Source organism: Artibeus jamaicensis, unplaced genomic scaffold, assembly GCF_021234435.1.
Source record: "Artibeus jamaicensis isolate MK-2021 breed Jamaican fruit bat unplaced genomic scaffold, CSHL_Jam_final scaffold_614, whole genome shotgun sequence".
Lineage (NCBI taxonomy): Eukaryota > Metazoa > Chordata > Mammalia > Chiroptera > Phyllostomidae > Artibeus > Artibeus jamaicensis.
In genome coordinates this window covers 7,100,468-7,172,556 of record NW_026522050.1, presented here as the reverse complement: position 1 = coordinate 7,172,556, position 72,089 = coordinate 7,100,468, and the positions used below count along the sequence as shown (strand labels likewise).

The window sequence follows — 72,089 nt, the reverse complement described above, 5'->3', positions numbered from 1 at the left end:
TCTTAAGTCAAAATCTCAGACATAGCAGTTTTTGGAATCCCCAGGTTAGCTTCTATTTCTTGCACTGTCAATTGCCAATCTTTGTTTGTTGCATCCCGAACACATTCAACAATTCAGGTGTTGTGCTTGTTGCAGGACTTCCAGAACATGGGTCACTTTCAACAGATTCTCAACCATCTTTGAATAATTCATGCCACATTTTCATTTGTTCAACAGTCATTGCATTTTCCCCAAAAGCCTTCTCAATCATCTGAATCATTTTTTCAGAGGAATGCTCAAACATAATGCAAAATTTGAGGCAGATTCACTGCTCTACTCAGCCATTTTGAATGAGATGGCCCCACAGAACACATACTCACCCCATGGTGTCTACAACACCCACTGATTAGTGCAGTGAAGTCATCATTATTCACACACGTACCTTCCAGTCCAATCTCCTTGGCTTCCAGCTTACATCAATGTCCTAACCCATTCTTGTTACTATTAGTAACAGTGGCTGGAGTTTTTCCAGACAGACCTCAAACAGTCAATGACATTGAGAAAAATATTTGTAGAGTCAGGTGGATACATGAAGCAGTGAGGGGACCATTCTGAATTACATGATTGTCTAACCACTTTGCTGTCCATCTGAAATTACAGCAGAATAATCTTAAGTATAATTGATCATTATAATCTTTATAAATATTCATGCCTACTCTCTGTATATTGTCAGAAGTGAAAAATAGACTTTGTTTGTGCTTTTGAGGAAATAATAAAAAGCAGTGAAATGCACCATCACAGAAAGCATGGTAATGACACCAAGAATTCACAACATTACCTGTGGTCTCCAAACCACAGGCTGTACTTAGAATTGCTGCTAATGCATAGACCCAAGAAAGGAGCACAGTGTTCTGATGTAGAGTCAGATAATAATGATTCTGTGGTAAGTGGTATGTGAGCTATAGTTTGGGTATCAAGCAATTTATAGGTACAACATAATCCCTATTAAAATACCAATGACATATTTCACAGATACAGAATGAATATTTCAAAAATGTATATGCAACCATAAATGACCCTGTATAGCTTCAGCAATTTTAAGAAAGAAGAACAAAGTAGGAGGAATCACAATATCTGATACCAACTTATTTTATAAAGCCACTGTAATCAAAACATTCTGGCACTTGCATAAGAACACATAGACCAAAGGAACAGAATAAAGAGCCCAGAAATAAACACACGTCTCTATTGTTAACTAATATTTGACAAAGGGGCACAAGTATAAAATGGAGTAAAATTAATCTCTTCAAAAATGGTGTTGTGATATCTGAACAGGCACATGCAACAAAATGAAACTCAATCACCAACTCACAGCATACAACAACTTACAACATACACAAAATAAACTCAAGATGGATAAAATATTTAAATACAAGTCACAACACTAAAAAGTCTTAGAGGAGAACATAGGTAGGAAAATCTCAGCCATTCCATGCAGCAATATTTTCACTGATATGTCCACTAGATCAAGGAACATAAAAGAGAGAAAAAACAAATGGGATCTCATCAAAATAAAAAACTTCTGCACAGCTAAGGGAAACAACCTTAAATGAAAAAAGGACCAAAGACATGGGAAAACATATTTTCCAATGAAACCTTAGACAAGGGTTTGATATCCAAAATATATACAGAACTCACACAACCCCACTCTTAAGAAGACAAGCAACCCAATTAAAAAGTGGGCAAAGGAGTTGAACAGACACTTCTCCAAGGACGACATGCAGAGGGTCCAAAGATATATGAAAAGATGCTCCATATCATTAGCTATCAGAGAGATGCAAATTAAAACCACAATGATAGCACTTCACACCAGTCAGAATGGCCATCATAAACAAAGCAGAAAACAACTAATGTTGGAAAGGTTGCAGAGAAAAAGGAACCCTAGTCCACTGTTGGTGGGACTGAAGACTGGTGCAACCACTATAGAAAACAGTATGACGTTTCCTGAGAAAATAAAAAAAGAAACTGCCTTTTGACCCAGCAATTCCATTGCCAGGGTTATACCCTAAGAATGCTGAAACAGCAATCCAAAATGACCTATGCACCCCAATGTTCAGAGCACCGAAATTTACAATAGCCAAGTGTTGGAAGCAACCTAAATGCCCATCAGTAAATGAATAGATCAAAAAGCTATAGTACATTTGCATGATGGAATACTAAGCAGCAGAAAGAAGGAGCTCCTACCCTTTGCAACAGCATGGATGGAACTAGAAAGCATTATGCTGAGTGAAATAAGCCAGATGGTGAAAGACAAATACCATATGATCTCACCTTTAAAGGAAACCTAATCAACAAAATGAACAAGCAAGCAAACTATAATCAAAAATACTGAAATTGAGAACAGGCTAACAGTGACAGAGTGGACAGGGGAGTGGATTATAGGGGCAAAGTGTGAAGAGTTTGCAGGAACTTTTATAAAAGTCATATGAAAAATAACTAGTGGGGTGGAAACAAGGGAAGGAAGTAGGGAAGGATGAGTAGGTGGGGAGGAGTGGAGAAAAAAGGCAGAAAACTCTACTTGAACAATAATAATAATATGTTAAAAATAATAAATAAAAATAAATAAAATAGAGGGCCCTTCTGGGAAAAGTGATTCAGAGAAACAAACAAACAAAAAATTTAAGTAAACTCCTAGAAGAAAACTAAGAGAAAAGCTAGACTTTGGACATGACAATGATTTTGTGGATGTGATGCCAGGACACAATCAACACAATAAACACTGTCAATAAAATCAAAGCTACTCAAATGAGAATAAATACAACTAAAAATCTACACACGAAAAAGAAAACAATAGAGTGAAAAGGAAAACTACAGAATGGGAGAAAATATTTGAAAACCACTTGAATAGACATTTTTTAAACAAGAAATGAAATAAAAATGGCCAGAGAACAATATCAGTAAAATATAAGATCTGACACAGTAAATTATACAGAAAGAAATCATAGGTACTGAATTTATAGATCCTGGGCTTCCAGAATATTTTATGAATTTGACCCCAAAAGCAAGGGTAATAAATGCACAAAAATCTGAATGGAGGTATATCAGACTATATGGCTTCTGCATAGCAAATGAAACCTCCAAAAAAATCAAAAGGCAGCAAGCTACTTGGGAGAAGATACTTGCCAACAACATTTCAGAATTGGACTAATATCCCAAATATATAAAGAACTCAAACAACTCAATACATAACAAACAATTCAATTAAAACATGGGCAGAGGACTTGAACAGACACTTCCCCAAGAAGACATACAAATGGCCAACAGAATTGTGAAGAGATGTTTAATTTCACTTGCTGTTAGGGAAATGGATATCAAAACTACAATGAGATACCACCTCACATCTGTTAGATGGCTATTATCATAATTAATACAAACAACAAGTGTTGGAGATGTTGTGGAGAAAAAGAAACCCTCATTCACTGCTGGTGGGAATGTCAACTGCTACAGTCACTTTGTTCCTCCACAAAGTAAGAAGAGAGTTACCACATGACTCAGTGATCCTTCTTCTGGGTATCTACATCCAATATTTGAAAACATTACTGGCAAAAATATATGTACCCCTATGTTCATTGCAGCACTATTAATGGTGGCCAAGAGCTGGAGACAAACCAAGTGTCCTTCAAGAGATGAGTGGATAAAGAAGATGTGGTACATATATACAGTGCAATACTACTCAGCCACAGGAATACATGAAGTACTGCCATTTGCGACAATGTGGATGGACCTTGAATATATCATGCTAAGGAAAACAAATTGATCAGAAAAAGCTAAGAACCATGTGATTTTACTCAAATATGGGGCATAAAACTGAAACTTATAGACACAGAAAACAGTATTGTGATTACCAGAGAGATGGAAGTTAGGGGAGTAATAAAGGGACAAAGGGGACCAAATCTATGGTGACAGAAGATGATTTGACTTTGGACAGCGAGCACACGATGCAATATTCAGATCTTGTTTCATAGAAATGTATATTTTTGAGCGTACCCAATGTACACTTGAAACCAAGTGTACATTTCATACATTTAGTTTTCTTAACCGATGTCTTCCTAATAAGTTCAGTAAGAAATAAAACAAAAAATACATTAAGTACATATGCAAGCAAAAAAAACCCCTTAATGTCACTAATCATAAGGAAAATGCAAATCTAAAACATGATTGTAGTCAGAAGCCAGAGGACTCTGATTATTTAATAAATATCAATGCATAGTATATTGTTCCATAACCACTTTCCTTTTAATTACTGAATAAATCATCATGTTGCTATCTTGAACCAGAAGATAATTGGAGCATGTTCCCCTTGGGGACATTCTTGTGGTTTTTATCAACAGTTGAGTAAGGGAATATAAATGATATAAATTACTGTATTCAAATTATATCTAAACCCACATTTGCTGATATACAGGTAAGAAGATAAAAATTTAGGTCACTTGAAAAATATTTAATGAGGTGTGGCCTAAAAATGTGAAGGCCAAATGTTGTAAAATCTCCAGTACTAAGCACTTCATTTGCTGCCGATTGCAACTATTTTTTTTAAAGATTTTATTTATTTATCTGTAGAGGGAAGGGAAGGAGAGAGGGAGAGAAACATCAATGTATGGTTGCCTTTTGTGGGTCCCCTGCTGGGAACTGGCCTGCAGGGAACCAACCTGCAACCCAAGCATGTGCCCTGACTGGGAATCCAACCGTGATTGTCTGGTTCACAGGCCCGCGCTCAATCCACTGAGCTACACCAGCAAGGGCTCCTATTGCAACTATTGAATTTATGTTTGTAGAGTTAAGTAAGAGTTTTACAAATTGAGTATATGCTTTCATTTTTATGATGGAAAAATGACAGATCAGATTAAAGCAAGAACAGTAAAGAAAACATTAGACCTATTCAACTACCTGGAGGCTTGTATTGCTCTAATGAGGAAACAGTCTATTATCCTTTATATTTGTCTAGCATTATGATATAAAATCCATTTTAAGTTAATGCTATTTCCTAATGTTTCTCTAGTCTTAATGTTTAAAATTTACCTAGATATATATCAAGAATGATGTTTTATTTCACTGACAGTGACGATAGGAGAGGGCAGTTACAGAATGAGGCCAGGACACTATAGGAGATAGTGTAACACTGGGAAGTGTGCACAGGCTCTGTGAGAGATGCAGGATTGATGGCTGGCTCTGGTATGACTTAGCTGTCAGAGTTGCTAGAAAGGTGAAATAACCCCATGTGCACCAAGGTCCATTTTTGCTGCATGTGCTCAGTGCATGGCTGTTATTATTTTTCTCCTCCTTTGCCCACTTAGTGTTTCAGTGTTGAGGCAAAGATATTTGGAATTTTCTGCCTTCTTTAAAACTTTAGTTTAGGCCTGTATCTATACCTCTGTTTCTAAATTGTTAGTTTATTTTGTCATTTGATTTAACTTATAAGTGAGATCATATGGTATTTGTCTTTCACTGACTGGATTATTTTATTTAGAATAAAAATCTCCAGGTCTGTCTGTTTATTATTTAGTCTAATCATCTCCAGTGGTCTCAAAAGGTAGGAATTCCTTTTTATGGCTGCAGAGTATTCCATTGTGTAAAAGCACCACAGCTTTTTTATCTGCTCATCTGCTGATGGGTACTTGGGCTGTTTCCAGATCTTGGCTATAGGAAATAACACTGATATGAACATAGCTGGGTGCATATATTCTGTTGAATTGGCACTTTAGTATTTGTCAGTTATATTTCCAGAAGTGGGATCCCTGGGTGAAAAGGCAGAATGACAGCTGTCAAAGAGGATGGGAGAGGGGATGAAAGAAGGTGAAGGGATTATCCAGAGAACACATATGCACAGCCCAAAGACACAAACAGCAGTGTGATGATGGCCTGAAAGAAAGGGGCAAGGACCTGGGTGGAGGTGTCAGAAAGAAAAAAATGGGGAAAACTGTAATGATGTAAACAATAAAAAATAAAGTACAAAACTGTATTTTTGAAGTGGTTTTGCATTAATTTAAAAAGTTGATGCTATATGACTTTCTCTATGAATCACTTGTAACTCTAAGTGCTTTCAATATATTATAATATTGACTTAGCTATACTTAGTATAAATTGTATTTTGGTATCTAGGAAAATTTAACTGAGGTTTTACCATTGTGGTCTTTCACTATTATACTTACCCAGTAAAATTAAGTGCACAGTAGTGTAGCAAATGGAATGGTGGTGAGCTGTGTGTGAGTAGAGGGGAAAAATCACAATCAAAATATAATTATTTGGATTTAATCCTGAAAGGATAATGTTTTAGTGAGTATTATTAATTATAAAACAAATATTTTAAATGTAGACAAAGAATAAAGTATCTGGCTCAAAGCTCTGGTCACATATTTTTAGATAATTAGTTATAAAATTAGTTTTAAGACCTAACATTTGCTAACGTTTTAAAATAAATACATCTGATTACAAAAGTTCAGCTATTTTTGCACCTTAAATTTATAACCAAAACTGACACATTTAAAGAAAATTGCTTTATTTACTGCTTTACAAATTTAATAGTCTGTCTGGTTAGATGCCATTACATCTGCTTGGTCACTCAAATGTATTACTGCTTTAAAGAGAAGTCAACTTTGAAGAGAAAGCCTAATCAGACACCTCACATTTAATCATGAACCTGGGAACACACATTTTCAGATCTAAATCCTATGTCATTTGTCTTCAACAGGTGTATCTTTGAATTGATGTCAAGACCTGTATTCAGGCTGATCCTTTTCTTGTGACTCTTGGTCACACCTTAAAAACTAGATTTCATCATATTCATCAATGTGTTATTATTTGGTTTAATTTGGTTTAACTGAACTGTGGACATCATCCTTAAACATTCTTTGTTCTTTTGGATAGAACCAAGAGGATCTAGTAGAGTTGGACAATGGTTAGAGATTAGCTCGTAAAATATTACAATCCAGGATGCAGCTACTATGCAGAACTAAATTAATTCAGCAATTGTCTATTTAATATAATTGTCAAGATTCAAGTTTATTTACATATTTTTGTCTTTCAATTTCTACTCCAATATTATAAAATAAGTGAATATTAATGTTCTCTTTCCAAGGAGACTACTTTATAGCAAATCACTTTACAGTATTACTGAAAGTTTCAGAATGCTGGTGTTCCATTTCAATGTTCTGCACACTGATATGATACATCATATGTGTCAATACAAAAAGAAAGTGACTTTTTAACCAATCCTTAGTGTTCAATGTGCTTTCATAAGTAAACAGCTGATAGAATACAGTTGTAAATTAATCAGTTGACCTGATTGTTTTGGAAATGACGTGGATTCACACGGTGACCGGACACCCCTCTTTTCCATTTAATTTTGCAATGAGTGGCATGAACAGTTGACCCACTGTCTTGTCACTGTCTTATCTGCAACAAGGAAATTTCATGTTGCCAAAAAATAAATATGAAAACATATCTCATGTTCCCTTGCATCACAATATTGAGTCACAGTTATGCTTATTTTCTTTGTAGTAGATTAGTTTTACTTGTACAAACTTCTTTACGTTTGATTCATGAGGGAGATTTCAACATGAAGTATGTCACTGAACTTACCACATTTGTACTGAAGGGCTTCACAGACAATCTTGAACTGCAAATTATCTTATTCTTCCTGTTTCTGGTGATTTACCTGTTCACTCTGATGGAAAATTTAGCACTAATTTTATTGGTCATTGGGGATTCCCAGCTCCACAACCCCATGTACTACTTTTTGAGTGTGTTATCATCAGTGGATGCCTGCTATTCTTCAGTAATTACTCCAAATATATTAGTAGATTTTCTGTCAAAAAATAAAATCATTTCATCCCTTGGATGTGCAACACAGATGTTTTTCGCAGGTACTTTTGGGACCACGAAATACTTCCTCTTGGCTGCAATGGCATAAGATCTCTATGTGGCAATCTACAACCCTCTCCTGTACTCAGCATGTCATCCAGAGTCTATGTGCCATTCAGCATTGCTTCCTACATAGGTGGTATTTTGCACGCTTGTGTGCACACACCAGCCACATTCAGCCGATCTTTCTGTGCATCCAATGAAATCAGGCATATCTTTTGTGACATCCCTCCTCCCCTTGCTATTTCCTGTTCTGACACTCACATAAACCAGCTTCTTCTCTTCTACTTTGCAGGCTCCACTGAGATCGTCACTATCCTGATTATCCTGCTCTCCTACGGTTTCATTCTCTTGGCCATTCTGAGGATGCATTCTGCTGAGGGGAGGAAAAAAGCCTTCTCTACATGTGGCTCTCACCTAACTGTAGTGTTAGTTTCTCATGGAACTGTTCTCTTCATGTATGTGAGACCAACCTTCAGCCATGCCATGAACAATGACCTGATATGTTGATATTTTACAGCATTGGAATTCCCATGCTGAATCTCATTATCTACAGTTTGAGGAACAAAGATGTTCATAAGGCAATGACAAGAGTATTTGGGAAAAATATGTTTATCAGTAAAGTATCTTTTCATAGTTGAATACAAATTGTAAGAGTTGAGAGGGATTACCTGTGTTCAATATCAAAAGGTATTTTGAAAATGTTTTGTTTTAGTTTATTAACATATTTCTGTTTTTGCATATTTTATAATAAAGATCACAGTCAGCCTTCTTCCTATTCTGTCTTTAGTTTATAAAAAGTTATTATCTATTTTTTCTAAATAGGTTCTTGCTTATATATGTATTTACACATATGTATGTGGGTTTTGATCCTGCTTGATATAACACAAATGCAAAACAAACATGTATGTATGTAATCATTTCTTTAGAAAGTTGTAAATTGTTTATTTCTCTCCATATAACATAGAGGCTCTAATATTTGCAGTTTAAATAGTATTATGATTTACCCAACTAGCTTGATCACATACCACCTAACAAGTAACAATGCCACAGCTTGCATTGGCCCAGGCCACCTTCCATGAAACCATTGGTATCTGACTGCATTTCAAAGCACTCTGCTCCATCCTTATGTCCATGCATTCGTAGCCACCTAATCACAGTCTGTGTTTTGGGGACCACAGAACATGTGTTCAAATTCTTAGTGTCATTGCCATGCTGTTTGTGAAGGTGCATTTCTCCCCATTTTGTTCTTTCATCCAGACCATAGATATTAAACCCATCTTTCATATCACACAGAAGATAAAATCTAGAGATTAATATTTATCTAGATCATAGTTAAGTTAAAAATGACCCAAAAAAGCACACATCAGAGGAAGGTACACCTTGCTGACAGATTGGGTCTCTTCCCAGATCTAAGCCCCAGCCCATCTGCCTTGGTTTTCTTACAGGCCTGGTTCTGACTCAACCTCGAGGTCTTTTTTTATTGACCTCTTCACCTCTGTCATGTCCTTGCACGTGCCTCCATTGGTCCAGGCTCAAGAAACAGTGTACAAAGTGAGTCTTTTCTATGCTCATGTTTGGCCCAGCTTCCAACACACCTCATTTTCATTGAAAAAGTATGTCTACATCAAAGAAAACAATTAAGTTGTAGTGTTCTCCCTTTCTTCCTGCCTTTATACAAATTTTATATTTGTTTATAATTGTTATTGTATTAAAACATTCTCTCCCTAAAGGGGTGTCTTTGAAAAAATATGCAAAATAATCTCCTTAGAAGTAAAGCCCAACCTAAGAATATTTCCCTGAAGTGGAATAATTATGTTTAAATAACACCTCAACCATCATGCACAAAAGTATGTTCTCATCCATTGTTTCCTCTTTGAAATGCTCACCCCACCATGCACCCCTCCTTAAAATGTTAAAACTAAACCGTAGTCACTGATGCTCATTAACCTGACATATCCAAATCATGCAGGTGATAATGAAGACTGACTCTGTGTGTGTGTGTGTGTGTGTGTGTGTGTGTGTGTGTGTGTGTGTGTGTGAGAGAGAGAGAGAGAGAGACAGACAGACAGACAGACAGAGAGAGATTTAGCACTGAAGGGACCCTTAACACAGCCAAAATCACAAAGACGGATAAATTTTTGCTTTGCAATTTTTGAAGACTGAATAAAAAATAATCGTAAGTACAGCAAAAGAATTAGCCATAGAGAAGAGAAAACAGATACAAGTACTATTCTGTTTAATTAAAAAATAGGTTAAAATTTTACAGAACTATGGGTAAAGAATGCTTATGGACATTTCACAAAAGGAGCAACCTGTAGGCCAATGAATATATTTAACATTAATAATTATTTGGAACATATGAATGTAAACTGATGTAAAACACTTCCACACTCATAACATTGGCAAAAATTAAAAAGTGGAGGACTATCAAGTGAACAATAAAAATATGTGAACTTTATTATTGTTCATTACAGAGAAGATTTAGAAGCCATGAAAAATTCCCATCCACCTGGCAGCTGTAGCTCAGTGGATTGAGTGTGGGCCTATGAACCAATGGATCGCAATTTGATTCCCAGGCAGGGCACATGCCTGGGTTGCAGGCCAGTTCCCAGCAGGGGACACACAAGAGGCAATGATGCATTGATATTTTTTTCCTTCCCTTCCCCTCTAAAGATAAATAAATAAAATCTTTTTAAAAATTCCCATCTACTCTAAATGCATGAACTACATCCATAACAATCGAGATAATTAAATCTGATAATAGGATGACTGAGAAATATATATACCAAGCACAGAATGATATAAACATTTTCAATACACTTATATAAATTCTAAAATCCAATTAAATACATTTTAGAACCATATCACTAAAAATTATATATTATATGTGTGTGTTATACATACATATTCATATATGCATGTTTATAATGTATATACATTACATTATGCACATATGTGTGTATTGTATATATCAATGTATCCAAGAGTAAGAGTACTTACATAATGTAAATGTATTTACAGAAGAGTAAATACATTCTATTTTTAAAAATTATGCATATAGCTTAGGACATTAGAGTAAGTGAAATAAGCTAATCATAGAAATACAAATACTGCCTGAAACCTTTTCCATAAGGTATTTAAAACAATCAAACACACAGAAGTGAAGAGTAGAATGGCAGTTGCCAGGGAGTGAAGGGAGGTAAATGGCTGTTGCTATTTAATAGGCATAAAGTTTTAGTAATGAAAGAGCTATTTCTAAATTACATCCTAGAAATATGTATGCAACAGTGTGCCTGTAGTTCACATTACTGTATTTGATACTTAAAAATTTGTTAAGAGGGTAGATGTCATGTTTAAATGTTCATACCACAATAAAACTACATAAAAGTGTTTGGAACCAGAAAAAGATTGAAATTGTTAATAGCTGTTGCCTCTAGATGGATAGGGGGGAATGGGAATGACAGAGGTTGTTTCCATGGAAATTTAGCTAATATGTAGTTGTGTATCACTTTGCAATAACAAATCATGTAAGATAAAACTATTGCTTAATGTGGGTGATAAAAACATATTTAGAAGGTTATTTTTCTGTGTATCAATGAATCACTAATGTCCATATGTTTAAGAAACAGACACATGTCTACACACATGTCTCCTACACATTGTGTGTAGACGTGTCTGTTTCTTAAACATATTTTGAAAGGTGAATCTTGTGATTCAATGATAGCACTATCTTAGAGTTTTGTCTGCTTGCCCAAGGAAAATTTAGCAAGTATCCTAATCAAGACTTGGGAAATGGAAATAAATAATAAGTCTTAAATGACACATCAAGTTGTAACATGAAGCATCGATAACAAAAACCATGAAAGAAACAGTTTAAAAAATCTTTACAATGTTATAAGAATGCTAAATAGATGGGAAGTTGGCAGAGCTGATGAGGAATGAAAGTCGTGTTAACTGAGAACAGTACAGACTGTGTCTGTGGTCACAGGAAAGGCAATACCCAATGGACATTAGAGAGGAAGCCACCATACAACCTCCATGGGGCTATCAGAGCCTGAAAAGAACCCCAGTTTAAATTTATCATGATGGTAACTTGAAGTTGGTAAAAATCTTCATAAATCATTCTTTATTGTTCACAATTTGTCTATTCCTTTATTAATTCTAAAGCTTAGAATGTGCCATAATGTTATTAAATATACCAGGGTGAAGAAAAAACAATTGCGCCCTACCCTAAAGAACAGAATATTCAAGAGAATAATATGCATGTTATCACTGCTTCTAGTTAGAATTATATTAAACATAGATTATGGCTCCAAAAACAAAAACAAAAACCCTCAGTTTTATTTCACAGTTCTAAGATGGCTATTGTATTTATTCATTCATTTATTCATCATTTCATTCATCGGTCTTTTAAAATATCTTTTGGTTTTTTTTTGTTTTTTTTTAATGAGCACCTTGTAAGAAGTCATTTTATTTTTTAATTATTTATTTATATTGATTATACCATTACAGTTGTTCTGTTCTGCCCTTCATTTGCCTCCACCCTACACCCCCATCCCCACCATTACCCCCCTTTAGTTTATGACCATGTGTCTCAAGTTCTTTAGATTCTGTATTTCCCATACTATTCTTGCCCCCCCATCTATTTTCTATCTACTGTCTGTACTACTTATTTTCTGTACCTTCTCCCCCCTTCTCCTCCTCCCACTCCCCTGTTGCTAACTCTCCTTGAGATCTTCACTTCTATGTTTCCACTCCTGATCTAGCTGTCCTTTTAGTTTCCTTTTGTTTTAAGTGTGGTTGTTAATAACTGTGACTTTGCTGTCCTTTCACTGTTCATGTTTTTTTTAACTTCTTTTTCTTAGATAAGTCCCTTTAGCATTTCATATAATAAGGGCTTGGTGATGTTGAACTCCTCGAATTTGATCTTATCTGAGAAGCACTTTATCTGCCCTTCCATTCTAAATGAAAGTTTTGCTGGATAGAGCAATCTTGGTTGTAGGTCTTTGGATTTCATGACTTGGAATACCTCTTTCCAGCCCCTTCTTGCCTGTAAGGTCTCTTTTGAGAAATCTGCTGACAATCTGATGGGGACTCCTTTGTAGGTGATTGTCCCCTTATCTATTGCTGCTTCTAGGATTCTCTCCTTCATTTTAATCTTGGCTAATATAATGATGATGTGCCTTGGTGTGTTTCTTCTTGGGTCCAACTTCTTTGGGACTCTCTGAGCTTCCTGGATTTCCTGGAAGTCTATTTCCTTTGCCAGATTGGGGAAATTCTCCTTTATTATTTGTTCAAATAAGTTTTTCACTGGTGGCTGTTCCTTTCCCCCTTCTGGTACCCCTATAATTCGGATGTTGGAACGTTTAAAGATGTCCTGGAGGTTCTAAGACTCTCCTCATTTTTTTTGAATTCTTGCTTCTTGACTCTTTTCTGTTTGGCCATTATTTGCTTTCTTCTGGTCCACTCCATTGATTTGAGTCCGAGTTTCCTTTTCATCACTATTGATTTCCTGTGTAATTCCATTCATTTCAATTAGTTTCGCCTTCATATGTATATCTAATTTGTGGCTATAATCAACCAGTTCTGTGAGCATCCTGATCACCAGTGTTTTAAACTGTGCATCTGAGAGTTTTGCTATTTCTTCATCGCTTAGATTTATAGGCTTTGGGGCTTTGAGATCTTCTTGAGCCATTTTTGTTCTGTTCATGCCCTTTAAGTAGGAGGAGGGGAGCCTTGGACTCCCAGGTCGCTGGGTTGTGACGCTGTATGTGGGGGCGTGGTCAGAGCGGGGAAATGGCGGTCCCCTCTGCTGTTCTTGCCACCAGGTGAGGAGCAGAGCCTCAGGTGGTTCATCAGGGCACAGTCACTTAGGTCGCTGGGTTATGACGCTTTATGTGGAGGCGGGGTCAGACTGGGGAAATGGCGGCACCCTCTGCTGCCACACGCCACTGCGGCCTGCTGGGTCCCGTCCAATTGCCCACTCCCTCACTTGTCTATCCATGCACGGATGCAAGACCACAGTCAACCCGCAGCCCTGCTCCCTTGCTGTTTCCCCGCGGTCCCTCACTGAGTTGCTCACCAGGTCCAACCCTGCGCCTGGATTCCGCCCACCTGAGTCCATCTGATGGAGTTTTCCTGTGCAACCCCGCTCCTCCAGCTGCTGGTTTCGCCCCTCTTACCGGTCAGGCTGAAGAATTTGTTGTTATCAGACTTCCGAAAAGTTCAATTTTCTGTGTTCTGACTATGTTTTCTGTTGCTAATATTTGGTTGTCTCTAAACTTGGTTGTGTGAAGAAGCACGGCTTCTCCACCTATGCCTCCATCTTGGCGGAAGTAGATGAAATATCTTTTGGACATATACTTTTTTCTTGGTATTATTTTAGCAGATGTTCATACAGATGCTAAATTTATTTAAAGGGAAACTACTTAGATATGCCTTTTTTACTTATAAAACTTATGGACCAGAAAATTTTACACAGCAAGAAAATAAAATACTTTAATATTTAATTATAACATTTATATATGTATATGCTTGAAAATGATGTCTGGATTACATAAAAAAACATCTTCCTTTTGAGTAATTTAATCAAATACTAAAAATAAGGCCAGGCTTCTGATGGGGGCCTTACTGATTTCAATAAAACATTATATTCAGTCTTCTTATAAACATTCACCTTTTATAGTTATGTTTTATACCATTTCGTATTTATGGCAAATACACCACGGCTTGTTTTTGACTCAAGAATAAAGGCTTTGCATTTAGTATACACTCCAAAATTTACATTATAATTGAGCTTTGGGGTGACAATTCTGTGTTTTCTAACTTGGATTTTTGTTATCATCCCAAGGACAAGAAACACTTTCCAAAAATAGGGGTGCAATTCCAAACAGAGGGTGAAATCATTATATGTGATTACTACTTAATATGAATACCTAATTCCCTATGCTATCTTCACCTTTTTTATTCTTTATCTAAGCCCTGAACAAAAATCAGAAAACTAGCCTTTTAAAGACTGTTTTTAGACCTTAACACAATTGATGCCAAAATGGTAAATAGTTGAGTATGTTTTCATAAAGTGCACGGAACTACCACCATTGTGCTTTCATTCTCTCATGTCTGTATCTTTTCATTCAGCACTGTGTATAGGAGATTCCCCCAAGCCATTGCACTTGAGGACAGTTTATGCATTCTCTTTGCTGTGCAGTTTTCCAATGAATAATCATGTCAAATGCTTTTGTCAAATTTCAAATAATGCTACACCGATCATTTTTGTACAAGCTTTGCATGTACATACTTTCTCATTTCTATCGGGTAGAAAACTACTGGTAGGATTTTAGGGACAGGTGCAAGAGAAACCTGCCATATAGTTTTCCAAAGTTGAACATCAGCTTTGAATTCCATCAGTGAGTGAGAGCTGTAGATGTTCCACATTCAAACAGGTACTTCATATTGATATTGAGATTCCTTCTCATAGGAGCTGCTCTTAAGGTGAGTCATGGTACAGCATGTACATACAGAAAATGCTTAAGTGCTAAGTATACATCTTGTTTTTTAAAAAATATCCTAGTGATCAGTATCCAGGCCAAGAAACAGAACATTATCAGACTCATTAAAACCTTCTACTTCCTCCCTTCTTTTTAGTTCCCTTTAGTTCACACATTACACTCATCTCAGTTTATAGTAGCTAGAAGCATAAGCAATCTGATTTTAGGTATATTTCAGTTGTTTTATAGGGAAATAGTGTGCCAGTTCAATGTGCTTGTAGGGTTGACACCCATCTCTGCTTGGGCTTCAGTCTAGTCCAGTTGCACTCCTACCATCTTGCTGCTCAAGACAGGACCCAGTCCAGAGGTAAAATTTCCAAGGCCATGGGTGAAAATGGACAGATTATTACCACAAGAAGCATCTCCTGTTGTTTTTCTGCCAATCTGTGTCTCAGAGTCCCAGAAACAATACCTTCTTAGAGAACAGAGCTGTCTCTTTGTCCTCCTTGGGTTTCCCTAGCAATCTGAAGTGTTTTTGTAACTGGAAAAGACACCAGGGTCATGTTGTGTGTCACATGCCAAACCCAATAAGCAGAAACAGGGATTGAATCTTCATGGGTTCTTTATTCAGATGGCCAGGGATCTGAGAAGATGGCGTGTTTGCACCCTAAAACAAAACTCTCAAATTTTTTTCCAAGCCAACATTTTTTCAACAGAGAATAAACAAGGGGCAGTGAGGGGTTTTAAAATTCAGTGAGAATAGTGACCATAGGGGAGAAGGAAGGGAAGTTAAGGGGAAAAAGGGGGAGGTATTTGGAGGAACAAATAGGAAGGACACAGGGACGAGAACTAAGGGGGGTGGAAATGGGAGGGAGGTGGGGAGCAAGGGGTGGGGGAGACTGGGATGGGAAAAATAGACAAAAAACTGTACTTGAAAAATAACTAAATAAAATTTTAAAAAATTAAAAAATAAAAAAATAAAATAAAATTCAGTGAAAATTGGTGAAAGAAACTGTAGCATTCTCTTCCTGGACAGTTAGCTGTTCCCACAGGTGGGTGGTTACCTGCCCTCCATGGAACACAATTATCTGGATGCCTCCAATAGTCACCTGGGCAGTGGTCTTTAACAGTGCCCCAGGAGATTGGCTGTCCCTCCCAGAAAACAAGATGGGTCTTATCTATTTGTAGTTTCTGAAACAATAGCTTTAACATGTGCATTACTTCCTAGGCTTAGAACTATTTACTTTAAACTAAAATTTTCCAACTCTTGAGTCCCCTATCATTTTCACTCAAAGGCATTTTGTAAGAACATCTAGAAATTGAATGACTCTGGCTTGTGTAAATATTTGATTGCCCTTGCTTCTTGTGTGATCCTTCAAATTCATGTCCTTGTCCCTGTTGGCTAAACAAGCTACTTCTGGTGGTGTTATCAACAAATTAGAGCAGAAACATGTGCAGTTGTCAAATATCTTGATAAATGATGTTTGGTTTATTTATTTTGAAAATAACTTTTTATATCTCTTGAACATTTCCTTATTTTAATATCCATAACTACTTTATATTCTTTCATTGAAGATACAAAAACTGAATTGAAGGCATGTACTAGGCTGTCAGTGACTTCTTTCTGCCTTAGATATAAAAACATTCAACAACAGTTAACATGTTTGATATCTTTCTTTCAGGTGCCATGCTAGCGCTTGGGTAAAGAAATAGAATGCACTGTCCTGAATGTCGGACTGCCTGAAACCCCACCTTGATGGCAATGAATAGGAAAGAGAGCCATAGATTCAACAATGTCCTAAGGCACATGATGGTGTGTGGGCCAATTTAGAGAGTGCTGGAGGGAAGGACAGCCTCTGGAGGAAGCCAATGGAGGAAGCCAATGAATTGTGAATTGTTAATTGCAGCACAGGGATTGACTCATGAGGCCAGTCCCCTTTGCTTTTCATACCTTGGCCACACTGGTCTTCATTAAGCTTTTAAAACCCAGAGAAATGACATGGTTTTGTCCAACGTAAGCCTCTCTAATGACTGATCCATCTGTCTAGAATGCTTCTCTCATTACTTGGAGCTCTCAGTTAGTTCCCACTTATCTTTTTGATTGTAGGAAATTGTGTTCATATGAGAAAGCACATTTATTCTCTCCCCCATTTGATCAATATGTTTTGGATATATAGTGCCTAGTCTTTTTTCACTATGACATTATTGTAGTTTATTATAAATAAATGGAATGATTATTTATCAAAATTTTTCACTTCCACTAGATGATGAGCTTCCTCAGTACAAAATCTGCAGGAGTTGCTGTGGAATAAAATCACATAGAATTGCAACAGTCACTTTGGAAACTCTCAGTAAGTTTTACAAAATTAAATTAATGTACAAATAAAAGATCAATGCAATAAAAATTGGGTAACTAGAAGTCCACAGCATTTGTACAAATACAGAGTACCACATATACATTCAAGACATAGAAGAGAGCATGGAGTATTTAGGAAATGACACATTTTGGTGTGGCTGAAACAGTAAAAATACTTACTGGTTTATACCAAATGAATCAAAAACAGTTTAACTTTTTGTAATATTGTATTTGTAACTTTGGGAGATTATATAATATTCCATTACATATCCCATTACATAATTTTTCAATGGAGCCATTTATTGTTTCTAAGTTGTTCCAGGTCCTCATTCACATTCTTGGTCTGTAGGTTATAAGTCTGAGAGTTTAGCATGGGAATCACAAGGGTGTGAAACAATGAGCTCATTTTGTCTTGATCTATGAAGTAGGAGCAACTTGGCCTGAAAAACAGGAAGATTGAGTCCCTGAGAAAATTAGCACTACAGTTAAGTAGGAGGTGCAGGTGGAATAAGGTTTGAACCTCCCCTCAGCACAGTTCATCTTCATTAGTGCTAGGATATATAACAATTGGAACAAAAAGTCCTGATACAGTAATCAATTAATGAAGCTGAAAATTGTGAATATCATCAACTCATTCACCTGAGCATCTGAGCAAGATAGCTGAAGGCGAGGTGTGCCATCCCAGAAGAAGTGGTTTATCTCATTTGACCCACAGGGACATAATCAGTGTATTAACATTGAATTTATTGAAATATCCAGAATTCCCATCATGTGCTCCCCAGCATGACCAGGGTGCACAGTCTACTGAACATGGTGAATGTAAAGAGGAAGGGGTTGCTACTGGCCTTGTGCATACCAAGGGTCATGGCCACCAAATTTAGACACACAGACTCTGCCAAGGTGCAGAAGATCAAGAATTGCAGACAGACACTTCCTCCAAGATGGAGGCATAGGTGAAAGCATGGTGACTTCTCATACAACCAAGTTTAAAAACAACAAAGTTTTAGCCACAAAAACACAGCCAAACCACAAAAAATTAAACTATGCACAAGTCTGATAACAACAAACACTTCAGCCAAACCTGTAAGAGGAGCAGTGTTAGCAGCTATATGGGGTTGGACAGGAAAGATCCACCAGACCTATCCGGGGGCTTGACCCAGGTGCACCAGCAGCCATGGGCAGATCCCAGGTGTGGAGTAGCGGGAGGATCCACTGAGGGCACAAGGCAGTTTGACCCACTGAGGGCTGACCTTGGTCACACATTCGCATGCAGATAAACCACTGAAGGAGCGAGCAGTGAGACGAACCACTCAGGCCCCAGCAGCCAGAAGCAGCAGAGGGAACCGCCATTGTCCCTCTTTGACCCCTCCCCCACATACAGCCTCATGAACCAGCAACCTGGGTAGCCCTGTCCTGGTGAATAACTAAGGCTCCACTCCTCTTACCTAACAGGCACAAGCAGATCAAAACATGGCTCAAGAACAACTCAGAGCTCCAGAACCGATAAATCTAAGTGATGAAGAAATAGCCAAACTTTCAGATGCACAATTCAAAACACTGGTGATCAGGATGCTCACAAAAATGGTTGATTTTAGTCACAAATTAGAGGAACATATGAAAGCTAAACTAATTGAAATGAAGGGAAATGCACAGGAAACCAATAGTAATGGAAAGGAAACTGGGACTCAAACCAAAGTAGTGGACCAGAAGGAGGAAAAAAATGACCAAACAGAAAAGGATGAAGAAACAAGAATTCAAAAAAAATTCAAAAAATTCAAAAAAATGAGGAGAGGCTTAGGAAACTGCAGGACATCTTTAAACATTCCAACATCAGAATTATAGGGGTACCAGAAGGGGAAGAGGAACAGCCACCAGTGGAAAACTTATTTGAACAAATAACAAAGGAGAACTTCCCCAATCTGGCAAAGGAAATGGACTTCCAGGAAATCCAGGAAGCTCAGAGAGTCCCAAAGAAGTTGGACCCAAGAAGGAACACACCAAGGCACATCATCATTATATTAGCCAAGATTAAAATGAAGGAGACAATCCTAGAAGCAGCAATAGATAAGGGGACAATCACCTACAAAGGAGTTCCCATAAGACTGTCAGCAGATTTCTCAAAAGAGACCTTACAGGCAAGAAGGGGCTGGAAAGAAGTATTCCAAGTTATGAAATCCAAAGACCTACAACCAAGATTGATCTTTTCAGCAAAACTTTCATTTAGAATGCAAGGGCAGATAAAGTGCTTCTTAGATAAGATCAAATTCAAGGATTTCATCATCACCAAGCCCTGATTATATGAAATGTTAAAGGGACTTACTTAAGAAAAAAGAAGATAAAAAAAGATGAACAGTGAAAGGACAGCAAACCCACAGTTATTAAGAACCACACCTAAAACAAAAGCGAACTAAGAGAACAGCTAAATCAGGAGCAGAACCATAGAAATGAAGATGACATGGAGGGTTAGCAACAGGGGAGTGGGAGAAGGAGAAGGGGGGAGAAGGTACAGAATATAAGTAGCATACACAGTAGATAGAAAATGGATAGGGGAAATCAAGAATAGTAGGGGAAATATACAATTTAAAGAATCTGATACACGTAGTCATAAACTAAAGGGGGGAATGGTGGTGGAGGGGGTGTGCAGGGTGGAGGGGAATGAAGGGGGGAAATAGAACAACTGTAATGGCATAATCAATAAAATATATTTTTTAAAAAAGAAAAGAAAAAGGAAAAAAAGAATTGCAAACAGCAGCCACAGAAGGGAATTGATCTTTGCAAAGAAGCCTACCAGTGTTCTGGGTCCAATTGCTGTTGTGTAGTGGAAGTCACTGAAAGAAAGGTGGCCAAGAAAAAAATACATTGGCCTGTGCACCCAGAACCAGGACAAAAGAAGAAGAGCATTACTAGCATCTCAGAAACTGTCCCCACACCCATCACAAATTGATGTCCAGTATGCTGGATCAGCTTGTATGTTTTTGAAGTATACATTAATCAAGTCATATAATATTTTACATATCTTCCTCTGGCTTGTTTCACTCAACATTATATTTGTAAAATATCTCTGTACTATTGTATGTGGAAGTAGTTCATTCATCTTCATTGCCATGTAGTTTTCCAATGTACAAACTTATCATGAAGTCATTTGCCAAATGTAGACCATGGGACAGCAAACTATAGCACATAAAGTTTTATTGAAGCTGGGATGCAGCATTTCTTTATACATTGTTGATGTTTTCTTTTATGAAACAAAAGCAAATCTCAGTGGTTGTGGAAATTTTTTGTAGCCTACAAATATTTTTTAAAAATGTACTATTTATCCCTTTAAGGTAAAGTTTGTCAATTCCTGATTTAATGTGTTGAGAAAAACTGAGCTGTTTTCACTTTTATACTGCTGCAAATAATTCAGTGGTGAATATTTTGTACATGTGTTTGGGTGAATATATTCATTGGTTTCTCTTGGGTATAATTATGAGATTGTTATTTGGGTCATAGACTATATATAACATCTATAAACTGCTTCAAATGCCTTAGGCAGTCTTCTCAACCTTCACTTAATCATGTAACAGTCTATGACACAGGTACTATATTCTCCCCATTTCACAGATAGTAACTGATACATGGAAAAAATAAGTTGCTTACTCAAAGTGCCATTCAATACCTGGGTACAGAGCTGGCATATGAATCAAGGGAATCTGGCTTCTTCCCTCATCCACTAATCCACTCTTGTCAATGGGTAATCTATACATGATCACACACACAAGCACATGCACACTTTTCTATACTCCATTGCCGCATTAATGTTAAGCAGCAATTTTTAAACTTTTAAATGTTTTCTTATACTTTGGGGCTCTAAACTGTATTGGACTATGTGAAAAATGAGTGTTTGGTGCCATTCTTGTGTGTGTGTTGGTAAGGCTATTGCAAATTGCCACTTTAGAGCTTGTGATTAGGAAATTAGATGCATCTTGGAAAATTGTATCTCACAAGGAATCTACCTTTAGTCCTGTGTATTTATTTCTTGGTAGTGTCATTTATATATTTATTTGTCAAACTATGAATCAAAAGGTTCAGCATGAGGATGACCATGGTGTAGATCTAAGATAAATTTACCAATACTGAGAGAAGTCTCCCCTGATGGGTAGACACAGAAGTGAGGTGAGAGGTCCATAGAGAGAAAGTTTTCCTCCTCCCAGTGACAAAGCAGATTTAAGACTGAGAAAAGGGTAAAGAAGTAGGAGACGATGATGTGATGAGATGATTTCCATCAGTTGCCCTATGTGGAGTGATGCCGCTCGTTAATTGATCTGTCTGCAGAGGCTAGCTTATCTAGGGGAGGGGATCACAGACAAAATGATTCATAACATTTTTTATCACAGTACTTAAGAATCAATGCAAAGGATGTGTGAACCAAGGGACACTTATTCCCTCCAATGTATGACAAGACATCAGCTTTCTTGAGTAACTGTATTTCAAAGTGATCAGTATGCCAAAGTGGCATTTTGAGGAGTAGTATAACTTCTTTTCTTTAATTGTATCACATTGAATTCCCCTGGTGCACAATTTTTGTATTTTACATATATATGTTTATATGTATTTGAAATCTATCACTGTATATATCTATTCTGTATGGGTATAGACATGTTTTTGTACCTTCTCACAAACATTAGCATACAATTTGTATGAATAATGACCCAGTAAATATGAGTTTCAAATATTTTTCTATTGTTCGGCTGGTAGATATTCAACAAAGTGTAGAAATAACAGTGATTAAAATCTGATTCTGCTCATGTAGATAATTTGCATGAGGATATTTTTAATAGTTTATTTTATTTTTTATTTAATTATTTTTCAACTACAGTATTCTGTATTTACTCCTATCCCAGCCCACCCCCCCTTGTACCCCCCACATCCCTCCCATTTCCACCCCCCTTAGTTGCTGTCCATGTGTCCTTTATACTAGTTCCAATAGTTTATTTTCATTGTTTTTATTACCATTTCTCACCCTTATACTCTCATCCATTTTCACCCACCCTGTGAGTATGATTTTTTTAAATTTTTTTATTGATCATGCTGTTACAGTTGTTCTATTCCCCCTTTATTCCCCTCCACCCTACCCCTCATCCCCACCATTACCCCCCCTTAGTTTATGACCATGTGTCTCAAGTCATTTAGATTCTATATTTCCCATGCTATTCTTGCCCCCCCATCTATTTTCTATCTACTGTCTATGCTACTTATTTTCTGTACCTTCTCCCCCCTTCTCCTCCTCCCACTCCCCTGTTGCTAACCCTCCTTGACATCTTCATTTCTATGTTTCCACTCCTGATCTAGCTGCCCTTTTAGTTTGCTTTCGTTTTAGGTGTGGTTGGTAATAACTGTTTGTTGTCCTTTCACTGTTCATGTTTCTTTAACTTCTTTTTCTTAGATAAGTCCCTTTAACATTTCATATAATAAGGGCTTGGTGATGATGAACTCCTTGAATTTGATCTTATCTGAGAAGCACTTTATCTGCCCTTCCTTTTTAAATGAAAGTTTTGCTGGATAGAGCAATCTTGGATGTAGGTCTTTAGATTGCATGACTTGGAATACCTCTTTCCAGCCCCTTCTTGCCTGGAAGGTCTCTTTTGAGAAATCTGCTGACAGTCTGATGGGGACTCCTTTATAGGTGATTGTCCCCTTAGCTCTTGCTGCTTCTAGGATTCTCTCCTTCATTTTAATTTTGGCTAATGTAATTATGATGTGCCTTGGTGTGTTCCTTCTTGGGTCCAACTTCTTTGGGACTCTCTGAGCTTCCTGGATTTCCTGGAAGTCTATTTCCTTTGCCAGATTGGGGAAATTCTCCTTTATTATTTGTTCAAATAAGTTTTCCACTGGTGGCTGTGCCTTTTCCCCTTCTGGTACCCCTATAACTCGGATGTTGGAGCGTTTAAAGATGTCCTGGAGGTTCCTAAGACTCTCCTCATTTCTTTGAATTCTTGCTTCTTGACTCTTTTCTGTTTGGCCATTATTTGCTTTCTTCTGGTCCACTCCATTGATTTGAGTCCCAGTTTCCTTTTCATTGCTATTGGTGTCCTGTGCAATTCCATTCATTTCAATTAGTTTCGCCTTCATATATTTGTCTAATTTGTCGGTATAATCAACCAGTTCTGTGAGGATCCTGATCACCAGTGTTTTAAACTGTGCGTCTGTGAGTTTTGCTATTTCTTCATCGCTTAGATCTATTGGCTCTGGGGCTCTGAGACCCTCCTGCGCCATTCTTTTTCTGTTTGGGCCCTTTAAGTGTGAGAAGCGGAGCCTGGGATTCCCAGGTCGCTGGGTTGTGACGCTGTATGTGGGGGCGTGGCCAGAGCGGGGAAATGGCGACCCCCTCTGCTGCTTCTCACAGCTGGCTGAGGAGGAGCAGTGCCTTAGGTGGTTCACCTGGGCCGGGCCACTCAGAGTCGCTGGGGTATGTGGAGGTGGGGTCAGAGCAGGGAAATGGCGGCGCCCTCCACAGCCACTTGCCGTGGGGACCTGCTGGCCCGGTCCAACCGCCCACTCCCTTGCCTGTCCACCTGCGCACAAATGCGCGACCTCAGTCAACACGCAGCCCCGCTGCCCCGCTGTCTCCCCCGAGGTCGTTCGCCTGGTCGCTTGCTTGATCGCTCACTAGGTCCAACCCTGCGCCTGGATTCCGCTACTGAGTTTTCCTGTGCAACCCTGCTCCGCCAGCCGCTGGTTTCACCCCTTACCGGTCAGGCTGAAGAATTTGTTGTTAACGGACTTCCGAAAAGTTCAATTTTCCGTGTTCTGGCTGTGTTTTCTGTTGCTAATATTTAGTTTTCTCTAATCTTGGTTGTGTGAGAAGGCACGGCACATCCACCTATGCCTCCATCTTGGCGGAAGTCCTGTTTTTTTTATAAAATATATGTTTTGGGATAATGTTTTAAAAATTCAATGTTTTCTACTATACTGTTGCTCATCATATATTTCTGGTGGAAAGTAAAGTAGAGATAGATGAAATAGAAAAATCTGATGAATGTTCAGCGATGAATGCTGTTTACTTAGAATGTAAGTCATATGTAGGTCTTTATAGATCCATCACTTTAGTGTCCACAGCCATTTATGCACTTTCTGGAGAATGATGAAATATGTATTGTCAAGCCTCAACCCTGAAATTTGTAGTTTTAGTGACATTGAAAAAGTGATAAAGTGTTATCTAATACTTCATTTTTGTATATATTTGTCTGTTCTGTCATTTTGTGTCACTGACACCATGTAGGTGCTTTGGATAATAGACATGGAGTGCTCAGTCCGTGAGCTAAGAACACTCACAATATCATATTGGAGATGGCAATATAATAACAGAATGATATCAGTACAATGCATAAAAGAGATAGTTATCCATGATTTAAGAATTGGGACATTTAACCAAAGGTGAGAAGTGTGTTGTTTTATTCTTATGATGTTTGACGAATGACAATTAAACACACTTTACATGCTAAAGGGAGGTGTGTGTGTGTGTGTGTGTGTGTGTGTGTGTGTGTATGCATTAAAAAAAAGAGGAGCCTAAATGAGAAGCCTAGTGCAGTCTATTTTGATGTCCTTTGTGGAGAAGAGAGAGCCTCCAGGTTTTTTAATAAAATGGCAACCTTAAAATTAAATGAACATTCTGAGAACCTGAGATTATACAATGTTTTTATAACAGTATTAATAGTTATTTAATAATAGTGTAAACAGCAGGTACAATCACCTTAAGTTATTAAAATAGATCTTAGCATTACTTAACATCATCAAACCACTAAGCAATGAGCACTATTAAATTGTGTTTAGCCTAAAGTTTCAGCTTATTTCACAGACTGACAGAGAACTAAATTAATGCATTACAACCGGAATACTAATGTAAATACTAGGGGTTGTTTGTTTTTTCTCCATTGAACATACCCTTTTGTTAATAATTCTTCAACTTAAACTAAATCAATTGGGAATTTCACATTTTTAAAAAAGTCAATTAGTATAATGCTATCAACATGTTGTAAAGGGAGATAAAGTACACACATGAGGCACACTTTATACATTAAGGGAAAAGTGGCTGTTAGAGAAGGTCAAGGTCCTAAACCCCCAAGCGTCGCCATTCATGCAGTTTCTATACAGTTGTCAAGAGCATGTATCTGTTCCCCAGAGTGAGGGCAAGAAGGCAAATCCACAGTCTGTTGTGAAGTCTGTGATGTGCCATATAAATCCAGAGCTGCTGATCCTGCTGACCCCTGGGGTAGATTGATCAGAAAAAGAGGATCTGAGGAGTGATCTACATCATGTGATCTGTGTCCCTGATACTTACTCAGCCTTGGGCAAAGAAGAAGTACCAGTGGATTCTGTGTCAAATGAACATGCTAGAAAACAAAGTGATTTTCTTTTTCATCAAAAAAGCTGCTTTTTACATCCGTCTTGCAGGGGACACACCTTCATTCATTCAATAAATGTATTTGAATGGCATCCTGAAAATGGGCATCGTAAATAACAAAGTAGAAATACTGGTGAACAAGACAAACAAGAGTCTTGCATTTATAGGACTTTGAGCTAAGGCAGAAGAATTATAATTTATTCTTATTCATTCATTTACTACTTATTACTTCTAAGTGTTATGATGAGAAATTTATAGGATGATACAAGCACATAGGAAAAAGAAAATGAAAGCTATCTTAACCTATTAAAACTCCATTCTGGCTCAGCAAGTTTATTAAAAACATTGCTTTAAAAACTGGAACTTTAAACATGGAGGAAGATGGCACTATGACCATATCACTCTGGGAGTGATATATATATATATATGAAGAGAGCAGAGTAGTACACAAAGATCCTCTTTGCAAAACAGTTGAGTAAACCTATTACTACTTTTCTTTAGTTCAAAGACATAAAGGTTCATAATGAGTGTTCTCTACATTCAATTTAGGCACAAAGGTGGGTAAGGAAATATCCAGAATTGTATTAGTGAGACTACATAAAACTGTGCCATGTCCATAAACTTCAGCTGTCAACATCTATAAATAAAACCTTTGTGATTTAACACACTTTCACCCTGTACATAATTTAGTGCCAACTGCTTTCTTCAGGGCACCTTTCACATCCTTGTTCCTCAAACTGTAGATCAGTGGGTTTAACATGGGGATGACAACAGCATAGAAAAGAGAGGCCACTTTGTCTGTGTCCATGGAGTAACTTGAACTAGGTCGGAAATACATGAAAAACAGTGTTCCATAAAATATAGCCACAGCAGTTAAGTGGGAGGCACAGGTAGAGAAGGCTTTGCGTCTGCCTTCAGCCGACTTCATGTGAAGGATGGCAGTTATAATGTAGCTGTAGGAGAGGAGGACAGTGAGGATGCTGGACCCCACAACACAACTACAGGAAACAGTCAATGCTATTTCAGTGGTGGTTGTGTCTGAGGTGGAGAGGGCTAGTAATGGTGGGAGGTCACAGAAAAAGTGATTGATGATATTGGAATTGCAGAATGTCAATCCAGTTGTGAAATAGATAAAGATGCTTATATCCATGAAACCTACAGTGTAGGCAGTGGCCACGAGCTGGGTGCACACTCTCCTGGACATGGTAACTGTATACAGAAGTGGATTACAAATGGCTACATAACGGTCATATGCCATGACAGACAGCATGACACATTCCACGGTTGCAAAAGCACCAAAAAAGGACATCTGAACCACACATAAATTATATGCAATCTTCTTATGCTCACGTAAGAAATCAGCCAGCATCTTGGGAGAGACAGAGGAGGAGTAGCAGACATCACAGAAAGACAAATTGCTCAGGAAATAATACATGGGTGTGTGGAGTCGGGGGTCCATGTTGATCAGCAGTATCATCCCTAGGTTGGCTATTATAGTGATGCCATAAACCAGCAGGAAGAGCACAAAGAGCCCCTGCTGCACATCCTGCCTGCCAGAGAGTCCTAAGAGTATGAAGTCAGTAAACACAGTGCAGTTCTCAATGGCCATGAAACATGTCTGGAAATCCCTGGTTGTGGAGGAAGGAAATGCAAGTGGAGGCCAAATTATCTGAGTGTCTAAGCAGTTAAACTGGTGGTTCCTTCTATTTGTCAGCAGATAGAAAAAGAGCTCAACAATGCACATTCTATGTAAGTAATCTTACTCTCTACAATATTGCCAATTTAATATGAAAATTATAAAATGATAATAATACAGCTTTATATAGAATAGGCAGAACACTTTGATGCAAAAGAAATAACTTATTTCCTTACCTAACTTTGTAGTATTTTTTTTAATCTTATAGATTAAAAAATTGATGTCCTCAGAGTCGACCAAATTGTACTTAGAATGATTTGGTTCAGATAACCCATATGTAATTACAAGGTTGTTTCTTTTCTTGATGCAGTGGAAGTGTTGTCATATTCTGCAATAAAGAAACATAATGAAGTGAGGCATACAGATGATGAATATATTTCTTGATTTTTCCCCTCATTATCCAGTACTGTAAAGCTGGCAGATCCCTGGCTTGTTTCTTGATGTATCATGTCCCCACCTCCCCATTATCCCCTGGTCCTATCCAGCCTCAGTCAACAAGGGATAAAGATAGTCTGTGACTCAGGGCTCCCAGAGCAGGGAGGGTTGACTAGAGAAGAAGTTGGAGGGGTCCCCGTGGATGATAGGTTAGAGTGCACACACTGGAACATGCAGGGCTAACCATGCCCCCTCTGACAGCACTGCTTGGGGGAGTTGTGTAGGGACATGATAGTAGGCATCCTGGTAGAACAAGTGACCCAGTGTGGTTACTGGTAGAGACCCTCTGCTCTTATCTGCTAGAGTCCACTTAATCTATTCACCAAAAGAACAAATGTGCAAGATACAAGGTAATGTCCTCATGTGTCCATGGTCCCATAACCTCAGAGAGATTTACAGCTGAACTGGGCTCCATCCCAAGTCCCTAGAAATTGTAAAATTGCTTGTCTGTGTTCTTGATCTTCTTCTTCTTGAGAATCCCTGAAATCTGCTTTCCTTTGCTTAAAAAGAGTTGGTCCTTGGAAGATCAATTAAATTCTGTCTTCTGCTGTGCTATTTTAAATGCTGTCACAAACCAGACATATCATATATAATATAGTATGTGACCTCTTCTATTCTGTGGAAATATGAGAAAATGTAGCAGAATGTAGAATAAACAAAAAATTACACCTGAATGATGATGTAGTGATACATATACAACTCTCCAAAAATCTTGGTCTGAACTCATCTAATTGTCTGTGCTTGTAAAGATATTTTTAAAATTTATTTGAAACTGAAAATATTTATTAAATATGTAAAAGTACAGGTAAAAGATTAAAAACTAAATATGTCCAACCACCTTCATAAATAATATATTTTATTCCTCCTTGCCATTTATGAATATCTTTAAAGTAATGAGATTGATAAAAATAAGTAAATATTTGTATAATATTTCTTTCCCTCCATTAGTTTCATAATAAGCTTTAGGTCAGATAAAGATAAAAAGCTAAAGATAGCTAAAATAGAAATGAGAAAACCACAATTAAAACCTGTACCTGTTCCAGATCACAGATTTGTTTGTTGCCTGCAGTCTGTCTGCCAGAGGGTTCAGCACTGTCCCCTCAGTCATCTGGCTTATATCACCATGGCTGTGTCTGAACCTGGGTGCTGGTCTCTCAGGAACAAGTGACAGGTATAACAGATGTTCTATCATCTGTTATTCTCTGCAGGCTGGGTGAGTGAGAAAGAAACATGGGCCTTTGTAAAGTGTTGCTTTTGTCCCTCCCTACCTAATTGCCTAGTATTGTACTTACTTAGCAATAGTATTATGACTACACTGAGCACTCTTTACTTCCAGCTCACCAAATTTTATACAGGTATATTGTTTCCATCTAGTAATTTATAAAAATAACTACTCAAGTTGCACACAAGACATGCGTATACAAATACTCTCACATTAATTATTTTTACAAAATAAAGATTTTGTAAACACAGAAAAACTGAGTATAATCATGATGATTAGGGAAAACTAGACTTTGTTGTCTCTTATGAGATTTTTAATATTCAAACAAAAATTACATCAGAATAAATATAGCTTAAATGCAAATAGTTATTCTGAGTAATGTCAATGCAACATTTTTACATTAATTTATTTATTCTTCTTTTCCTAGTATCCTATAGGTTTATAGAGAATCTTTATACCATAAAATTTTGATATGAGAAAAATTCTACATACATAATTTATAATAGCTAGGTTCTTCTTTAAAATAAATTCTAAAAAGTAAACTTTAAGAGCATATAAATGTGACTGAAAATAAAGTTAATTTTGGCCTTTTATCAGAGTGAGATGTTTTATGATGTGTAATAATCACCATATATTACCATATATGTTATGATACATACATCCTGAGTTGTTTCTAAGAAACTCATTATTTGATACAGAAATGGAAAACTAGAGGCAATAAGTAAACTAGAGTCTTTTAGAGATTTTCACTAAATTCATACAAGTTGCACAAAGTAAGTATTCTTTCAATGTTTGGTAAAATTCACCTGTGAAGCCATCTGGTCCAGGACTTTTGTTTGTTGGAAGTTTTTTTGTTACTGCTTCAATTTTCTAGTTGTAATCTGTCTATTCAGATTCTCTGATTCTTCCCAATTCTGTTTTGAAAGATTGTATGTTTCTAGGAATGTATCTATTTCCTCCTGATTGTCCAATTTGTTAGCATATAGTTGTTTATACTATTTTCTTACAACCATTTGTATTATTTTGATATGCAGAAGAGTACTATCTCATGTGCTGTTGGTGAGCTTGCAGATTGGTGCAGCCACATAGAAAGCAGTATGGAGTTAACTAAATAACTAAAAAGAAAACTGCTTTATGACCAAGAAATTCAATTTCTGGGAGTTTTTGCTTGGTAATGGCACCAAAGGAAATGAGCTTCCCTAATCCCCCTGTTCCTAGAAACAATAATAGAAGTGGCAACACCATAAAAGTCCTAGAGGAGAACATAGTCAGAAAAATCTCAGATATTCCAAGCAGAAATATTTTCACCTATATCTCCCCTAGAGCAAGGGACATAAAGGAAGCAATAAATGAATGGGATCTTATCAAATAAAAAGTTTCTGCACAGCCAAAGGAAGCAGCAAAATGAAAATGGAACCTACCATTTGGGAAAATGCATTTACAAATGATACCGTGGACAAGGCTTTGATCTCCAAAATATATAAAGAACTCACAGGACATCACTTTAAGAAGAGAGACACCTCAGTTAAAAAATGGACAAAGGACATGAACAGAGAATTCTCCAAAGAGTACATACAGAAAGCCCAAAGACACATGAAAGGATGCTAGCCATTAGAGAGATTAAAATTAAAACCATAATGAGATATCACTCCACACCAGTCAGAATGGCCAGTATAACCAATCAACAAACAAGTGCTGGTGAGGTTGTGGAGAAAAGGAAACCCTAGTGCGCTATTGCTGGGAATGCACCCTGGAAAACACTAAGGATTTCCTCAGGAAACAGAAAAAGGAACTGCCTTTTGTCTCAGCAATTTCATGCTGGGATTATGCACTTAGAATCCTGAAACATCCATTCAAAAGAACCTAAGAACCCCAACGTTCATAGCGACCTAATTGACAATAGCAAAGTACTGGAAATAACCTAAATGCCTATGAGTAAATGAGTGGATCAAAAAATTATGGTACAATTACCCAATGGAATACTAAGCAGCAGAAAGAAAGAAGGAGCTCCTACTCTTTGCAACAGCATGGATGGATCTGAAGAGCATTATGCTAAGTGAAATAAGCCAGGAGTTGAAAGACAATACCATATGATCTCACCTACAAGTGGAACACAACCAACAAAATAAACAGGCAAGCAAAACATAACCAACAACATTGAAATAAAGAACAAATTGTCAGTAACCAGAGGAAAGAGGAGAGAGGAATAATGAAGTAAAATAGGGGAATGGTCATCATTGAACATATATACATAAAGGATACATGGACAAAGTCAAAGTGTGGTAGGATTGAGGATGGGAGGAGAAGATGGGGGATGTGGGCTGGAGTAGTGGGAGAAAATGAAAACAACTGTAGTTGAACATCAATTAAAAAAGAAAGTGCTCATATTATTAATAAGATACATTTACTCCAAAATACAGTAATCATTTATGAGCAAAGTGACATATTATCATAGAAATATTCCTTAAAATTCCCTCAAAAATTTTCCAAGAATATCCTGAACTTTATTGTAGAAAAGGAAGCACTGGAACTAAACCTTTTACAACAATAAATTTCTGAAGTTTCTTAGAACCTAATGGTGCATATATAGATTTACTTTCTGGATAATATTTTTGATATGTAATGCACATGATATTACTTAAGTGATAGGTATATAGCTAGATAAATTTAAAATAAATACCCTTGTGATGAGGACAGAACAACAAATAGAACACTATCAGAGTCACCAAAGCCATCCATTTGAGGATATCCTTTTTAAAAAATATTTTGATTTGTTTTTAGAAAGAGGGGAAAGGAGAGAGTAAGAGAGGGAAACATCACTTTGAAAGGGAAACACCAGTTCACTGCCTCTTGTACATGCCCTGACAGGAGACCAAACCAGCAACCTAGGCCTGGGTCATGATTGGGAATCAAACTCGTGACTTTTCATTTTGCATATGACACACAAGAAACTGAGCTACACAGGTCAGAGTACCAGAAATCTTCTTAAATCACTAGTCTCTTCATCCAAAGGAGTAATTACATGTTTCATTATTATCACAGTAGAATAGATTTGAAGTGAGCACAAGCAGACATGTAAAGCATGTGCTGCTGTAGGCAGTTACACAGTTGCTCACATTGTTGCATTCAGTTTCAAAGAGGGATCCCATTGGTGTACGACATTCTTTTGTAGAACTACATCATTATTTACTGATCTACTTTAATGTGCATGGTAGGCCCTGAGTTGTTTTCTCTTTTGTTATTACCAATAATTTCAGTGTGAACACTCTTGTAATACCCTTTGGTAGACACAAATACCCATTTATCTTGTATATAAAACCAGGAGTTGAAAATGTGTGTGTGTATATAAAACTCAGATTTAGTAAATACCATCATACAGTTTTCCATGAAGTCTGCCAATCCACCTGGCCATAACACACTACCCCTGTGTGGGTGCCTTGTTGAACATCCTCACAATAAGTAACAGTATCTTTTCCTTTAATTGTGGCCATTATTTGGAGTATTTGATATTTCTGACAACTAACAAAGTTGAATGTTCACTTTTATAAAGTGTTTCCCAATGAAAATGCAGAATGGAAGGGCTGTTAAGTAGACCAGCTTGATGGTGGTGGGACTCCTGCATCCCAAACTTTCTGTCTTCTATCACTGCCACTTCCAGTTCAGGTCTGGTTGGCTTACAGCTGTAATGTATTCCACATGTATGAGTGTATTCCCAGCCATCTGCCATTGTCTCAATCAAGCTCAATGGGTATGTGCAGTGATAGACTCATGTTAATATAATTTAGGATGCAGTAACTTGAATAGATCATTAAGACTATTCACTTTTAGCCCTTCATTTGACTGAGTGCAACTTGAGGTTGAAAAAAAAGAGTGGTTTGTTGAAGGTCACAGGTAGAGTGAGATGGGAGGAGCCACTCTGACTGAATATTGTTGTCATTGCCTCCGCAGTTCAGAGTGTGTTTCTACAGAAGATGTCAAGCTCCGTTGAGTATTCTGCCTCTTCATATGGAGCCACACACTTATAGATACCATGAGAATTATTTCAGTTTTTATTTAACAAATTTTGCTGACCAGATTTTTACCACACACAGCTACTTGCTTGGATTATTATACAAAGACACTAACTGTCATCCCGGGTAGTGCTTGTGCTTCGAGATATTAATACCTGAGCAAAAATAAAGAGCTATGGTTAAGAATTTGACATATAACACTGACTGATTATGCAAAATTACTGAAGGAGACTATGTTCAGGAGCTAGAGATCGGAAGAGGAACCTACAGATGGTGGGATCACAGTGTGGTTGACTTCTTGGGAATGAACCCGACTGAAGTTAGGACTGTAAGTTGAAAGAAGGTATACGAGTCATGCATGGAAAATGTCCAGCCACTGTTAACATAAAGTGAACAGTTTGTGCCACACTGATGTAGTTGTCAGCCAAAGAGACTGGAATAAAACTCACCTGTGTGAACAATGACCACTTCCTGCACTAGTCAGTGGGGGCAGTAGATGCCATTGAGTGAGCATGTGTGCTGTGTGCCATCACATTCAAAATGACTGAGTGAGTAGAGCAAGGAATCTGCATCAAATTTTATGTTAAGCTGAACATTCCTGTGGAAATTGTTGGGATGACTCCAAAGGCTGCAACTATGTGCAACTGGTGATTGGCAGCTTCATCACACAATGTTCTCCCTGGTGCATCATGTCTCCTGCAGGTTTTTTGACTAAACATCTGATCATTCAGGTGACTAAGACCCCTCCAGCCCAGATTTGACACCCTGGGATTTATAGACTTTTCCAAAACTAAAATCAGCTTTGAACTGGAAGAGATTTTGAACCGTCAAAGAGATTCAGAAAAATATAACAGTGGTGATGATGGCTATTGGGAGAACTGTGTGAGGTCCCAAGGTACCTACTTTGATGGAGACTGAGATGCTTTGTCCTTCTTATTGTCCAATGTTTCTTATATCGTGCGACTTCTTCAAAAAATGTCTCTTTTTCATATTCCATGGTTAGATACCTTCTGGACAGATCTTGTATATCTCAGGTGAGTTTGAGTAGAGGGAGAGAGGATGGAGTAGTGAGGAAAGCCTTCTGATAGTGAAAAGGTATGTTGGGTTATAATCTAGATTACAGTAGCTTTTATTGCAAGGGAAACTATCTTTAAAAAAAGGGACTTGTCTATGTATATCAGTGGTGAGATAGGGCTGTGGCCTAAGTAGGGTTTCAATAGGGAAGAATGAAATGGTGACCTATGAGTGAGGAGAATCAAATGCTTTTTTCTAAATACTGAACAGAAAAAGTCCAGAGTATGAGTTCATTGTAATAGATGACTATTGGTTTCTTTGTAGCTAATTGTGCCATGATAGCCATAGTCCTTGGGATAGGGACAAACAGAACAGTATGACATGAGGTACTCTGGGATTAATGATCTGAACTCATTTCTTGGCAGTGTGGGGTCTGGGATTAAATTTATAGAATGGGTCCAGGATTTGGCCTGCACATGGGAATGGTGTGGCCAGCATGGGTGGCCATGAGAAAACTTCCAGTCAGCTCTAAGAGTGAAGGCAGGGTCAGGATAGACAAGTTCTTAGGTGGATGGCAGAGAGCCCCACAATCTCTGAGGCTAGGATACACACAGGAATCTGACCATGGGGTGAGAAGGCTCTACTGCAGATGAGGGTGGATCCTGGAGTCTTCACTTCCTGACATGAGTCCAGCAAGGGCACAGTGTCTTCTTTCAGCACCAGGGCTTTAGCTCCTGATGAGCCGATGGTTGGCTCTGTATGATCTTAGAAACTCTCTTCAAGAATCATAAATGTATGATTATATATATATATATATATTCCTCTTCATAATATATATATTAAATCTATGATAAAGAGATGAGGACACTAAAGCTTAACAGGATTAAGTTCTCTAGGGTTACACAGATAACAAGAATAGAATTTTTTCTCCTCTTTTGCTTTTTATTGACTTTGCTGGGGACAGGAAACTCAATAAAATTTGAGTTTGCACAAATTTTGAACAAATTTGCATTCAGGTGTGTCTCACTTCAAAGTCCAGTTCTTATCTTAACCTTTTACTCATTTGATCATTCCCTTAAAATGAAAATAAGACACAAAGAGGAACAATAATTCCACTTACTGAGTATATGTAAAAGCTATTATTTTAGTATCTTTAAAGAAAAATATAATTAAAAATGGGATATTTTTCACCTGAACATATATATGAATCATGACCATCTAATCCAAATTTATACAAAATAAAGAGATTTCATTTTATACATATGAATACATTTATGTTTCATAAATGTATGTTTTTTAGAAAGTAATAGAGAGTGGGAGGGGTTTGGATAATGATCAGAGGTTCTAATGGGTTAAATATTCTATGAACAGCAATTAAATTATTTGATATTATAAAAGAAAAAGGGTAAGAGTAATAAATTACTTTTGTCTTAAAACTCTCTCCAATCAGTAACTGAAGGCAAGTTACCTGCTGAAAATCACATGCTTTTAATGTCCTCTTTTATTCTTATCATGCTTGGAAGCACATGACACTCAGCATTTTTCATACACCATAGGCATAGATAACACTAGGGATGAGGACCTGAAAGGGAAACCTTCTATCACCCAGTACCCTGTCCTTCTGGAATCAGAAAACAATGTCCACTTGTTCCCTTCCTGAGAACACATAAAATAAAATAGTCACTCATTGGAATCTGAAATTGTGTTTTGTTTTTCATAGCTGGTAATTGTTAATTGACTGCAAGGAGAACAACACAAGCAATTAATTTAATTAGCCTATTGGAATAGCAATGACATACTCAGAAATGATCATTATTAAAGTTGTGTGTAAAATATGGTTCCAATTTATTTCAGAGATGAACAGACAACAAATGTAAAATCATTACAAATGGAATTCTACTATTTTTCCATTGAACACATACTTTTGTTTATAACTATGCCTTTATAATTTTACCTGTATCAGTTGGGCAATTCATTTTTAAAAGTTTTGTTTTAACTAGTATGTGTTAAAACCACATACTAGATGCAGGTTTCTTTTCCAGTGACCTTGAGGAGGTCCCAGTGTTATTAAGCCCAACTTCCCTTCATACATTTCTGTACATTTTTTGTTAGGGTCATGTCTCTTCTCCCCATTGAAGACAAGAAGGGAAATCCATAGACTGATGTGAATACTCTGAGGAGCAAGATGAATCTACAGCTCCTGATCCTTTGGATATTTGTTAATAAATTGGGGGCAGAATGATGAGGAATAGAGGATCCAGGAAGTTCTGTGCATGTGATCCCTGTCCCTGAAACTTATTCAGACTAGGCCAAAAGACAAGGAGAACTGATGAACTTTGTCTAAGATGAACATATTAGCATAGAATAAAAAAATGAAGGGAGCTCAGTATTTTTTAGAATAATTACAAAGGCTCTTTATTGCTTCAGTTTTGCACAGGACATTATTCATTGGTGCAACAAAAACATCCTGGACCCATGGCATTGTCAGTAGTCAGATACAAATGTTTGTGAACTAGAATGGAAAGTGTCATGCATGAATGAAACTTTCAGTTCAAACCAAAGGTTTTTTTTAATTCTTATTTATTTATTTACTACTTGTAAGTGTTATGATGCAACATTTATAGAGTGAGAAAATGACATAAGAATAAGACAAAAAAAACATTTTAACCCATGAACTCCCCCTAAATGAGCAAGCTTATTATGCTCATTGTTTAAAAAAATGGAACCTTGGGAGGGTGAGCTGAATTGGCATGGGTAGAGGGGTTGCTCAGCCCATGATGTCTCACTAGGACTCAAACTGTTAATAGAGAAAGGAGGGATAAAATCCTCTTTTAAAAACAGTGAAGTTTACCTATTACCAGTCTCCCTTAGATTGGGGAGAAGATTATGATCAATAATAACTATTTCCTATTTTTAATTGAGACACAATGATAAATAAAGGAAAATACTTATCATTGGGCCATGGTGAGTCAATAGTAATGAACATCAAACTCCTGAATGAATTAAGGTCAATAATCACTGGTCCCTATGTTTAATTTAGACACAGTGATAAGTAATGAAAAATACTTAACATCAGGCACTGGTGAACCCATAATAATGCATATCAAATACCTGAACTATAGCTCTCAGGATCTTCAAATAAACACTTCAGGTGAAAACGGGACTTCACTAAGAACATAATTTAGAGCTAACTTCTTTTTTCAGAGTGTTTTTCACATCCTTATTCCTCAAACTGTGGATCAATGGGTTTAACATGGGAATGACAACTCCCTCTGTGTAGAAAACAGAGGCCACTTTGTCTGTGTCCATGGAGTGACTTGAGCTGGGTTGGAAATACATGAAGAGGAGTGTCCCATAAAACATAGCCACAGTGGTTAAATGGGAGGCACAGGTAGAGAAGACTTTGTGTCTGCCCTTGGCTGATTTCATCCTAAGGATGGTGGTTACGATGTAGCTGTAGGAGAGGAGGACAGTGACAATACTGAACCCCAGAACACAGCTACTGTAAGTGAACACCACTATCTCATTGATGGTTGTGTCTGAGGTGGAGAGGGCAAGTAAGGGTGGGAAGTCACAGAAAAAGTGATTGATGATACTGGAATTGCAGAATGACAACCCAATTGTGCAATAGGTAAAGATTGCAGAGTACACCAGACTTTGGATGTACACAATAGCCATTAGCTTGGTACAGACTCTTCCAGACATGGCTGTTGTATACAGAAGTGGATTACAAATGGCTACGTAATGATCATATGCTATGACAGACTGCATGACGCATTCCACATCTACAAAGGTACCAAAAACAAACATCTGAACAGCACATAAATTATGTGCAATCTTCTTTTGCTGAGATAAGAAATCAGCCATGATTTGGGGGGACACAGTGGAGGAGTAGCAGACATCACTGAATGACAAATTGCTCAGGAAATAATACATGGGTGTGTGGAGCTGGGGGTCCATGTTGATCAGCAGGATCATGCCTAGGTTGGTGATCACAGTGATGCCATAAACCAGCAGGAAGAGCACAAAGGGCCCCTGCTGCACATCCTGCCTGCCAGAGAGTCCTAAGAGTATGAAGTCAGTAAACATGGTGCAGTTCTCAAAGGCCATGATTCTTGTCTGGAAATCCCCTGTTATGAAGGAAGAAAATGGATGTGCAGTGTTAACCTCATCTATCTTATTAGTTAAATTGCTGATTCTTTCTATTTTCAGTCACTAGAAAAAGCAGTAAACATTGGTAGAACTCCATGAGAGAATCTGATTCCTTACAAATGCATGCAATATAATGTAAATCAGTAAATGTTAATGATAATATCTCTTACATTTACATAGTATTCTACCAAGTCCGTGGCACAGTTTTTATATTAAATCATGCTATTTCCATACCAACCAATGTAGTATTTGTGATAGTTTTCATTACTCATTTCTTGGAGAATAAGAAATTGATGTTTTCATAGCTGAGGCAATAGTTCTAAACTAATTGGTTCAGTAACCCACATCTTCTGATAAGATTGTTGCTGTTTTCCAGTACTGCAGAGACTGTGTTATGTCCTGTAACTGAGAAACATAGTTAGTTGAGAGGTACAAATAATGACTATGTTGTTATATTTTCCTTCACTGTTACAATTGGGGATGGGCAGAGATATGGTGGGTTTCTGGATATAACTTTCTCCTGTTCTCCTGTTCCTTTCTAACCCCTCCTGTCCTTTCCAGTCTCAATAGTCAGGGATAGAGATAATCTGTGATTCAGGATCCACTGGAGCAGGAGGGCGGTGATTCCTGGAGAAGAGGCTGAGCATCCCCATCAATGATAGTTAGACTGGAATAGGCCTGGGCTAAACATGCTCCCTCTGACAGCCGCTGTTGTCAAGCAGAGCTTCAGCAGAATGTTTGGGACCTGACTCTAGGCATGCTGGTCTCAAAGGTGGCAGAGAGGTCAGAGTGAGTTGATGTATTTCTCTGTGTGTCACTTTCCTCTATTCAACTAGAATCCACACAGTTTATTCACCAACAGAACAGATGTGTCAGTGGCAAAAGTCTTCATCTGCCCACAGTCCAGTAAATTTAAAGAGAAATCATATTGAACTATGTTTCCATTTCCCTATAATTTGAAATATTGATTATTGTTTTCTTTGATTTCTACTTTCCTCAAGTAGCTCTGAAATCTGCCTTTCTTTGGTTTAAAAAAATGGTATTTGGGAGGCCAATTGTGTTCTATGTCCCACTGTTATAATTTATCCAGTCAATATGTCATGTAGGTCATATGTGACCCTTTCTGTTCTGTGAGGATATAGTGACAGCAGAGGGGAAGATAGAAGAACAGGAAAAGAAAATCTCATTAATGATGTCATGTCCATGTGCAGTTGTCCAAACCCTTGGAACAAACTCATTTGAATATCTGTTCCAGTAGATACATCTTTAAAAATTGCTTTCATTAATACTTTTCATTAAAAAGTAAAAGTAACACTTTTACTTTTCATTAAAAGTAAATAGTTCTTTTAAAATATACAAAGTACAGATAAGAGATCAAAATTAAAAAATTCTACATCTCCACAATCCATGCTTGCATTTCATTATATTTCCTGCCATTTATGTATATGTCTTTAAAATAATTAGATTGATGAAAGTACTTAAAGTTCGGTATAATATTTCATACCCTCTATAGTTTTCATGGCATACATTCAGTCCAAGGAAGATAAAAATGAGAGACATCTAAACAGAAATCAGACAAAGAGTGAGTCCCTGCTCCCTCCCAGTGCACTGACTTCCGTGTTCCATCCAGTCTGTCTGCAGGAGGGATCAGCCCTGCCTCCCCAATGAGCTGGGTTATATCTCCATCTCCATGTCTGGACCATGGGCATTGTACACGGTCTCTCAGGAATGTGTGACAGGTATAATTAATTATATGTTTTATCATGTGTTATTTTTCTACAACAGGCAGGGTGGTTGAGAAAGAACTACAGACTTAAACAAATGCTAGGTGTGTTGAAAAACCACCTAAGTACTTTTCTACCAGCTAAACACAAGAGAGTGCTGTACCTGTGGGACTGAAGAGCTCTAACCATCTTCTGATTTCTCTGGGGTACATGTGGAGGAGGCAGTCCTCCTTGGTCACCTTCTTCAGATTCCTCCCCACACTCATTCTCCCCCCAGGTGCTCCCTGTCTCCAGGGATGCCCACTGCCTCAGGTGACACTCCATTCAAGCAGGATCCAAAAATCTCCAGAAACAGGGGAGCCTTTGTAGTGTAATTCCCACTCCCCATTACACCTAGAATATGGAGAGCAATATATTGTCAAAAAGTAGATCATATAAATTCATTCCCAAATAATTTATGTTCTAATAGAATAGCTTTCTTTAACTATGTGTTTAAGGGGGAAGATTTACAACACAATTGAAGACTTCAGAGAAAACAAGAGAAACATATTCTAATCTACAGTGTTTTCCTGATATGACATGTGCCCCCCCACAGTACTGCACAGAGAACAGCCTACTCATAATCTCCTCCTCCCAGATAATGGCTGTTCTGCTCTGAGGCCTGGATGGTTATCACAAAGTGCAGCACCTCATGATGTCACCAAGGAAAACCAGTTCAGTGTGGCTTCCTGGTGCAGGAACAGGGAAAGTAGTCAGTGAAGTCTGCTACAAATACCTGTGATAGATAAATGGGGCAGAATTTTCTGGTGACAAAAAACAATCATTTAATAAAATAGTTTATGGAAGTTGTATAGTTTTTTAATTTTATAATAATATTTTGAAACGTGTGTATAAGAAACTTTTAGAAATTAAAAAATTAGTAATGAAATCTTACAACCACCTATAATCTGATAGTACATAGTCCTTTTAAAGATATGTATATGTATATTTTTAAATGTACAGATTAAAAAGTTATAAATTCCTGCATTTAAACTCTGAACAATATTCAGAAAACTAGGCTTTCAAAAACTGTTTTTGGACCCTAACACAAGTGATGCCAAGATGGTAAATAGTTGAGTATGATTTTATAAAGTGGAAAGAATCACCATCATTCTGCTTTTATCCTCTCACGTCTGTATCCTTTCATTCAGTATTATGTACATGAGGTTCCCCCAAGCCATTGCATGTGAGGACAGTTTATTCATTCTCTTTGCTGTGCAGTATTCCAATGAATAACCATGCTAAATGTTTTTGTCAAATACCAAATAATGCTACATCAACCATTTTTGCACAAGCTTCGTATGTACATACTTTCTCATTTCTATTGGTTACAAAACTACTGGTGGGTTTTTATGGGCAGCTGCAACAGAAAATTACCATATAGTTTTCCAAAGTTGAAAGTCAGTTCTGACTTCCGTCAGTGAGTGAGAGGTGTAGACGTTACACGTTCAAACAGATACTTGATATTAATATTGAGAATCATTCTAATGGTAGCTGCTCTTTAGGTGAGTCATGATATAGCATGTACATACAGAAAATGCTTAAGTGGTAAGTATACATCTTGTTTTTAAAAAATATCCTAGTAATCAGCATCCAGGTCAAGAAACAGAACATTATCAGAATCACTAAAACCTTCTACTTCCTCCCTTCTTTTTAGTTCCCTTTAGTTCACACATCATACTCATCTCTGCTTATAGTAGCTAGAAGCATAAGCAATCTGATTTTAGGTACATTTCAGTTGTCTTATAGGGGAATTGTGTGCCAGTTCAATGCTATTATCTTTGTGCTTGTAGGTTTGACACCCATCTCTGATTGGTCTTCAGTCTAGTCCAGTTGCACTCCTGCCATCTTGCTGCTCAAGACAGGACCCAGTCCAGAGGTAAAATTTCCAAGGCCATGGGGTTAAAATGGACATATTATTACCACAAGAAGCATCTCCTGTTGTTACTCTGTCATACTGTGTCTCAGAATCCCAGAAACAATGCCTCCTTCAAGAACAGAGCTGTCTCATTGTCCTCCTTGGTTTTCCCTAGCAATTTGAAGTGTTTCTGAAACTGGAAAAGACACCATGTTCATGTTGCCTATCACGCGCCAAACCCGATAAGCGATAAGCAAAAACAGAGACTGAATTTTTATGGGCCCTTTATTCAGATGGCTGGGGATCTGAAAAGATGGTAGGTTTTCACCCTTTCAAATCAATAAAATATATGTTTTTAAAAAAGAAAAGAAAAAGGAACAAAAGAATTGCAGACAGCAGCCACAGAAGGGAGTTGACTTCTTGCCATTGAAACCTACCTGTGTTCTGGGTCCAGTTGCTGTTGTGTAGTGGAAGTCACGGAAAGAGAGGAGGCTGAGGAAAAAAATACATTGTCCTGTGCACCCAGAATGAGCCCAAAAGAAAAAGAACATTACCAGCATCTCAGAAATTGTCCCCACACCCATCACAAATTGATGTCCAGTATGGTGGATCAGTTTGTATGTTTCTGAGATACACAGTAATGAAGTCATATAATATTTTATACATCTTCCTCTGGCTTCTTTCACTCAACATTATGTTTGTAAAATTTCTTTATGCTGCTGTATGTGGAAGTACTTTATTCATCTTGATTGCTGTGTAGTTTTCCAATCCACAAACTTATCATGAAGTCATTTACCAAATCTAGACCATAGGTCAGCAAACTATAGCACATAAAGTTTATTGAAGCTGGGATGCAACAATTCTTTCTACATTGTTGATGTTTCCCTTTATGAAACAAAAGCAAATCTCACTGGTTGTGGAAAAATTTTATAGTCTACAAATCTTACAAAAAATTCACTTCTTATCTTTTTAAAGAAAAGTTTGTCAACCTCTGATTTAATGTGTTGAGAAAATCTGAGTTGTTTTCACATTTATACTGCTATAAATAAATCAATGGTGAATATTGTGTACATGTGTTCAGGTGAACATGTTCATTGGTTTCTTTTGAGTATAATACTGAGATTTTCATTTTGGTCATAGACTGTATATATGATTAACATCTATGAAGTGCTTCAAATGGCTTAGGCAGTCTTCTCAACCTTCACTTAGTTAATCATGTAACAATCAATGACACACAGATGCACATACATACTCTTCTGAGGTATTTAGTATATGCTTTAAGACAGCCAGTGATAGTACATTGTGTCATTAACTTTGAGCAACAATTTTAAACCCTTTAAATGTTTTCTTATACTTTGGGTCTATAAACTGCATAGGACTATGTGAAAAATGAGTGTTCGGTATAATTCCTGTGAGAGAATTTGTGTGTGTGCTGGTAGGGCTGTTGCAGGTTGCCAGTTAGAGCTTGTGATTAGGGAACTAGACACATCTTAGAAAGTTGTATCTCACAAGGAATCTACCTTCAGTCCTGTGGCTTTCTTGGTGGTGTTGGGTATGTGTTTGTTTGTTGAACTGTAAATCAACAGGTTCAGCTTCAGGATTTCCATGTGTAGAACTGAGATAAACTTACCAATACTGGAAGAAGACTCCCCTGATGGGTGGACACAGAAGTCAGGTGAGAGGCCCATAGAGAGAAGGTTTTCCTCTTCCCACTGAAAAAGCCTTTAAGGCTGAGAAAATAGTGAAAAAGTAGGACATGATGATGTGATAAAACAGATCACTTTCCTTGAGTTGCCCTGTGTGGAGAGATGCCACTCGTTAATTGATCTGTCTGCAGAGGCTAGCTGAAGAAGGGAAGGGGATCACAGACAAAGTGATTCATAACATTTTTATCACAGTACTTCAGAATCAGTGCAAAGGATTTGTGTACCAAAGAGCTCACGTTTCCCCCCGATGTATGAGAAGACAATCCACCATGTACAAATTCCCTCAGAAATCACAACAGGATACAGTGAAGGGTTACAGATGGCGATATAGGAGTCATATGCCATAGCAGCCAAGGTAAAGGATTCTGTGTCTGGAAAAGCACACAAAAAATAAAACCACAAGGCATGGCCATAATAACAAATAGGTTTGTTCTCTGAAAGGAAATTGGTCAGCATTTTGGGAGCAATGACTGGGGAGTAAGAAAGGTCTACAAAGGATAGTTTGCTAAGAAAAAATTGCACAGAGGACTGAAATCATGGGTTAATCCTGATTAACATCCCTAATCCAGTGTCCCCATTGAAATCATACCATTCAGTGTCAGGACCATAAAGAGCAGGACCATCTACACAGTTCAGGTGGAGATGGAAATTCTAAGAGAATAAGCTCAGTCATCTCAGTGTAGGTACCTGGTATAGATTCCATGTTCTATGATGTTTTGTTTTTATGAGCATTCTAACATGCTAAAATGCCATATTGATGGAAAGAAAAAATAGATACCGTTACAAGGTTATTTCATTGTTTCAACAAACAAACTTATAAACAAGTAATAAAATAAAGAACCTCAGCCACAATCCTTTTCAAATACAAACCCTGAGAAATACATGTAGGAAATTATATGTATTTTAGTTTGATGTAGTCCAATTCATTTATTCTTGCCTTTACTTCCTTGCTTTGGGTCAAACTCATAAAATACTCTGTAAGATCAAGGTCCATTAATTTCTTCTGTGTAATTCAGTGTTTCAAGTCTTATATTTAAGTCTTTGATCCATTTTGAGTTAATTTTTGTGTATGGGGACACACAGTCTAGTTTCATTCTTTTTGCATGTGACTTTCCAATTTTTCTAGCACTATTTATTGGAGAGGCTTTCTTTTCTCCATTGAATTTTTTGACTCCTTTATTGAGATTTATTTGCCCACATGCATTTGGGTTTATTCTGAGCTCTCAGTTCTGTTCCACAGTTCTGTTCCCACACTGTGTTTTGGTTCTTCTGCCAACCATGTTGTTTTAATTATTGTACTCTGTGGTATAATTTGAAGTCTAGGATGGTGATGCAACCAACTTTGTTCTTTGTTTTCCAGATTGCTTTGGCTGTTTGGGGTTTTCTGTGGTTCCATACAACTACAATAATATTCTTGTCTATTTCTTTTAAAATGTCATTAGAATTTTGATAATGATTGCATTAAATCTGTAGATTGTTTGGGGTAATATGAACATTTTAACTATGTTGATTCTTCCCTTCCATGAACACAAAATATCTTTGCATTTCTTTCTGTATTTTTTATTTCTTTTAATAAGCTCTGTAGTTTTCAGTGTATGGGCCCTTCACATCCTTTAAGTTTATTCCTAGATAGTTTATTCTTTTTGTTTCCATTGCAAATGGAATTGTTTTTTTTCTTTTTTTCTGAAATGTCATTGTTATTGTAGCATATGAGAATGCAATATATTTTTATACAATTATTTTTGTATCCTGTAATTTTAGATGGTATTTGTTTATTGTTTCTAATAGTTTTGGGTGAAGTCTTTAAGGTTTTCTCTATAAAGAATCATGTCATCAGCAAAAAGTGACAATTTTATTATTCTTCTTGATTTGTTTGTCTTTAATTACTTTCTCTTGCGTGGTTGCTTTGGCTAGACCACCCAGTCCTACATGAAATGAGAGTGCTGAAAGTGGTCATCTTGTCCTGTTCCTGATCTTAGAGGAAAAGCTCTCAGTTTTTCACCATTGAGTAGGATATGAGACAAGTGTTAGTCCTGTAAGGCCTTTATGATGTCAATATATTTTCTTTCTTTGTTATCGAGTGTTTTAATTATAAACAGATATCTTCTCAAATGCTTTCTCTGCAATTCTTAATATGATTATGTGATTTTTACCCTTTATTTTGTTCATGTGATGTATTACATTGAAATAAATCAAAGACCTAAATCTAAGACCCGAAACACTAAATTACAAAGAAGGTACTAAAGCTATGGATCTTGATCTTAGAGAATATTTTATGAATTTGACTTCAAACACAAGGGAAGTAAAGGTGGAAACAAAGGGGACCATATCAAACTAAAAAGCTTCTGCACATCAAAAGAAACTGCCAACAGAACAAAAAAGCAGCCATCCGAATACAAGATATTTGAAAACAACAGCTCTGACAGAATTTATGCCTAACTTATATATAAACAACTCATACAAATCAATACCAAACAGACCATCCAACTCAAAAATGGGCACAGGACCTGAACAGATGCTTCTCCCAAGAAGAAATACAAATGTCTATCAGATATTTAAAAAGATGCTCAACTTCACTAGCTATTAGTGAAATGCAAACCACAGCTATAATCAGATTCCAACTCACACCTGATAGAATGGCTATTATCCTCATAAGACAAAAAATAACAAGTGTTGGAAAGATTGTGGAAAAAAGAAAACCTCATTCACTGCTGGTGAGAATGTAAACTGGTATAGCCATGTCGGAAAGCAGTTTGGAGCTTCCTTAAATGAAAATAGAGTCACTATATGGCCCAGAAACACCTCTTCTGAGTGCATACCCCCCCCCCAAATCTAAAAAGCTTGAGTGGCAAAGACACATGCACCTCCATGTTCATTGCAGGGCTATCCACAGTGGCCAAAACATGGAAACCATGAAAGTGTCCTTCAATAATAGCTCTTCCATAGAGGATTCAGTAAAGAATATGTGGAACATAGTACAGTGGAACACTGCTTAGCCATAAGAAAAGATGTAATTCTGCCATTTGCCATAATGTGGATGGACTTTGAGAATATCATGCTAAGTGAACTAAGTCAGTCATAAAAAGCTAAGAACCACATGTTTTCACTTATATATGAGGTAAAAACTGAAACTCATAGGTACAGACAACAGTATTGTGGCTGTCAGAGGGTGTGGGATGGGGGAGTAATAAAGGGTAAAGGCAGTCAAACCTATGGTGACAGAAGGTGGTTTGACTTTGGGTGCAAAATGCAATATACAGAGCATGGGTCATAGAGATGTGCACTTGAAATCTATATAATCTTGTTAACCAGTGTCACCCCAATAAATTTAATTATAAAATAAAATAAAAGTACAATAAGTATAAGTGCAAAAAAAGAAATGTACTTAATGGTATTAAGCATCATAAAGCATCATAATAATCACAGGCTGGAGGACTTTGATTATTTAATAAATATCACATGTAGTAAATTATTCCATAACAGTTTTTCTTTCTAATTATTGAGTGAATCATCATGCTGATATTTTGAACCAGAAGATAATTGAGTCATGTTCCCCTTGGGGAAACTCTTGCAGTTTTCATTAATCATTGAGTAAGGGAATATAAATAATCTAAATTACTGTATTCATAGTGTATCTAAACCCTCACTTGCTGATACACAGGTAAGAAGAGAAAAATTTAAGTCACTCGAAAAATATTTTATGAGGTGTGACCTAAAAATGTGAATGCCAAATGTTATAAAATCTCCTTTAGTTGTTCCCTATTGCATGGGTAACTACAGCCCAAAAGATACAAACTATTGAATTTATGTTTGCAGAGTTAAGTAGGAGTTTTCCAAATTGAGTGTCTGCTTTTGTTTTTATGATGGAAGGAGAACGATCAGATTAAAGCCAGAACAATAAAGAAAACATTGGACCTATTCAACTACCTGAGTGCTTGTATTTTGCTCTAATGAAGAAATGATCAATTATCCTTTATTTTGCTAGTTTTGTGATATAGAAGTCATTTCAAGTTAATGCTATTTCATAATATTCTCTAGTTTTAATGTTTAAAGTCTATTTAAATATATATCGAGAATCATGTTTTATTTCACTACGAGTGACAATAGGAGAGGGCAGTTACAGAAGGAGGCCATGATACAGTAAGAGACACTGTAATACTGGGAAATATGCTCAGTGCAGGCCATTATTATTTTTCTCCTCTTTGCTAACTTACTATTTCAATGCTGAGGCAAAGATATTTGGAATTTTCTGCCTTTTATGAAAACTGTGTCTTGGAACTGGTTTGGTATTAATTTCAAAAGCTGATGCTATATTATTAAATTCTTAAAATCACAGACATTTTTTATAACTCTGAATCCTTTCAAAGGATTTTAATATTGACTTATGTATACCAAATATATTTATTTTGGCATCTAAAGGAAATACCTGATTCAACTAAGATTTAGCTAGTGTTCAACATTGTAGTCTTTTACTATCTTACTTTCTCAAGTAAAATTAAGCCCACGGTAATGTGGCAAATGCAATTGTGATGAGCTGTGTGGTTAGAGAAAAAAAACATAATTGGAATAAGATTCATTGGATTTAATCTTGAAAGAATAATATCTCAGTATTTATTAATAATTATAAAACAATATAATACATTTAGCTAAGAATGAAATATTTAGCTGGAGGCTAAGGTCATATATTTTAAATGATTAGTCATAAATTAGTTTTGGAATCCAATATTTGCTAATGTTTAAAAAATAAATATATCTGATGACAAAGCATAAATTATGTAGTCATCACAAATTTGTAACCAAAAAATGACGAATTTGAAAGAGATTACTTTATACATGTATTGCTTTACGCATTTAGTTAGTCTGCCTATATGCTATCATATCTGCTTGGTCATTAAAACATATTGCTATGTTAAAGGGGAATGAACTGTGAAGAGAAAGCCTATTCTCACACCTGACATTTAATTATGGCCAGGGCAATGAACACTCATTTTCAGATCTAAATCCTATGTTAATTTTCCTAAACAGGTATGTCATTGAACTGAGATCAAGAATTGGGGTCAATTTTTTCTTGTGACTTTTGGTCATATTTTTAATACAGACATAATCATTTTCATTAAAGTTTGTATTTCACTGCTTAATTTGGCTTACTGTGATCATTAGCCATAATCCATTAAAAATTCTTGATTGTTCTTTCAGATAAACCTAAGATCTAACAGAGGAAGAAGTTTTTACACATTAGCTCATGAAATGTTACAATTTTGGCAGCAGCGACTCTATAGAACAAAAACTAATTCAGTTTGTTCTCTTTTGAACATAACTGTCAAAATTCAACTTTATTCGCATATTTTTTCAATTTTTACCCCAATGTTGCAGAATAAATATTAATATTCTCATTCTATAGGTGATTAACTTATAGTATATCATTGTACAGCATTACTGAAAGGTCTAGAATGCTGACTTTCTATTCTGATGCTCTGCACACTGATATAGTGTCTGATGTGAATCGCTATCAAAAGAAAATTATTTTTAATCAATCACTTGGTGTTCTATAGTAACTTAATCAGAAAACAGCTAATAGAATACAGTTATAAATTATCAATTAACCTTATAGCTTTGGAAATGTTATGGATTCTCATAGTGAGTGGACACCTATCATTTCCATTTAATTTTGCAGTGAGTGGCATGGACACTTGACCCACTTACTTGTCACTATCTACTGATCTGTCACTTGGAAATTCTACATTGCCAAAAAATAATTTGAGGACATGGCTCAACACCTTGTGTCACAATATTGAGTCACAACTCTGTGTATTCTTTTTGTAGTAAGTAAACTGTAATTGTACAAATATCTTTATGCTTGTTTTATAAGATTTCAACATGAAGAATGTCACTGAGGTTACTACATTTATACTGAAGGGTTTCACGGAAAATTTACAAGGGCAAATCATCTTATTCTTTGTGTTTCTAGCAATTTACCTCTTTACTCTGGTGGGAAATTTAGGGCTAGTTGTATTGGTCATTGGGGATTCCAGGCTCCACAACCCCATGTACTACTTTTTGAGTGTGTTATCATCAGTGGATGCCTGCATTTCCTCAGTAATTATTCCAAATATGTTAGTAGATTTTCTGTCAAAGAATAAAGTCATTTCATTTCTTGGATGTGCAACACAGATGTTTGTAGTAGCTACTTTTGGGACCGCGGAATGCTTCCTCTTGGCTGCAATGGCATATGATCGCTATGTGGCAATCTACAACCCTCTCCTGTATTCAGTTAGCATGTCACCCAGAGTCTATGTGCCACTCATCATTGCTTCTTACATAGGTGGCATTGTGAATGCCTCTACACACACAGTAGCCACTTTTAGCCTATCCTTCTGTGCCTCCAATGAAATCAGACATGTCTTTTGTGACATCCCTCCTCTCCTTGCTATTTCCTGTTCTGACACTCACATAAACCAGCTTCTACTCTTCTACTTTGTGGGCTCCATTGAGATCGTCACTATCCTGATTGTCCTGATCTCCTATGGCTTCATTCTGTTGGCCATTCTGAGGACACGTTCTGCTGAGGGGAGGAGAAAAGTCTTCTCTACATGTGGCTCTCACTTAACAGGAGTGTCAGTTTATCATGGAACCATCCTCTTCATGTATGTGAGACCGAGTTCCAGCTATGCCTTGGACCATGACATGATAGTGTCAACATTTTACACCATTGTGATTCCCATGCTGAATCCCATCATCTACAGTCTTAGGAACAAAGATGTGAAAGAGGCAATGAAAAGAGTATTTGGGAAAAATGGGTTTTTCAGTAAAGTATCTTTTTACAGTTAAAAATGAAGCAAAAAATTGAGATGTATGTTCTATGCCTCAATATTAAAAAGATATGAGGATCCTGTTTGCTTTTCTTGTCAGAATGGCTATCATCAATAAATCAACAAATGATTGTTTGCTAAGACAAGGAGAAAAGGGAACCCTTGTGCACTATGGGTGGGAATGCAGGTTGGTGCATCCACTGTGGAAAGCAGAATGGACTTAATAAAAAAATGTAAAAATGTAGCCCTGACTACTGTGCCTCATCTAGCTGGACATCATCTCACAGACTGAATAGTCTGCAATTAATTTCCCTGTCAGGGCACATGACCAGGTAGTGAGTTCCATCCCCAATGGGACATGTAAAAGAAGCACCCAACTGATCTATGTTTCTATTTTGCATCAATGCTTTTTTTTCACTTCCTCTCTCAGTTCTTCCCCCTCTCCCTTAAAACTAAATCAATAAAATCTTTTCAAAATATAGCTTACAAAAATTTGAAAATAGAACTGCATGATAAAGCGAAGATAAATGGTGATTGAAGGAAACATAATTTGGGGTGATGAACACACAATACAGTTTACAGATGATTTAGTATAGAGCTCTACCCCTGAAACCTATGTAATTTTCCTTAAGCAATGTTAAGTCAATAAATAAAATTTAAAATCTGAAAAGTTGAAAAATATTTCATAAATATAAAAATGGAACTGCCTTAAGACCCAATGATTCCACTTCTGGAAATATATCTGGAACTAAAATGCTAATTTGAAAAAATATATGCACCTCTATATTCATTGCAATGTTAATTAAACAGCCAAGATTTGGAAGCAGCCAAACTGCTTATCAGTAGGTGAGTGGATAAGAACACTTGTTGTACTTTACACAATGGAATACAACTCGACCATAAAACAGAAAGTAATCTTACCTTTTGCAATATCATGGATGGGTGTAGCAGATATTATGCTAAGTGAAATAAGCCAATCAGAGAAAGACAAGTACCATATGATTTCACTTTGATCTGGAACCTAATGAACAGAATAAGGTAACAAACAAAATAGAAACAGATTCATAGACACAGAGAACAGACTGACAGTTGTCAGAGGAGAGAGAGTTTGGGGGAATGGGTGGACAAAGTGAAGGGATTAAGCAGTACAAATTGGTAGTTACAGGGTAGCCACAGAAATGTGAATTATAGCACAGGAACTATGAGGTCTGTCCAGAAAGTATCCATCCACTCAATATTTTAAAAAAAAAAAAAAAGGAGGCATTTGTTGAAGAAGATACAACATGCAAGAAACATCGTATGTAGGACAATGACACCTCAGTCCTCTTCAAAGTAGGCACCTTGGGACCTCACATAGTTCTCCCAATGGCCATCAGCTGTCCCCTCATATTTTCCTGAGTATCACCAATAGTCTGAAATCTCTTCAATTTCAAAGGTGATTTTAGTTTTGGGAAAGCCAGAAGTCGTAAGGTGCCAAATCTGGGTGGTAGGGCTGAGTCACTTGGGTGATTTGATACTAAGCAAAAAACTCTGTATAAAACATGATGCCTGGGCAGATATCCTGTTGTGATGAAGCTGCCAATCACCAGTTACCCTTAATGGCAGCCATTTTCATCATATTACATCTCCCAACCAATGAGGAACTTTGATGCTGTAGTACTGATTAACTGTTTGGCCTAGAGGGGTGTACTCATGAAGGACAACACTTTCAAATTTTAAAAACACAGTTAACATGGTCTTAATATTACTGCAACTTTGCTGCTCCTTCTTTGGCCATGGAGAGCCAAGAGACTTTCATTGGGACAACTGGTCCTTTGTGTCTGGATCACAGCTTTATACCCATAATTCATCTCTCATTATGCTTTTCTTGAGGAAATCTGGTTCATTGGTAGTGCTTTAAATCAAGTCATCAGCAACTTCAACATGATGTTATTTGTCTTGGAAAAAGAAGCCATCGAACACATTTTGCCACAACATATTTTGTGCCAAGATCTTGAGTCAAAATCTCAGACATAGTAGATTTTAGAATCCCCAGGTTACCTTCTATTTCTTGCACTGTCAGTTGCCAATCTTTGTTTGTTGCAGCCCATACACATTGAACATTTCAGGTGTTATGCTTGTTGCAGGCCTTCCAGAACATAGGTCACTTTCAACAGATTCTCAACCATCTTTGAATAATTTGTGCCACATTTTCATTTGTTCGGCAGTCATTGCATTTTTCTCAAAAGCTTTCTCAATCATCTGAATCGTTTTTTCAGAGGAATGCTCAAACATAATGCAAAATTTGAGGCAGATTCACTGCTCTACTCAGTCATTTTGAATGAGATGGCCCCACAGAACACGTACTCACCCCATGGTGTCTACAACACCCACTGATTAGTGCAGTGAAGTCATCATTATTCACACAGGTACCTTCCAGTCCAATCTCCTTGGCTGCCAGGTTACATCAATGTCACAAACCATTCTTGTTACTATTAGTAACAGTGGCTGGAGTTTTTCCAGACAGACCTCAAACAGTCTATGACATTGAGAAAAATATTTGTAGAGTCAGGTGGATACATGAAGCAGTGAGGGGACCACTCTGAATTACATGATTGTCTAACCACTTTGCTGTCCATCTGAAATTACAGCAGAATAATCTTAAGTATAATTGATCATTATAATCTTTATAAATATTCATGCCTACTCTCTGTATATTGTCAGAAGTGAAAAATAGACTTTGTTTGTGCTTTTGAGGAAATAATAAAAAGCAGTGAAATGCACCATCACAGAAAGCATGGTAATGACACCAAGAATTCACAACATTACCTGTGGTCTCCAAACCACAGGCTGTACTTAGAATTGCTGCTAATGCATAGACCAAAGGGAGGAGCAGAGTGCTCTGATCTGGAGTCAGATACTAATGATTCTGTGGTGAATGGTATGTGAGCTATAGTTTTGGTATCAAGCAATTTATAGGTTCAACATAATCCCTATTAAAATACCAATGACATATTTCACCGATATAGAATGAACATTTCAAAAATGTATATGCAACCATAAATGACCCTGTATAGCTTCAGCAATTTTAAGAAAGAAGAGCAAAGTAGGAGGGATCACAATATCTTATACCAACTTATTTTATAAAGCCACTGTAATCAAAACATTCTGGCACTTGCATAAGAACAGACACATAGACCAATGGAACAGAATAGAGAGCCCAGAAATAAACACACATCTCTATTGTCAACTAATATTTGACAAACGGGCAGAAGTATAAAATGGAGTAAAATTAATCTATTCAAAAATGGTGTTGTGATATCTGGACAGGCACATGCAACAAAATGAAACTCAATCACCAACTTACAACATACAGCAACTTACAACATACACAAAACAAACTCAAGATGGATAAAATACTTAAGTACAAGTCACAATACTTAAAAGTCTTAGAGGAGAACATAGATAGGAAAATCTCAGGCATTCCATGCAGCAATATTTTCACTGATATGTCCACTAGATCAAGGGACATAAAGGAAAGAATAAACAAATGGGATCTCATCAAAATAAAAAACTTCTGCACAGCTAAGGGAAACAACCTTAAATGAAAAAAGGACCAAAGACATGGGAAAACATATTTTCCAATGAAACCTTGGACAAGGGTTTGATCTCCAAAATATATACAAAACTCACACAACTCCACTCTAAGAAGACAAGCAACCCAATTAAAAAGTGGGCCAAGGAGTTGAACAAACACTTCTCCAAGGAGGACAAGCAGAGGGTCCAAAGACATATAAAAAGATTCTCAATATCGTTAGCTATCAGAGAGATGCAAATTAAAACCACAATGATAGCACTTCACACCAGTCACAATGGCCATCACAAACAAAGCAAGAAACAACAAATGTTGGAGAGGTTGCCGAGAAAAAGGAATCCTAGTTCACTGTTGGTGGGATTGCAGACTGCTGCAACCACTGTGGAAAACAGTATGTCATTTCCTTAGAAAATAAAAAAAGAAACTGCCTTTTGACCCAGCAATTCCATTGCTGGGGTTATACCCTAAGAATGCTGAAACAGCAATCCAAAATGACCTATGCACCCCAATGTTCAGAGCATCAAAATTTACAATAGCCAAGTGCTGGAAGCAACCTACATGCCCATCAGTAAATGAATAGATCAAAAAGCTATGGTACATTTACATGATGGAATACTAAGCAGCAGAAAGAAAGAAGGAGCTCTTACCCTTTGCAACAGCATGGATGGAACTAGAGAGCATTATGCTAAGTGAAATAAGCCAGGTGGTAAAAGACAAATACCATATACTCTCACCTTTAAAGGGAACCTAATCAGCAAAATGAACAAGCAAGCAAACTATAATCAAAAATACTGAAATTGAGAACAGGCTAACATTGACAGAGGGGAGGGGGAGTAGATTATAGGGGAAAAGCGTGAGGAGTTTGCAGGAACTATTATAAAAGTCATATGGACAATAACAAGTGGGGTGGAAACAAGGGAAGGATGTAGGGAAAGATGGGTTTGTGGGGAGGAGTGGAGGAAAAAGGCAGAAAACTCTACTTGAACAACAATAATAATATGTTAAAAATAATAAATAAAAATAAATAAAATAGAGGACCATTCTGGGAAAAGTGATTCAGAGAAACAAACAAAAAATTAAGTAAACTCCTAGAAGAAAACTAAGAAAAAAGCTAGACTTTGGACATGACAATGATTTTGTGGATGTGATACCAGGACACAATCAACACAATAAACATTGTCAATAAAAGCAAAGCTACTCAAATGAGAATAAATACAACTAAAAATCTGCACACGAAGAAGAAAACAATAGAGTGAAAAGGAAAACTACAGAATGGGAGGAAGTATTTGAAAACCACTAGAATAGACATTTCTCAAACAAAAAATGAAGTGAAAATGACCACAGAGCAATATGAGTAAAATATAAGATCTGACACAGTAAATTACACAGAAAGAAATCACAGGTACTAAATTTATAGATTCTGGGCTTCCAGAATATTTTATGAATTTGACCCCAAAAGCAAGGGTAATAAATGCACAAAAATCTGAATGGAGTTATATCAGACTATATGGCTTCTGCATAGCAAATAAAACCTCCAAAAAAATCAAAAGGCAGCAAGCTACTTGGGAGAAGATACTTGCCAACAACATTTCAGAATTGGACTAATATCCCAAATATATAAAGAACTCAAACAACTCAATACATAACAAACAATTCAATTAAAACATGGGCAGAGGACTTGAACAGACACTTCCCCAAGAAGACATACAAATGGCCAACAGAAATATGAAAAGATGTCCAATTTCACTGGCTGTTAGGGAAATGGATATCAAAACTACAATGAGATACCACCTCACACCTGTTAGAATGGCTATTATCATAATTAAGACAAAAACAACAAGTGTTGGAGATGTTGTGGAGAAAAAGAAACCCTCATTCACTGCTGTTGGGAATGTCAACTGCTACAGTCACTATGCAGAACATTATGGAGGTTCCTCCACAAAGTAAGAAGAGAGTTACCACATGACTCAGCAACCCTTCTTCTGTGTATCTACATCCAATATTTGAAAACATTACTGGCAAAAATATATGTACCCCTATGTTCATTGCAGCAATATTAATGGTGGCCAAGACCTGGAGACAAACTAAGTGTCCTTCAAGAGATGAGTGGATAAAGAAGATGTGGTACTTATATACAGTGCAATACTACTCAGCCACAGGAATACATGAGGTACTGCCATTTGCGACAATGTGGATGGACCTTGAATATATCATGCTAAGGAAAACAAATTGATCATAAAAGCTAAGAACCAAACAGTTTTACTCAAATGTGGGATATAAAACTGAAATTCATACACACAAAAACAGTATTGTGATTACCAGAGAGATGGAAGTTAGGGGAGTAATAAAGGGACAAAGGGGACCAAATCTATGGTGACAGAAGGTGATTTGACTTTGGACAGTGAGCACACAATGCAATATTCAGATCTTGTTTCATAGAAATGTACATTTTCGAGTGTACCAAAGGTACACTTGAAACCAAGTGTACCTTTGGTACATTTAGTTTTATTAACCGATGTCTCCCTAATACGTTCAGTAAGAAATAAAACAAGGAGAAATACATTAAGTGCAGATGCAAGCAAAAAAAAAAACCCCTTAATGTCACTAATTATAAGGAAAATGCAAATCTAAAACATGATTGTAGTCAGAAGCCAGAGGACTCTGATTATTTAATAAATATCAATGCATAGTATATTATTCCATAACCATTTTCCTTTTAATTACCAAATAAATCATCAGGTTGCTATCTTGAACCAGAAAATAATTGGAGCATGTTCCCCTTGGGGACATTCTTGTGGTTTTTATCAACAGTTGAGTAAGGGAATATAAATGATATAAATTACTGTATTCAAAGTATATCTAAACCCACATTTGCTGATATACAGGTAAGAAGATAAAAATTTAGGTCACTTGAAAAATATTTAATGAGGTGTGGCCTAAAAATGTGAAGGCCAAATGTTATAAAATCTTCAGTACTAAACTCTTCATTTGCTGCCTATTGCAACTATTGAATTTGTGTTTGTAGAGTTCAGTAAGTTTTACAAATTGAGTATATGCTTTCATTTTTATGATGGAAAATGACAGATCAGATTAAAGCAAAAACAGTAAAGAAAACATTAGACCTATTCAATTACCTGGAGGCTTGCATTTGCTCTAATGAAGAAACAATCTATTATCCTTTATGTTTTCCTAGCATTGTGATATAAAATCCATTTTAAGTTAATGCTATTTCCTAATGTTTCTCTAGTCTTAATGTTTAAATTTTATCTAGATATATATCAAGAATCATGTTTTATTTCACTGACAGTGACGATAGGAGAGGGCAGCTACAGAATGAGGCCACGACACTATAGGAGATAGTGTAACACTGGGAAGTGTGCACACACTCTGAGGGAGGTGCAGGATTGATTGCTGGCTCTGGTACAACTTAGCTGTGAGAGGTGCTAGAAAGGTGGAATAACCCCATGTGCACCAAGGTCCATTTCTGCTGCATGTGCTCAGTGCATGGCTGTTATTATTTTACTCCTCCTTTGCCCACTTAGTGTTTCAGTATTGAGGGAAAGGTATTTGGAATTTTCTGCCTTCTTTTAAAACTTTATTTTTAGATTGTTCCACATATCTGTACCTCTGTTTCTATATTGTTAGTTTATTTTGTTCATTTGATTTCACGTATAAGTGAGATCATATGGTATTTGTCTTTCACTGAGTGGATTATTTTATTTAGAATAAAAATCTCCAGGTCTGTCTGTTTATTATTTAGTCTAATCATCTCCAAAGCTGTCTCAAAAGGTAGGAATTCCTTTTTATGGCTGCAGAGTATTCCATTGTGTAAAAGCAGCACAGCATTTTTATCTTCTCATCTGCTGATGGGTACTTGGGCTATTTCCAGATGTTGGCTATTGGAAATAACACTGATATGAACGTGATATGCTGGATGCATATATTCTGTTGAATTGGCATTTTGGTACTTGTAGGTTATATTTCCAGAAGTGGGATCCCTGGGTGAAAAGGCAGACTGACATCTGTCAGAGAGGATGGGGGAGGGGATGAAAGGAGGTGAAGGGATTATCCAGAGAACACATATGCACAGCCCATAGACACAAACAGCAGTGTGGTGATGGCCTGAAGGAAAGGGGCAAGGGCGGATGGAGGTGTCAGGAGAAAAATGGGAAAAATTGTAATGATGTAAATAATAAAAAAATAAAGTACAAAACTGTATTTTTCAAGTGGTTTTGCTTTAATTTTAAAAGCCGATGCTAAAGCTGATGCCATATTACTAATCCTCTATAAATCACTTGTAACTCTAAGTGCTTTCAATATATTTTAATATTGACTTAGCTATACTTAGTATAAATTGTATTTTGATATCTAGGAAAATTTAGCTGAGGTTTTACCATTGTAGTCTTTCACTATTGTACTTACACAGGTAAAATTAAGGGCACAGTAGTGTAGCAAATGGAATGGTGGTGAGCTGTGTGTGAGTAGAGGGGAAAAATCACAATCAAAATATAATTGACTGGATTGAATCCTGAAAGAATGATATTTTAGTGCGTATTATTAATCACAAAATAAATATCTGGCTCAAAGACAAAGAATAAAATATCTGGCTCAAAGCTCTGGTCACATATTTTTAGATGATTAGTTATAAAATTAGTTTTAAGACCTAACATTTGCTAATGTTTTAGAAATAAATACATCTGATGACAATAATTCAGTTGTTTTGGCTCCTTAAATTTGTAACCAAAAACTGACACATTTACAAAAAATTACTTTATTTATGGCTTTACAGACTTAATAGTCTGTCTGGCTATACGCCATTACATCTGCTTGGTCACTCAAATATATTACTGCTTTAAAGAGAAGTCAGCTTTGAAGAGAAAGCCTAATCAGACCCCTCACATTTAATCATGAATCTGGGGACACACATTTTCAGATCTAAAGCCCATATCATTTGTCTTCAACGGGTGTATCTTAGTTTTTTTTTTTAATAATTTTTATAAATTTTTTCCATTGCCCTTATCCAGGGATCCTTTATACATTTTCCTTGACTTAATCCTTCCCCTTCTTTCCCCCATTAGTTCCCTCCCCACACAACCCTGGTCACTGTCAGTGTGTTATTTCCATGTCTCTAGTTATTTTTTCTTCATTTGTTTGTTGTTGTTGTTGTTGTTGTTGTTATTGTTGATTAGGTTCCATTTATAGGCGAGATCATATGGTATTTGTCTTCCACCAACTGGCTTATTTCATTTAGCATAATGCCCTCCAGTTCCATCTATGTTGTTGCAAAGGGTAGGAACTCCTTCTTTCTTTCTGCTGCATAGTATTCCATTGTATAAATGTATGTTTTTTTATCTACTCATTTATGGATGGGCACTTATGCAGTTTCCAGCACACAGGTTTATCTTTGAATTGATGTCAAGATGTGTATTCAGGCTGATCCTTTTCTTGTGACTCTTGGTCACACCTTAAAAATTAGATTTCATCATATTCATCAAAGTGTTATTATTTGGTTTAATTTGGTTTAATTAAATTGTGGACATCATCCTTAAACATTCTTTGTTCTTTTGGATAGAACCAAGAAGACCTAGTAGAGTTGGACCATGTTTAAAGATTAGCTCATAAAATATTACAATCCAGGATGCAGCTACTCTGTAGAACCAAACTAATTCAACAATTGCCTATTTAATATATTTGTCAAAATTTGAGTTTATTTACATATTTTTGTCTTTCAATTTCTACTCCAATATTGTAGAATAAGTAAATATTAATGTTCTCTTTCCAAGGAGACTACTTTATAGAAAATCATTTTACACTATTACTGAAATGTTCAGAATGTTGATGTTCTATTTTAATGTTCTGCACACTGATATGATACATCATATGTGTCAATATAAAAAGAAAGTGACTTTTTAACCAATTACTTGGTGTTCAATGTGCTTTAATAAGAAAACAGCTGATAGAATATAGTTGTAAACTAATCAGTTGACCTGGTGGTTTGGGAAATGACATGGATTCACATAGTGACTGGATACCCATCTTTTCCATTTAATTTTGCAATGAGTTTCATGAACAGTTGACCCACTGTCTTGTCACTGTCTTATCTGCAGCAAGGAAATTTCCTGTTGCCAAAAAATAAATATGAAGACATATCTCCTGTTCCCTCACATCACAATATTGAGTCATAGTTATGCTTATTTTTTTGTAGTAAATGAATTATAATTGTACCAACTTCTTTATGTTTGATTCATGAGGAAGATTTCAACATGAAGAATGTCACTGAAGTTACCATGTTTGTACTGAAGGGCTTCACAGACAATCTTGAACTGCAAATTATGTTATTCTTCCTGTTTCTGGTGATTTACCTGTTCACTCTGATGGGAAATTTGGGGCTAGTTGTATTGGTCATTGGGGATTCCAGGCTCCACAACCCCATGTACTACTTTTTGAGTGTGTTATCATCAGTGGATGCCTGCTATTCTTCAGTAATTACTCCAAATATGTTAGTAGATTTTCTGTCAAAGGATAAAGTCATTTCACTCCTTGGATGTGCATCACAGATGTTTCTTGCAGTTACTTTTGGGACCACAGAATGCTTCCTCTTGGCTGCAATGGCATGTGATCGCTATGTGGCAATCTACAACCCTCTCCTGTATTCAGTTAGCATGTCACCCAGAGTCTATGTGACACTCATCATTGCTTCCTACATAGGTGGTATTTTGCATGCTCGTGTGCACACGATAGCCACATTCAACCTATCCTTCTGTGCCTCCAATGAAATCAGACATGTCTTTTGTGACGTCCCTGCTCTCCTTGCTATTTCCTGTTCTGACACTCACATAAACCAGCTTCTTCTCTTCTACTTTGTGGGCTCCATTGAGATCATCACTATCCTGATTGTCCTGATTTCTTATAGCTTCATTTTGTTGGCCATTCTGAGGACACGTTCTGTTGAGGGGAGGAGAAAAGTCTTCTCTACATGTGGCTCTCACTTAACAGGAGTGTCAGTACTTCTTGGAACCAGTTTCTTCATATATGTGAGACCGAGCTCCAGCTATGGCTTGAACCATGACATGATAGTGTCGATATTTTACAGCATTGGAATTTCCATGCTGAATCCCATCATCTACAGTTTGAGGAACAAAGATGTACATAAGGCAATGAAAAAAGTGTTTGGGAAAAAATATGTTTGTCAGAAAAGTATCTTTTCATAGTTGAATACAAATTGAAAGAATTGACAGTGATTACCTGTGTTCAATATTGAAAAGATATTTTGAAAATGTTTTGCTTTAGTTTACTAATGTATTTCTGTTTTCCTGGATATTTTATAATAAACATTATAGTCAACCTTCTGCCTATTCTGTTTTTAGTTTGTAAAAAGTTATTATCTATTTTCTTCTTAATATGTTCTTGCTGATATATGTATTTACACATATATGTATGTGGGATTTGATTCTGATTGATATAATACAAATGCAAAACAAACATGTATGTATGTAATCATTTCTTTAGAAAGTTGTAAATTGTTTATTTCTCTCCATATAACATAGAGGCTCTAATATTTGCAGTTTAAATAGTATTATGATTTACCCAACTAGCTTGATCACATACCACCTAACAAGTAACAATGCCACAGCTTACATTAGCCCAAGCCACCTTCCGTGAAACCATTGGTATCTGACTGCATTTCAAAGCACTCTGCTCCATCCTTATGTCCATGCATTCGTAGCCACCTAATCACAGTCTGTGTTTTGGGGACCACAGAACATGTGTTCAAATTCTTAGTGTCATTGCCATGCTGTTTGTGAAGGTGCATTTCTCCCCATTTTGTTCTTTCATCCAGACCATAGATATTAAACCCATCTTTCATATCACACAGAAGACAAAGTCTAGAGATTAACATTCATCTAGATCATAGTTTAATTAAAAATGACCCAAAAAAATCACACATCAGAGGATGGTGCAGCTTGCTGACAGATTGGGTCTCTTCCCAGATCTAAGCCCCAGCCCATCTGCCTTGGTTTTCTTACAGGCCTGGTTCCGACTCAACCTCGAGCTCTTTTTTTATTGACCTCTTCACCTCTGTCATGTCCTTGCACGTGCCTCCACTGGTCCAGGCTCAAGAAACAGTGTACAAAGTGAGTCTTTTCTATGCTCATGTTTAGCCCATCTTCCAGCACACCTCATTTTCATTGCATAAGTATGTCTACATCAAAGAAAAAAATTAAGTTGTAGTGTTCTCCCTTCCTTCCTGCCTTTATACAAATTTTCTATTTATTTTTAATTGATATCTTATTAAAACATTCTCTTCCTAAAGGGGGGGTCTTTTAAAAAATAAACAATATAATCTTCTTAGAAGTAAAGCCTAACCTAGGAATATTTCCCCAAAGTGGAATAATTATGTTTAAATAACACCTCAACAATCATGCACAAAAGTATGTTCTCATCCACTGTTTTTTCTTTAAAAGTCTCACCCCACCATGCATCCCTCCTTAAGATGTTAAAACTAAACCGTAGTCACTGATACTCATTATCCTCACATATCCAAATCATGCAGGTGATAATGAAGACTGACTCTTTGTGTGTGTGTGTGTGTGTGTGTGTGTGTGTGTGTGTGTGTGTGAGAGAGAGAGAGAGAGAGAGAGAGATTTAGCACTGAAGGGACCCTTAACACAGCTAAAATCACAAAGACGGATAAATTTTTGCTTTGCAATTTTAAAAGACTGAATAAAAAATAATCACAAGTACAGCAAAAGAATTAGCCATAGAGAAGAGAAAACAGATACAAGTACTCTTCTGTTGAATTAAAAAATAAATTAAAATTTTACAGAACTATGGGTAAAGAATGCTTATGGACATTTCACAAAAGGAGCAACCTGTAGGCCAATGAATATATTTAACATTAATGGTTATTTGGAAAATATGAATGTAAACTGATGTAAAACACTTCCACACTCATAACATTGGCAAAAATTAAAAAGTGGAGGACTATCAAGTGAACAATAAAAATATGTGAACTTTATTATCGTTCATTACAGAGAAGATTTAGAAGCCACTAAAAATTCCCATCCCCCTGGCTGCTGTAGCTCAGTGGACTGAGTGTGGGCCTATGAACCAATGGATCTCAATTTGATTCCCAGGCAGGGCACATGCCTGGGTTGCAGGCCAGTTCCCAGCAGGGGATGCACAAGAGGCAATGATGCATTGATATTTTTTTCCTTCCCTTCCCCTCTAAAAATAAATAAATAAAATCTTTTTAAAAATTCCCATCTACTCTAAATGCATGAACTACATCCATAACAATCAAGATAATTAAATCTGATAATAGGATGACTGAGAAATATATATAACAAGCACAGAATGATGTAAACATTTTCAATACACTTATATAAATTCTAAAATCCAATTAAATGCATTTAGAACCATATCACTAACAATTATATGTGTATAATTATATATACACATATTCATATATGCATATTTATAATGTACATACATTATATAATGTACATATGTGTATATTGTATATATCATTGTATCCAAGAGTAGGAGTACTTACATAATGTAAATGTATTTACATAAGAGTAAATACATTCTATTTTTTTTAATTATGCATAAAGCTTAGGACATTAGAGTAAGTGAAATAAGCTAATCATAGAAATACAAATACTGCCTGAAACCTTTTAGATAAAGCATTTAAAACAATCAAACACACAAAAGTGGAGAGTAGGATGGTAGTTGCCAGGGAGTGAAGGGAGGGAAATGGCTGTTGCTATTTAATAGGCATAAAGTCATAGTTATGAAAGAGCTATTTCCCGATTATATCCTGGAGATATGTATGCAACAGTGTGCCTGTAGTTCACTGTATTTGATATTTAAAAATTTGTTAAGAGGGCAGATGTCATGTTTAAGTGTTCATACCACAATAAAACTACATAAAAGTATTTGGAAACAGAAAGTTTGAAATTCTTAATAGCTGTTGCCTCTAGATGGATAGGGGGGAATGGGAGTAGAGAGGTTGTTTCCATGGAAATGTAGCTAATATGTAGCTGTGTATCACCTTAAAATAACAAATTTTATAAAACTATTGCTTAATGTGGGTGATAAAAACATGATATTTAGAAGGTTATTTTTTTGTGTATGTGTGTATAGACATGTGTCTGTTTCTTAAACATATTTTGAAAGGTGAATCTTGTGATTCAATGATAGCACTATCTTAGAGTTTTGTCTGCTTGCCCAAGGAAAATTTACCAAGTATCCTAATCTAGACTTAGGAAATGGAAAATAAATAATAAGACTTAAATGAGACATCAAGTTGTAATATGAAGCATCGATAACAAAAACCATGAAAGAAATAGTTTTAGAAATCTTTACAATGTTATAGGAATGCTAAATAGATGGGAAGTTGGAAGAGCTGATGAGGAATGAAAGTCGTGTTAACTGAGAACAGTACAGACTGTGTCTGTGGTCACAGGAAAGGCAATACCCAATGGACATTAGGGAGGAAGCCACCACACAACCTCCATGGGGCTATCAGAGCCTGAAAAGAACCCCGGTTTAAATTTATCATGATGGTAACTTGAAATCGGTAAAAATCTTCATAATTTCCTTTTTATTGTTCACAATTTGTCTATTCCTTTATTAATTCTAAAGCTTAGAATGTGCCATAATGTTATTAAATATACCAGAGTGAAGAAAGAACAATTGTGTCCTGCCCTAAAGAACAGACTATTCTACAGAATTACATGCATCTTGTCACTGCTTCCTTACCAAAGTTACAATTATATAAAAGGTAGTTTATGGCTCAAAAAAAAACCCCTCAGTTTTATTTTACAGTTCTAAGATGGCTATTGTATTTATTCATTCATTTATTCATCATTTCATTAGTCAGTTTTTTGAAATATCTTTTGGACATATACTTTTTTCTTGGTATTATTTTACCAGCTGTTGACACAGCTGCTAAATTTCTTCAAAAGGAAATTATTTAGACATGCCTTTTTCACATATAAACCTTATGGACTACAAAATTTTACACAAAAAGAAAATAAAAATATTTTAATATTTGATTACCATATTAAATACTAAATTTTTATTTTAATTTTTAAAAATATTTAAAATATTTAAACAATATATTATGATATTTAATTAAAATATTTATATATGCTTGAGGAATGATGTCTAGACTATATTAAAAACATTTTCCTTTTGAGTAACTTAGTCAAATACTAAAAATAGGACCAGGTTTCTGATGGGGCCCTTATTGATTTCAATAAAACATTATATTCAGTCTCCTTATAAACATTTACATTTTAAATTTATGTCTTATACCATGTGGTATTTATGGCAAATACACCAGGGCTTGTTTTTGCCTCGAGAATAAAGGTTTTGCATTCAGTCTACACCCCAAACTTTACATTATATTTGAGCTTTGGGGTGAGAAACCTGTGTTCTCTGACTGTTGGATTTTTGTTTCCATCCCCAAGGGCCAGCAACACCTCCCAAAGACAGGGGTGCAATTCAAAACAGAGAGTGGAATCATTACATGTGATTATTATTTAATATAATTATCTAAGTCCCTAGGCTATCTCCACATTTTTTATTCTTTGGGTGAGAGTTTTGCATAGCGACCTGATTAATTAGCATTTTATTCATCTTTCTTTCCAAGGGGAATAAGAAATTTATCTGGGAATTCTGGTTCTCATGTTTGGGGATTGGGACCATATACAAACATACTTCAGTGTGACTTATAAATCCTGTTAGCATGCTTCCTGCAACAACCTTTAAAGGGAGTCTCAGCAGATCTCTGTAAATTGGTAGGTTAAACTCAATACTTTTCTTATTACTAATTATGGATGTGTAGAGCAAGCATCTTGGAAATTTATTCATTCAAATCAGACACAGAACTGAAATGATACCTGCTCTGTTCTCTTGTCTCATCTCTGCCCACTGATTGCCAAGCGGAAGTGACAGTAATAGACTTGCAAAATAGTGTCCAGCATCCCTACTGATAAATTAGACTGCATGAGCATTTTTACAGGATGATGAATAGTCATTATAGACAGTATATTTCACCTTAATATAATAAGGGATTTTTTTTACCATAGAACTTGCAGAATTGATGGCTGTGTTACAGGGCACTCTACAATAAATACAAGTGTCTCTGTAATATGTCCTCAAGGAAGACTAACCCAATTACTTAACATTAATAAAAACTAGTTTGTCTCCCTTTCCTGCTTTTTGCATTGCCCAAGGTGATAAACCTCAGGATGGAAAGAGTCATTCGCTGATGTTCACAGTCTCTGTATTGCTGGTGAACACAGAGAGCCCAAATTACAGTGCACAATTTTAAAATCATATCAGAAGCTGTTTAAAAATTAATTTGCACTATCATTTATTATTACAATTATAAGATAATATGATTAAAATTAGGTATATTTTAAATATTTTATTTGCCAAGAATGTATTGTCTTGGTAGACCTATAAGATGTTCATATTACAAACAAATTAGAAAAAAAAACATTTGTAATGAAGTAAAATTTGTGTTTTCAGGAATACTGCTATATCAAACAAAGTTCTGAAGAAATAAGAGAAAACTGAGGCTGCTCCAGAGAAACTTGACTTCAATGACAAATACTTACCCAAATAAGGAACAACACTGTATAGCTTTGCCTTCGGTTATATTGCAGTAGAAGAGGAAATACATAACAGGTAGGATAAACACATATATTCTCCATTTCAAAAGTTAATTGCACAAATTCATAATAGATCATCAAACATTGCTATTTCGATGCTCTTTTTTGTTTTTGTTAAATTAAGGGTGAGTATACTGAATATATTATCTCAGAGTAAAATATGCACTGAGTTCCTTGATTTGTAGCAAATTAAGGATTATTTTTTAAAGATTTTATTGACTTCTTTTTAGAGAGGCAAAGGGAGGAAGAAAGAGAGGGAGAGAAACATCAATGTACAATCAGTTGGTTACCTCTTACACACCCCTAACTGGGGATCTGGCCTGCAAACCAGACCTATGTCCTCACTGGGAACCAAACTGGTGATCTTTCACTTCACAGACCTGCATCCAGTTCACCAAGCCACACCAGCCAGAGCACAGATGAAATATTTTGATGAGGGAGTGTTGCCAAGGTGTTTTCCACCAAAACCTACCTATGCAATTCTTCTTGAATGCAGTAATAGGAGTCGAGATATAGGACTGCTGGTGCAACAACATCAGCTTAACACATTAGACAGGTAGCTGATGGATGGGAGTAAGCATTTTTAAGACAAATAAACACCAGAGTTTTAAGAGAATGAGGTTGTGGGAGAGCACAGCCTGATTTGTTTGTTCAATGCATAGCTGGATATCTTGTGCCCCAGTTTCTTGAATATGCAAATTTATAATTCACTTGCTATTTCTATGTCAATTATAAAAGCCCTCAGTAAGGTAGAATGAGTTCCCAAGGCTGAAATAAGAAACCACGCTTGAAAAATCATTCAAAGCATGTCAATAACATTAACTACTGGTAACAGTCAATTTGCGTTTATTGTCACCAGGAGCTGTGCTACCTAACCTATGTATGTGCATTATCTCATGTGATTCACAGAGTTCAAGAATAGAAACACTTGGAAAAAATCACACAGCTAACAGTTACAGACCCAACAGACAACAAACCAACTCACCAACCAAACAAGCAAACAAAACATGTTAAAGGTAAACCATAAAACCCTTCCATTAACCAACATCTTATACAGACTCTGTTTAACTTCATCCCATTAAACCTCAGTAATATTTCTATTAGACATAGAAATAATTATATCTGTCTTTTAGGACTACCCTGCAGAGTAATGAGATCACTGCTTCAGAATGCCTAGCACAGCTCTGGGCACAGGGTAGGTGCACACTAAATAATGCCGGTGCTCTCCCGAATTCACTTCTCTACCCAACTAAAACATACTGGTCAGGCTTTAACAACTCAAAACTGTAAGTAGTAACCAAAAAAAATCAAAATATGCTTTAAACTATTTAAAGAAAAGAGGTAATCTGAAGAGGAAAGGAAGGGCTTCCAGGACCAAACAGTAGAGAGAAGTCTGAACAGCCAGAAGTCAGAGGGATAGGATGGGACTGGCTTACTTGGTGAAAGAAAGGAAGTGGGATTCAGTGAAGAGCACCGTTTCTGACTGATACTGACAAGAAGCAGTACTGAGGTGCGGTCTGTCTGTGGGCAGCTGAAGCAGAGCAGTGCGGTGGAAATTGATAAGGAAAAACCCAGGATACTAATGAGCTTTCATAGAAATATTGAAATTTCCAAGGATGATGATGACAAGATATGGGGTGGAGAGGAGGCCTGTGGCAGCTAAGGGAAAATAATTGCAAGTCACTCTGGCTCACCTGGTTCTTATAGGTAACTGTGTTTTATTTTTGGAAACATGAACATACACACACTCAGAGGCATGTGTGCACAAGCAAATATACATAGGGGTGTATATACATTCAAGAAATCACAAATATTAATATAATTAATATATGCATATGATGTTAATACATAACTAATGAAGTAGTGTGCATTCACCCAATACAAACTCTAGCCAGCAGTGAATAATAAATCGGTACCTTACTCAAACAGTTCTAAGATTCTGACATTGGTCTCTGGAGAGTTCGTGTTTTAGGATTTTATGAAAAGATAGAGAGGAAACAAAATCTGAACAAAAACGCTGGTAAACACAGAGATGGTAAATGACAGAATTGTATACTTGAAACATACATAATTTTATTAACCAATGTCATTCCAATTTAATAAAAATTTTATATAAGTACATAAAAGCCAATTGCAAACAATAAAGAATTAAACTGATTTTAAACGGGCCTTTTAACAATCTGACATCCAACAGAGAAAGCACTTTATTGTCCATTCATCTCTTTTCATTGTCCCCATTAACTGATGAAGGCAACAAAATCGATGGCACCAGGGAATATCTCACAGGTGACCGAGTTCATTCTCATGGGCATTTCAGACCGCCCGGAGCTCCAGATCCCACTCTTCTTTGTTTTCCTGGTCATCTATGGGCTGACCGTGGCAGGGAACCTGGGCATCATCACCCTCAGCAGCGTCGACTCTCGACTTCAGACCCCCATGTACTTTTTCCTCCGGAACTTGGCTGTGGTCAATCTTGGCAACTCTACTGTCATTGCCCCTAAAATGCTGGTTAACTTCTTGGTTTCCAAGAAAACCATCTCCTACTATGGGTGTGCAGTGCAGCTGGGTGCATTCGCATTTTTTATTGTGGCTGAGATTTTCACACTTGCTGCAATGGCCTATGACCGCTACGTGGCTGTGTGCAACCCCCTGCACTACATGGTGGTGGTGTCTTCACAGATTTGCCTTCTGCTGGTGTCCCTTACACACTTGTACAGCCTGACCTCAGCACTGACTGCCTCTTCCTGTGTGTTCTCTATGTCCTACTGCTCTTCCAACGTGATCAACCATTTTTACTGTGATAACATCCCTTTATTAGCATTGTCGTGTTCTGACACCTACGTTCCAGAAACTGCTGTGTTTACCTTTTCAGGAATCAATTTGATTTTCTCTATTATGATTGTTCTGATATCCTACTTTAACATCATCCTTGCCATCTTGAGGATCCGTTCCTCAGAGGGGCGACACAAAGCCTTTTCCACCTGTGCTTCTCACTTGATGGCTGTTGCTGTGTTCTACGGGACCCTTCTCTTCATGTATTTTCAGCCAAGGACCAACCTCTCATTAGATACTGATAAAATGGCCTCGGTCTTCTATACCCTCGTGATACCAATGCTGAATCCCCTCATTTACAGCCTAAGGAACAAGGATGTGAAGGACGCATTGAAGAGGTTCCTGCATAACCCATTTCAATCACTCAAACTAACATAACTGTAAAACTATCTTCATGAACTGCTTTCTTTGGCCTCTGACAATCCTGCTGTTCAGAGGCAACAAATAGTTTAAAATTCCATGAGTTTCAGTGGGAAAATTGTAATCCTTTTTATTCCAACCTCAAACACCCAATTTTCCCATTAGAAAAATGCATTAGTTGACCCAAGAAAACACAGTTATGTAAGTAGTAAACAGTAATATTAAAATAAGCACATTGTAAAAATTCAGTTAAACTTATTAAGAAGTTTTTATAATTTCTAAACAAGGTAGAGCAAGCCTGATAGCTGGTGGTGAAGGTGCACTCAGGTCACTTCTTGGAAAGTGGTCAAGTGAGACCATTTTTCCCGCCACAGATATCTTTTGTTCAGCTATTAAAATTTTAATTATTTTTGCAGCATTTTTCATTAATTTCTCAACCTTTTGCAACTATTTTTGTCTTGAGCTTAAAAGAAATTTGTATCACAGAAGAAATTTGTATCAAAATAAAAACTGAACAAAAATGCTTTAGTAGACATGAAAATAAGAAACAGGACATGTGGCTAAACAAATGAAAAAATATGTAAAAGGGGATTTTACCTTTTTATGCCTTTCATTTTATCCCTTCACTTGGGGCATATACACAAAAGCAAAGTGTTGCTATTTATCCAAAAGTGACATATACTCACTCTTTCCAAAATATACTCTTACACTAAACACTGTTGTGCTGACCTTTTTATGCAATGATAAGAATAAACACTTCTTACATCATTTCTATTACTGTCTTTTGGAATGAAATGTTATTAAACAAAAAAAGTCCTCAAAGTGACACCAGTTCTTAAGGGCACCTATCACCTCCACCACTGCCCCCAGTGTTGACACACATTTCCTGCCCTAAATCTGTACATGTGACACATTACTAACATTTACTAAAGAGAGTGGTATTGCATTGAATCTGTAAATTGCTTTGGGTAGTATGGACATTTTGATGATGTTAATTCTTCCAATCCATGAACACAATATATGTTTCCATTTGTTTGTGTCTTTCTTGATTTCTTTCTTCAGTGTTGCATAGTTTTCTGCATACATGTCTTTTACCTCCTTAGTTAGGTTTAGTCCCAGATATTTTATTTTTCTTTTTGCTATATCGAATGGGATTTTTCCTTGATTTCTGCTTCTGCTGATTCATTGTTGGTATACAAAAATATCTTTGATTTCTGGATATTGACTTTGTATCCTGCTGTTTTGCCAAATTCATTTATTAGGTTGAGCAGTTTTGGGGTAGAGTGTATAGGATTTTCCATGTACACTATCATGTCATCTGCAAACAATGACAGTTTTGTTTCCTCCTTTCTGATTTGGATGCCTTTTATTTCCTTTTCTTGTCTCATTGCTGTGGCTAAAACATCCAATACTATATTGAATAGAAAAGTGTTGAAAGTGGACACTCTTGTCTTGTTCCTGATCGTAGTGGAAAAGCTTTTAGTTTTTGCCCATTGAGTATGATGTTGGCTGTAGGTCTTTCGTACGTGGTCTTTATTATATTGAGGAATGCTCCCTCTATTCCCACTTTGCTGAGTGTTTTTATCATGAATGGGTGTTGTACCTTATCAAAAGCTTTTTCCACATCTATTGATATGATCATGTGATTTTTGTCTTTGCTTTTGTTTATGTTATGTATTACATTTACTGATTTGCAAATATTGAGCCATCCTTGCATCCCTGGGATGGATCCCACTTGGCTTAAAAAAATTATATTAAAAATTTTAAAAAAGAGAGTGGGCGCAACATGCAAGTTAAGATTACAGAATTTGGACTCGCTCACAACCTTTTCTAATTCAAAA

At 36.6% G+C, this 72,089-nt stretch overlaps 5 protein-coding genes and 1 pseudogene across 5 annotated transcripts; 4 read left to right on the top strand and 2 right to left on the bottom strand.

The window, feature by feature from the left end:
• Nucleotides 1-7,594: 7,594 nt before the first annotated feature.
• LOC119059929 (olfactory receptor 5T2-like) lies at nt 7,595-8,540 on the top strand (annotated as a pseudogene).
• An 18,258-nt stretch (nt 8,541-26,798) lies between these two features.
• LOC128626536 (olfactory receptor 1044-like) lies at nt 26,799-27,737 on the bottom strand. The gene has a single exon (XM_053659225.1). The coding sequence runs from the start codon at nt 27,735-27,737 to the stop codon at nt 26,799-26,801; it is 939 nt and encodes a 312-aa protein (XP_053515200.1).
• A 9,936-nt stretch (nt 27,738-37,673) lies between these two features.
• LOC128626539 (olfactory receptor-like protein OLF2) lies at nt 37,674-38,615 on the bottom strand. The gene has a single exon (XM_053659229.1). The coding sequence runs from the start codon at nt 38,613-38,615 to the stop codon at nt 37,674-37,676; it is 942 nt and encodes a 313-aa protein (XP_053515204.1).
• Nucleotides 38,616-45,619: 7,004 nt separating this feature from the next.
• Nucleotides 45,620-50,812, top strand: LOC128626529 (olfactory receptor 5T2-like). Its single transcript, XM_053659209.1, has 2 exons — nt 45,620-45,638; nt 49,812-50,812. The coding sequence occupies exon 2, from the start codon at nt 49,862-49,864 to the stop codon at nt 50,810-50,812; it is 951 nt and encodes a 316-aa protein (XP_053515184.1). The 5' UTR covers nt 45,620-45,638; nt 49,812-49,861.
• Nucleotides 50,813-60,627: 9,815 nt separating this feature from the next.
• LOC119061336 (olfactory receptor 1086-like) lies at nt 60,628-61,578 on the top strand. The gene has a single exon (XM_037161836.2). It carries the CDS (start codon nt 60,631-60,633, stop codon nt 61,576-61,578), a length of 948 nt encoding a protein of 315 aa, XP_037017731.2. The 5' UTR covers nt 60,628-60,630.
• Nucleotides 61,579-69,318: 7,740 nt separating this feature from the next.
• Nucleotides 69,319-70,266, top strand: LOC119040846 (olfactory receptor 8J2-like). Its single transcript, XM_037133958.2, has one exon. It carries the CDS (start codon nt 69,319-69,321, stop codon nt 70,264-70,266), a length of 948 nt encoding a protein of 315 aa, XP_036989853.1.
• The last annotated feature ends 1,823 nt before the right edge of the window (nt 70,267-72,089 follow it).

Excerpts from the sequence above, each read along its gene's own strand:
- LOC119040846 (XM_037133958.2), top strand. The coding sequence starts at position 69,319 with ATGGCACCAGGGAATATCTCACAGGTGACCGAGTTCATTCTCATGGGC.
- LOC119061336 (XM_037161836.2), top strand. The coding sequence starts at position 60,631 with ATGAAGAATGTCACTGAAGTTACCATGTTTGTACTGAAGGGCTTCACA.
- LOC128626539 (XM_053659229.1), bottom strand. The coding sequence starts at position 38,615 with ATGGCCTTTGAGAACTGCACCATGTTTACTGACTTCATACTCTTAGGA.
- LOC128626529 (XM_053659209.1), top strand. The coding sequence starts at position 49,862 with ATGAAGAATGTCACTGAGGTTACTACATTTATACTGAAGGGTTTCACG.
- LOC128626536 (XM_053659225.1), bottom strand. The coding sequence starts at position 27,737 with ATGGCCATTGAGAACTGCACTGTGTTTACTGACTTCATACTCTTAGGA.